The 72089-nt window shown below is 33.3% G+C and overlaps 3 protein-coding genes across 3 annotated transcripts; 1 reads left to right on the top strand and 2 right to left on the bottom strand.

Moving 5' to 3' along the window:
* Positions 1-28454: 28454 nt before the first annotated feature.
* On the bottom strand, positions 28455-30794 carry LOC142318893 (uncharacterized). The gene is given in 2 exon segments (XM_075355536.1): positions 28455-30241; positions 30243-30794. Coding segments are annotated over 2 exon segments (1074 nt in total). The 3' UTR covers positions 28455-29719.
* Positions 30795-30813: 19 nt separating this feature from the next.
* On the bottom strand, positions 30814-38990 carry LOC142318890 (uncharacterized). The gene is made up of 4 exons (XM_075355524.1): positions 38587-38990; positions 33232-33375; positions 32710-32850; positions 30814-31146 (listed from the first exon to the last, which is right to left on the bottom strand). Exons 2-4 carry the CDS (start codon positions 33370-33372, stop codon positions 30814-30816), a joined length of 615 nt encoding a protein of 204 aa, XP_075211639.1. The 5' UTR covers positions 33373-33375; positions 38587-38990.
* Positions 38991-58500: 19510 nt separating this feature from the next.
* Positions 58501-71866, top strand: LOC142317522 (uncharacterized). Its single transcript, XM_075354082.1, has 5 exons — positions 58501-58638; positions 66200-66301; positions 66629-66784; positions 68702-68740; positions 71702-71866. The coding sequence occupies exons 1-5, from the start codon at positions 58501-58503 to the stop codon at positions 71864-71866; spliced, it is 600 nt and encodes a 199-aa protein (XP_075210197.1).
* Positions 71867-72089: the final 223 nt, after the last annotated feature.

The raw sequence follows: 72089 nt of genomic DNA, 5'->3' as shown, positions 1-72089 counted from the left end.
TGTTGTCTGTAAGTTGTCGCGTTGTAGTATCTTTGATTACGTATTAGTTATTAAGTTACAAAATGAATAGGAAAATCGATGTTGCCGCCGACTGTGAAATACATCACAACCATACGTTTTTTAAACCATCAAAACCGTAAGACGGTTGAAATTCATTTGCATTTGATTGCTGTGTACGGTGATATTGTAATTAATGAAAGAAACGCCCGAGAATGCTGTGAAAGGTGTAGAAATAACAAAATTAATGTGCATGATGAACATTCCTCGATAATCACCGAGGACTTGTTGAAACGCGTCGATGATATCAGAAAATATCGTCGCTCAACGATTTTTGACTTTGCCCTCTTTTTTCCTGATGTTTCAAGAGCTGTTATCGGTTGCATTGTTCATGACCATTTAGGCTTCAGAAAGGTTTGTTTGTGCGCGTTGGGTGCTACACGTCTTAATGGAACGTCACAAAAAATACCAATGGGATCTGCTTTGGAATTTTTGATGCGCTACAATGAAAAAGGTGATGAGTTCCTTAATTCAATTATTACCGGCGATGAGACATGAATTTCGTATTATACGCCAGAGAGAAAACGGCAGTCAAGTGAATTGCGTCATCTTCAATCACCTACCCGACCAATAAAGGTCAAGCCACAGCTATTTGGACGCAAACCGATGGCTACAGTCTTTTGGGATCGCTTTGGCATACTGCTGATTGATTTCATGCCATGTGGAATGACTATAAATGCAGAAGCCTACTGCGGAACTCTACGTAAGTACGCCGTAAGTTACGGCGCGCCATTCAAAATCGGCGACGTGGGCTACTGACCGACGGCGTCGTCCTGCTGTACGATAATGTCCGTCCACATGTTACAGGTCCGACACTTGATTTACTGAGAAAATTTGGATGGAAAATCTACGATTGCCAATCATATAGTCCAGAATTAGCCCCTTATGATTACCATTTATTTAGGAATTTGAAAGAATTTTTGGGTGGTAAGCAACTCGCGAATGACGATGAACTTAAAAATGGATTGGCAGCAGAAGAATACGACGAGGGTATATTGAAGCTAGTGTATCACTACGATAAGTGTCTTAATTCATGTGGCGATTATATAATGAAGTAGTATAAGGTATATAGTTTTAAGAGAAATAAAAAATATATTTAAGTTTTCAGTGTTAATTTTTTTACAATGAAACGGTCTTTATAGATAACCTTTTGTAAATAAAAATTCCTCTGTGAATTATTTTATAAGGGGTGTATTACAAAATAAATACATGAATTATACATTTAATAATAATAAATTAGGAAGATTGCAGGTGGGTATTCATAAAGCTATATAAATAATGAGCATTATTGAAAACAGTAGAAAATATTCCTTTTCTTAAAACTAATTTATATTTTTAGACATTTTCCTATTGCATGAAACTTTGAATGTTTTGAAAATATTTCATCGGTAAAAAAATATTTTCAAACTTTACAGTAGATGATGCAATTTTCTTTTTCAATCTTATTTATTAAAAATTCCACTTAACCTTTTATTTACTCTTTTTCATTTTTCCTTTAGAATATAAATGGTAATCTTAAAAAATTATTTGAAGAAAATCATACTAATGCATTAGTTTTATAAATTTGTATTATTGTGTTTTTAGGTATTTATAACTACTATTTATTAATTTATTTATCTTTATTGCTGGTTTTAATCTTGTAAATAACACAGCAAACAAAAATGAAAAATCATAAATGAAGGTAAGTTTGTTGGCAATATATTTTATTAAGTATAGTTTCTTTAATTTTAATTTTTTAAATTTTTTAATAAATTTATTCAGTTCTATTCACAAACATCATTTAAATTCATAAAGATTATGTGAAACGAAATTAGTGTATATAAAGGTAACTTATATAAAAAATAAAAACAATTGAATGGAGTTAAAATATACTCAGAAAATAATAAATACTGATGTCAATATACAGTACTGTTCGGGGCTGGATTCATTGATACTAAGGAAGGAATATGAAAATATATTAGAGACATTTGAAATGTGGGTGTGGAGAAAAACAGAAGTATAAAAATATAAGAAACGAAGAAGAACTGAGAAGAATTGGGGAAGGGAGGTAAATACTTAAAAATATAAGAAGAAAAAAGATGAGTTGGCTAGGAACCCAATTGATGATGTCAGCTGAATACTGAAGACTGAGGTAGTGGTGGATGGAAAGAAGAAAAGAGAAAGAAGGAGATGTCAGATGGTAGATTCAATTAAGATCGGAGGAAGATATAACACTAAGAGACTGGCACAGAATCATGAAGCAGGGAGATCTGTAAGATGGAGGACCTTTCAGAAGACAGAAAATGATTGATTTTCTTTACTAATTAATGCATAAAAAAATGTTTAAATTGTTTATGCAAATAATATGGTTTTTTATGTTATAGATTATAGGTGTTAGATGTGGCAGACCCCGCACACCACATGCTTCTAACTGGTGCAGCAGTGTCTCATGATGCACACAGTCGAACTCCATGGAAAGGTCAAGGAATATGTCGAGCACATGTTTTCGCCCATCCAATCCCCTGACAACGCCATTGATAAAATTTGTTACAGCATCTATTGTGCTTTTATTTTTCCTTAAACCAAATTGCTCCGAAGCAAGAATGTTAAATCTTTTCAGAAAGCTGAGAAGTCTCTCTAAGAAGAGTCATAAATCTTACTCATAACTGGAAGAATGCAAATAGGGCGGTAGTTATTGGTTTGATGTAGGTCATCTTTTTTGAATGTTGGAACTACTCTAGCTTTTTTTAAGGAGTCAGGGTAAAGTCCTGCTACATTAAGGATTAATTGATCATCTCTGTAAGTTGTTTTATGATGTGCTTGCAGCACTGCTTTAGCAACCACATGGACATGCCATCGTGTCACATGTCTGCTTTTGAATGAAGTCAGCTTGTGAATGACACGTGCTACCTCTGCCTCCTCAACAGGTGTATAAAAGCCATAGAAGCAACTGGTTGTATAACATTAATTAAATTGGGACGAGGCCCGTTGAACGTCGAATCACATGAAGTGACCGAGGCAAATTAATTGTTAAACTCGTTTCAACTTCCCGTGGTTCTGTAATCGTTTTTTCTTCTCTTAATAATGAGAATTGGTTTCTGACTTTTTGATTGGTTTTTTCCCTTTGTGTTATGATGAACAATTTGTCATGCTGTTTTTGAAAATCTTTTGCTATCGTTAATGATTTATGAATATCTTAGGATTTAGCTGCGCGAATAAATTTTTGAAGATCTTTCTGTAATTTCTGAAAAAAAGTTTGAATCTTTCATTTTGGGTGCTTATATAAATAAAATAATAAAACTTCAGCTTTTCTCTTGACAAAAGAATACTTGGAGTCATCTAGGAATTCTACAATACTTTAATTTTTTTTTGAAAGAACAACTGATTTCTAAATAATAGTTAAAGCAATTCTAGAATTTATCGAATTTCTCATTTGGGCATTTATATTTTTATAATAAATCAAAATCTTATATTAAATTTCAATCTTATTTTTTTGAACAATTTTTAAGTTTGGAGTTAAGTTGGTTAATATTTTCTTTATTAATAGGTTTTTTATTGTGAAGGTTGGGGGTTTTCTATTTCTGGCTTTCCATTAAACTCAACCTCCTGGGCGTAATTGTGCGAAATGGCAGTTTTCACTAGTGAAACCGAGGAATTTGGAATGTACGTTATGGCGTTTCGAGAGTTGTTCTCGACGTGAGCGTCGTTCTAATTGGCTCGTTCAGAAACTAATTTAAATCAAAAGTGTTAAATAAAGATTAATTGCAGTGTGTTGATTATTAGGAGGGAAAGAAATTAATATAAAAACTTACGAGATCAGTATTCCGTCCGTTATTAAAACGAATAGTTCAATGAAAGTTGCTTTACAGATTATCTTTTTAATTATGATCTAATAGAAAAGAAACAAAAGAGTTATACAAAGTGATTCCAAAATGCACGGCATTCTCTCGCGAGATGATTCTATAGTAAGAAATAAGAAAAACGTTCGTATAAATGTAGGTCACAAAACGGTTCGTTAGCGGGTTTCGGCTCGTGAAACATTTAGCTCTGCTTTCTGATTTCTCTGTGAAATTGAACCGTACTAAAATTCCCGGGATGCAAATCGAGGGGTAAATTTGATGCTTCCTTATGGATTTTGATCTAACAAGTTGAATAAAAGTGGTCCCACACCTCTACCTTACTTAGGCTTTAAGAAAAATGGGGTAAAACATGAAAAGGGTTTGTCGGGAAATACACTTTTTTAGGTTTTGAATAAAATAACATTGTTAATTTACTAATAAACAAATAAAAATTTCTAAATAACTCTGTAGAGAATTTAGTTCTGAGATGATCGATGTGAATAACGTCTATTGAAATTAAACACTAATTTAAGAAGTTCGACTTTAATTACAAAACAAAACACATAAACTGGATCGGAAAACTGATGCGATTTTAAACAGAACAGTCTTAATCAATGTTTGAATGACGTGGAATTTGAAATATTGCCGTGCAATTTTTCGAGTAGAAGAATATTTAACAAATTTTACAAAAGAGGAGAGAATTTTCTTTTACAATTTTATTTATACATTTTTGTATCAGTTCCTTAATTAGCCCCATTTCACCATTCCTTTTATGTTCTATTTCTCCTTTATTCTTTCTTTTAAGGATTTTTTATTTTTTTCGTAAGGATTTTTCTTTTTTTTCTTTTAAGGATATACGTGGTAATTTAAAAAATTATTTTAAAAAATCATGCTGCATTATTTTTAATTTTATAATCATGTTTTTTAATGTTTATGACTATTAGTGGTCTTCTTTTCTGTGATTTTGAACTTGTACACAACAAACAATAATCGTAAATAGAGATATTTGATGTTATGAATCTGAGGATTATGTAGCAAAACGGATACATAAAAACCCCTATGTTTATCGTTCAATAATACTTCATTTACTTCTGTAAAAATTATTTTGTCAAACGGGTAGAATTTTGAGTGAAATTTGTTATTCGTCGTACAGTAGATAATAGTTTTTCTGGATCAGTGGTTACGCTTTGATGAACCACGCTTCATATCGGGTTTAGTAAACCGTCATAATTGTTTTTTCAGTCTGATGAAAATCCTTGATTATGAAAGACTGTAATTGTACTTGTTCATATATGGAATTGATTAAGATTTATTTATTATCTGGACATTATTATTTTCACGTGAAGTTACCGATTAATAAGTCCAGTTTAGAAAAAAGTTTTGAAATAATTATCTATAGTTATTTTGAAATAAATTAAATTTTCTTTTATAACCAATACGGATTTAGGAAAGGTTCAAACACGGACGTGTCAAGTTTTTAACCGGTATAAAGATTTCTGATGGTTTGGGTGAGTCTCACATCGTATCTGTTATTTTCTTTCACTGGCTCAGTGTATTTTTTTTGGATCAATCGTAAAAGTTTTCACCAAATTGTTGAGATATGAAATAAAATATTAAAGGATTGGTTTCATTCATATCTGTTGTTTTTATATCAAAAATTGTCTTAGGTGTACCCGGCAATTTTATGAATGATAGCTTGTCGTTTGACTATGAATGTCGGTGTCGTTTCTTCAGAATTCAATTCTGAACGATTTTGTTACTAATATATTCGATTGATGTAAAAGATATATATGATAACGCTTTAATTCCTTTAGTTGATGATAACACAGCTGCTGATTCAAGGAATTCTACCGATCATACAAAGTAGAATACTGTAAATGCAGTAAAATATGTCTAATGCATCCTATAAAAATAAATTAAAGCTTAAACAGGATAAAACTAGTGGTGATGTTTAATTCCCGAAAACGGATAGAAATTATAACTTTAAACTAATATAATTTTGATTAGTATAAATAACTTTTTAAAGCGGATTAAAACTTCTATGCCTCATAATTAATAAGAATAAAAATGAATTTAATCGATTAGAACGAATTTAATCTGTAGATTGCTACCTTAAAAAGTGCACAATGGATATTTTCTTTCCGCTTGAATATTTTTCGGGGAATACAGCCCTTGAAAATTCAATATTTATTCGACTCAAAGTAGTTTTTTTTTTTTGCTTGATGATATTACCACATAAATTTGAAGCTTTTGCATGGGATATGAAAATTAAATTATGTAGCGTATGAAAAATGCCAAACCTGAACGGGATTAGAATCCGGGACCTCCGGATGAAAGGCCGAGTCGCTATCACTCTACCACGGAGATCAGAAAATTCTTTTAGAAAGAATTTTATTAAAAAAAGTTGATTCATTTTACAGTTATAAAGGTTTCTACTTTTGACTGATTTATGATTTTATATAAAAATTTTAATTTATTTGAGCTTCCATTTTCACCATAATTATATCACCTCGGTAGTTGTTAGCCAGGATTTTGGGACTGATTCAGGACATCAAAATAAACAAAAAACTTCATGTAGACAAATGTTCTGTTTCACTTCATTTTCCCTCGGTTCGCCATTTTGTTTGTTTTTTTTTTAAATAAAAATTTACATCTTAAAAAAGAATTGGAGATTTTTTAATTAGATTTGATGTATGTATACTCGATAATATCTTCTGCAATGTAGATACATTTAAAAAATTTCAAAATGACATCCATTAAAGTTTTTTAATTTTTAATAGTTGTGTAAATATTAGTTTTATCGATTAATGTTTTGCTAGATAAAATGTCTTATCTTTTACTGGGAACGTTGTTACGTTTTCACCCCCTTTTGCCGTCGGATGCTGAAACCTAGCGGTGGCTAGGGTGCCCACGGCAAACTATGGTAGCTAGACCATCACGCCACTCTACGTCACAAGCTGCTCCCTCGAGCACAGTACGTAGCGTTTTCTAACCAGTCTGCACTCATACCTGACCCAAGGCGGTCGCGTCCGGATGGACTCTCTCAATTCTTGTTCGGATGAACATTACTTTAAGTTTTATTTAGTTTATGTTTGCTATCTTTAACGTTAACTTATAAGTCACAAGTGTTATGTTACAAAATTATTTTAAACCGCCAAGACGGCGTACAGTTAAACAATCCTTCAGTAATCATCGAGGTGTTGTCTTCATTCATCACCTTTGAATACATACAGTCCACCCTCGCTCTAAAATCTACCGCAACGCTGTTAACCAACGGCGTCCCGTCGGACGTCGCAACAAACATGACACTTCATTTGTTCAAATCTGTTGATGAGCAGTTATGATATGGCTGAAAGTTTTAAAGTGGTTGGCAAAAATTATTCTTCAAACATGATAAATGATTAATAAATATAAAGACTAATTGTGAAAGTAGAACCAATTTAATAGAGTTAAAATAAAATGAAAAAGTAACAATTTTTGTTTTCAATAGAAGTAAAGTAAAATTTCAGTTACATAAGAAAACTAAGGATAAAAAATAAAAATAATAAAAACAAATAATGAAAAGTAAGTAGGTCTAGTGTCTAGACAATAAATTTGAATAGATAACCACTACTGAGATGAAAATTCATTCATCTGTTGCATTACAGTGGATAATAAAAATTCGTTTTTTGTTTATTACAAGAATGTTGATGGCTGCATCTTATATTATTTTTGATACTGATTTCAAATATCTATGTCGTTTCTTTCTATCAGGTACACTTTGTTTGTAATTACTATTTTTTTACGAGAAAAAAGCATCATGATGGTAGTATAACAATATCATACATGAAATTTCTACATGCGTAAAATCGCTTCTTTTGGATTTTCTGGTGTAATTTGCTGTAAGTAAATTAATCTTGAAATACTCGTACGTCATTTACAGCTCAAAGATTGGTATGGACAAAATTGATGTGAGAATTTAAGAATTGGTTCTTGTGGCATCTTATATAGACGTATTTTAAAGTTTTGGAGAACCTTACTTATAAGTTCTGTGTAGTTATCTGCCATGATTTACATGGAAGTTGTTTACATTTTTTTTTCAAAATTTCCATGCAGTACCTCTCAGTAATTCAAACTTTCTTCAAATTCAATATCTTTCATTATTTTTCTTATCTTCGATCCAACAAATATATTTGTTGGCCTGCTTGCAGGCTAAACTGGCATCCTGCTTGCCTTTAAGCACCTCGGCGTAGAGTTTGCTAATAGGCACAGGAGCTGGTACTAGGACAGAAACTGCCTATTTAACTATAACTTCTTTGACTTTAGTTGACTGCAAAGCTTTTTTAAAGGTGAAAGAAGGAAAAAGAGGAGACACTGTATTTCAGTGGTTTTAATATGTTATTTTTCAAATTTTGCATTAGAGTAAATTTTAAAAGAATTAAATATTATGAATTCTTTCTGATGCGTAAAAACGTTACATGCTGTGGTCAGTGTATTTGAGATAATGTATGTTTTTTTGCTCAGCTCAGGGGCATGTACTTGAAATTAAAACGAGGGTCGCCGGTTGGATCTCTTCTTTTGATTTTTGCCAAATCTAGACGGGGTACACCATTTCTGGCTTCTTCCCACCGGTTCGGGTCTTTTCTATGCCTACTCTAGTGGGGGTACACCATGACTGGCTTCCCCTGCCGGTTCGAATTTTATATTTCCAGTAATCCCCACCGATCACAGCGATCTACCGAGATCTCGGAATGACAGGGAATCCAGAGTCCCCCGACTTCACCGCCGCCGTCCGTCCAAGCAAGCCCAGACGAACATAATATATGTAGTCTTGTTTGGAAGTAATTATAATAATTCATTCTGTGTCAAATGCGTGCCTATATATGATTCTTGTGTCTTTGAGATAGAATTGAGATTCAAAATTAAGTTATTTCAATAGCTGTCGGCACTACTAGTAGATATAATATTGAACATAAAAATAAGGGGAAAAATTGACTTCATCTTAAAAATTTTCAATGTGAAATATGTAAAATTCACTGAAATTTGTCATGTAACTTAAAATTCCCAGGACCCACTTAAGAAAGAAAGAAAAATGGTTAAAAACAAAAGTAAAAATAGTAGCTTTATTAAAGGTTGTTGAGTAACTGAAGGTGTAGGAAGGCTCTTGTAGTTCTGAAGGTGAAAGATATTAGTGGTGTTGTTTGAGTTGCATAAAGGGGAGTTGAATAAAAAGTCGTTACACGGATGCCATTCTGGAGCTGGCACCGGGAATTGGTAGATGCCTCGGTAGACAGCTGCTGTGCGAACCCAGTGTGGATAAAATCAAATGTTTTAGATGCTGAAGTCTTGGACATAGAGCGATAGAATGCGGAGGTCCCAACCGCTCCGACCTATGTTATAACTGTGGTGGGACAGGACATAGAGCGGCAGATTGTAGGGAACCAAGAAAGTGCTTGGATTGTGGTAAATTTGGACACCGGACCGGAGGCCGGAATTGTGATTTATGGAGATCTTGAACTTTTTACAGATCAACGTAAATAGAAGGGCGACTGCCCACGACGTTGTGTAGCATTCGGCGGTCGAGAGAGAAATTGACTTTTTACTGATGTCGGAGCCCAACAAGAGGGTGATCTCCTCCGGAGATTGGCATGCTGACGTCGATACGGACGCAGCAGTATTAAATGTGTCTAATCGTTAGACAATAGTGGAAGTTAAAGCTGGCAGAGGCTTTATTGCGATAACTTTGAATCCGTGTATAATAGTCAGTAGCAATATTTTTCCGAATAGCAGTGATGAGAGGTTCACAGAATTACTGCAGGACTTAAAAGGTCTGATGAGGTTGACGGAGGGGCCAATTATTTTCGCGGGAGATTTTAACGCGGAATCTTTCGAACTCGGAGGCATGAGGTCGACCAGACATGGTTACAGATTTGCAGCGTTCCTGTCATTGGATATGATGGTGCTAAATAGTCCGGGCGTCCTGACATTTGTTGGTAGGGGTCCGGAGCTGCCATTGATATCACGGCGATTCCAGACAGGATTATCAAAAGACTGGTCCATTGGGAGGTACTCCAGGAAGCTTTCTTGAGCGATCATCGAGGGATCACATTTCGTATTCAGTTCGAAATTCCGACAGTGCAAGCCAAACGCTTCAATTGGAAACCATCACAGCCGGAGGGCTGTGATGGTTTCCAATCATGTCCAGTCGTTTGCTGAATATGTAGCAGCACGGATGGAAGGCCTACAAGGTTGGAGTCCAGATGATTTCTTACGGATTCTAACAGAAGAGAATGAACGCATAAGACCGTGATTGGACCGAGGTAGGAAGAAAGTCTACTGGTGGACAAGGGAAACTGATGATCTACGAGCGGCGACCTTAGCAGTCAGAAGACGTCTCTAACGAGCTTGACGAGATCATCCTGAAGAAGCGGAGATGGCAGAATCCTTGTATAAAAATTCTCGAAAGACGTATAATGCGGCCATCAAGACGTCCAAGCGTGACGCCTGGGAAAGACTGGTGTCAGAACTAAACGACGACCCGTAGGGAAGGGTGTATCGGATATTGATGAAGAGGTTCGGTGGGCCCCTTCATCTTATTATCAGGGATCAGGCGGAACGAGCTGTAGGACTTATTTTCCAGATGAAGAAGTCCAAGTAAATATCACATGCGACGAAAAAAGACGCTTCAGCATGGATGAATTTCGTTGGGCAGTATCTCGGACCAGTGGCAAGAAGAGCCCGGGACCAGAGAGGGTTCCGGGGGACTACTGAAAGGGCTGGCTGGAAGACTCCCCTGGTTTACACTTGAAGCGATGAATAAAACTCTGAGAGGTTTCCCAGTCACTTGGAAACGGGGAAAACTTCTTTTGATTCCCAAGACATCACAGACCGATCAAGCTCCAACTTTCCGACCGATCTGCCTGCTACCTCGATAGGGAAATTATATGAGAGACTATTAGCGGAAGAACTGAGCGCGACGGGAGGGCTAGCTCCGTCCCAGTAAGGATTTATTTATTCAAGGCAGGTTCACTGTGGATGCCCTTCGACAAGTGACGAAATGGATAGATACATGCAGGACGGGCACCTGGAGGATTAGAAAGATCCCCTTGATGGTCCTCCTGGATGTCCGCAATGCTTTCAATAGCATATCTTGGTCAACAATTATGGCAGCTATGAATGACAGAAATATTAGCCCGTACCTAAGGGCTTACAGACTATCTTCGGGACAGAAAACTATTGATGTCTACAGAAGAGCGTAACATTGTTCTTCATATGCAGAGAGGCGTACCGCAGGGGTCTGTTTTGTCCCGTCTTATGGAATCTCACTTTTGATGGGGTATTGAGGCTGGGCTACTCTGAGGAGGTATCCCTAATCGCCTATGCAGATGACCTGGCGTTGTTGGCAGCCGGTCGTACCGAGGAGAAATTGATGCGAACTGCGAATAAAATAGTGAACCGGGTGAGTACTTCATTCGGGTGATTGGCTTCACCCGAAGAATTAGCTCCCGATAAAACGCAGATGGTTGCAGTGACCGGCAGGCATAAGATCCGTCTATTAGTGTAATGGTTGACGACGTCCAGGTAGACGCAAGGCCACACGTGAAATACTTGGGTGTTTGGTTTTCGCGGTCAGGTATCTTCAACCAACATCTTCAAGAGACAGCGCAGAAAGGGGGAAAAGCTGTTAACATCTTAGGACGCCTACTGGGGAATAAATGGGGGCGGCGGGCGGCTAAGAGGAGGCTGCTGTTGTCGGCCGCAGCCTTCGAGCTCTTGTATTCCGTCCCGGCATGGATTGTTGCCTTTAAGAGCAAATGGAAGTAAGAAGACTTGACTCTCTGTTACGGAGAGCAACTCTAAAGATTACTAGTGCGTATAGGACAGTGTCTACGGTGGCCGCCGGGGTGATGGCGGGGATCCCTTCAGCCCGCCTGCAGGTCCTACAGAGGTGTAGACGGTATGAAGGAATGACAAAAGAGGCTCTCTTTTTTTTTCTTTTTTCCTGTTTAGCCTCCGGTAACTACCGTTTAGATAATTCTTCAGAGGATGAATGAGGATGATATGTATGAGTGTAAATGAAGTGTAGTCTTGTACATTCTCAGTTCGACCATTCCTGAGATGTGTGGTTAATTGAAACTCAACCACCAAAGAACACCGGTATCCACGATCTAGTATTCAAATCCGTGTAAAAATAACTGGCTTTACTAGGACTTGAACGCTGTAACTCTCGACTTTCCAAATCAGCTGATTTGGGAAGACGCGTTAACCACTAGACCAACCCGATGGGTTGACAAAAGAGGCTGCACACACACATACACACACACACACACTGGATATTCTTCAAGAGTGGCTGGAGAGCTGGAATGCACGCTCTGGGGTCTGGACGCGCACGTTGATAGCTGATTTAGGACCGTGGTTGGAAAGGAAGCATGGGGAGGTGGGATACTACGTCTCCCAGCTCCAATCTGGCCACGAGGAGTTCGGATTATAACTGTATAGATTCAAAAGACGAGAGTTTTCAAACGACGTATATTGTGAAGCACTGGATTCGCCACTACGTACTTTTTATGAGTGCCCAAGATGGAATGACATTAAGGAAAGAGCACGCCTCAATTGGATTACCCCGGAGAACACGATTGGGCATATGCTACATGGCGCAGAAGAATGGAGGGCCATTGAGAACTTGGTGACGAATATCTTGAAACAGAAAGTGGAAGACCTCCAGGACTGAAGAAGGAATTGAGGTCACTCAAAAATAGTGAAGTCCGAGCCCCGGTCGTTGGGGCGGGAGCCGGGAACGGCATAGCTAGGCCCGATCCTCTCGGTTTGAGGCAGGCGATAAACTAAAGTGAAAAGACCGAATCCTGGCTGCCTCGTCAGGGACCCCGGGAACGGTATAGCCGGGCCAGGATTTACCCATGTCCGGCCAGTTTGAGGCAAGCAGTAAGAGAAAAAAGAATCCAGAACCGGCGGGCCGACCTGCCGTGCCGGATGTACTGCCGGCGGGTGGAATGACCCATTAGTCTCATGGACATTTCCCTGGGATGAGAAAATACTTGATTGTTGATCTGACCCCGGGGAGCAGGAAAAAAAGTAGCTTTATTAAAGCAAATTTATTAGGTTGATTGTGGGGAAATGTAGAGGGAGAGGAGTAACATACATGGTTTTTTATTAAAGCAAATTTATTACCTACGATGAATGTATAAATAATCCAACAAAAATTTTTCAAAAAATGAACACCCCACCTCTTAAAATTGAGGTATATGTTTTTTTGTTTTTTTGCTCTATAGCTCTTCGTTTTGGAAGTTTCATATATAGAGCTATCAAGAAATGTTAACAGTTTTGAAAAATAATAAACCCCGGTCTTATAATGCAGAAATCTTTTAAAAATTTTCTTTTTCTTATTTTAGCCTTTACTGAAGGGGAGGTTAGATCTAGAGAAAACGTTTTTAGCTCAGAGCCCAAAGATGAAGTATAGAGTTCCGATATCTTTGTTTGTTGAAAATATTCATTTATTCATAAAGAATGGGATGGCTGATTTAGGTGGTAAATTGTAAATTTATTTAAGGTTTTTAACCTCTCATTATTTGTCTTATATTCAATTATGATTCTATATTGCAAATATAGAGGTGCATTTATTTGCTAATATACATTAATTTACATTAATTACATTAATTTACATCTTGCTATTCACTTGCACAAAATGTAATCTCACAATCGTGAATTTTAAATATGTCTACATAAATTCCTTTGATTTTAATGGAACATTCTAAATTATAAAGAAGAAAAATCACAAACATAATTTTGATAGAACAAAAGATATGTTCAGAGTTAATTTGAAACATACACATAAATCCATTCAGATGTTCACTTTTTTAACAAGGAAACTTATAAATCTATTAAACGTACCAAACAAAATGAAATGTACATCAGAAACGAAATGTTCACAATGGCTGCTTAACAACTTGAGAAAATTATGTATCAAAAATGTTTTTTATATTGTCGTGTCATATATATAAAAATTAAATGAGAAGAGATGAACATGTGTAATTATGAATGCGAAGAAAAACAATACAACAATCTCAAAATGCCTGTCGTCGTCCGTGGCTTCGATGGTCTTTGATTGGGAGGCCGAGAGCTATACGGACGACGACATTTTGAACGAGCACGAAGCTGTTCGTAGAATGGAAAAGAAGAGGAGAAAAGGGTGGCCGAAAGGTAAACCCAGACAATAAATTAATTAAATATTAGCGAGTCGATTCTTCAGTGGAACATTAATGAATGTTTGTCAAACATTCATGAGCTCCAACGCATGGTACATGATATAGACCCAATTTGCATATGTCTGCAAGAAACACATTTCTGCCGAAATGAAAATTTCCAATTAAGAAGATACGATACATTTCGGCGAGATCAATCGCCAGATATAAGAGTAAGAGGTGGGCTATATTAACATGGACTAGAGCTACCACCGAAGCTGTTGATCTAAATACAAATCTACAAGCGGTTGCAATAAGAATGAAGTGGCCACTTCAGATCACTATCTGCAGCATACACTTGCCGAATTTTGACTGGAAGGAGGATGACATAACACGATTAATTGCTCAGCTTCCCACATCCATACTACTGGTGGGTGACTTCAATGCACATAATTCTGTTTGGGGTTCGGATCGAGTAGATCCCCGTGGAAGAGAATTGGAAAAGTCCTGTTGAATTCTGATTTCATTATCTTAAATGATGGTTCAGGAACTTTTTTCAATGCCAGAGATGGATCGACGTCCTGCATAGATCTAGCGCTTATAAGTGGATCAATAGCACCGAGGTTCACAATCCACGTTTCAGAAGATGATGAAATTCATTATTATATGATCAGGAAGCTGAACACCACTGCTAAACGTAGATTGTTAGTTTTAGATAATAAGATGCGGGATCAAATGTACCCGCAGCAGTGGAAAAAAGCATATATTGTTCCAGTGCCAAGGAAAGATAAACATTTGACAGACTTCAATAGTTACCGTTCTTGACGTGACGTTTTAAATGGACAAAGACAACAATGTGTATTTGTATGGACTCCAGATCATTCTGCTATTGCAGGAAATGAAAGCGCAGACAAAGCTGCCAGAAAGGCCACAGTTTCTGATAACTTGGATAGAATTCCTGTACTTGTGGCAGATGTTAAAAATTGTCTAACTAATATAGTAAGGAACAGGTGGAATAATGATTGGAAAACATTAAATACCAAACTGAACGCAATTAAAACTTCTCCATATAAATGGAAGAGCGACTTGCAGCTGACTCGCCGTGAACTGGTGGCGGTAATCAGACTTAGCACCGGTCACATGCGATAAAACATATCTGTTAACCGGCGAAGAAAGACTAATGTGCGGTATTTGTAATAAAGCACTTAAACTCAAGCATTTAATGGAAAAATTTACCATATATGAGGACCTCAGAAAGAGGTTCGGACTAATAAATAATATTGCTGCTGATTTGGAAAGTGGAAAAGAAGAAAAAATAGTTGCTTATTTACACGCCAGTGGACTACTAACAAGTCTTTAAGGAAATTCAAGCTGTGTAAAGAATCTCTAAGCAAAGTAGTTTCATTCTGTGTATAAAAAAGGGAGTCTTGACGTTTGGAACATATAGGACTGGGAAGTAGTCCTCTTGCCTAGAGCGCCCGGGCTCGCCTGCATGCAAGAGTGGAGGAGTCGGGGCGTATCCGATGATGCCATGGGGAATCCTCGAGGTTGGACAGATGGGACGGGACAAAGGATATGTGCAAGGCATGGATGGAGCCAGGTTGGTCATGACCGAGAAGGGCAGCCTTCCCGCTGAGAGATTTTTTGGCCGTCCTGAACAGGTGGTTGAATTGGTCTTTGTTGCGGACCCCCTAAAAAATAGTCCTACGGGACTATTTATAAGGAGTATCCAACTGCCACAGCATCCTGGGGCGACTGATGTGCTGTTTAACGGCAGTTCCAGTTGTCCCAGGGGTGCTCAAATAAAAAAAGGGAGACAAATAAAAGAAATGTTGGTATTGAAAAGCTTTTTCATTTATATTTTCATGTTTTATTTTTTTTTTTAATTTTTAATTTTAATATCGGGGCCCTTTACACCCTTTAAGTGTTTGCAGTGCTTTTGTTTAAATGTTCTGTCTCGTCTTTTAAATCTCTGTCTTGTGTTTTTAAATAAAATGTAAGAGCTCTTTACACCCTTACATATAACGAACCTGATGGTGATTTAAACCCTATTTTAAAGAACGAGACGACGGCTAATGACCGTATAAGTTGATGACTACATAATCAAAAAAAAAAAGAAAAGAAAAAAGTAACAATTATGCCCCGGACAAAATTCATTCGCACGTCCGAGAACTTACATCTACGTACACGTCTAGTGAGCAACGACTTGGTACTTCAGTACTTTCACTTATGGGCCAACGGGCCAATGGCTTTGCTGAGGAGTTCCACTGTGAGAGTGGTGGTCTTAAGCTGTCTGAGCTGGTCGCGTTTGTGTTTTTCGCTTTCGCAGCGGGTTCAGTAGGCATGATCGTGGCCTGTTTTTGTCGACGTATGCGGGCCGGGGGTTTTTATCCCTTCCCGGTAGTGGAAACTGGGATTGGGGTGAGCTGATGTGAGCTTTTTCTGTCGAATTCTTGCGCCGTTCAGCGTGTAATAGTTACTTCGGCCCTGGGGAGAAATTGTCCCTTGGATGAGGATATTGGAGCATTCACTGCTACATAAGAGGCCTTGAATGCCGGTCAGGCAGTATTTTATGTAACAGGAGGAGAGGAGGAGAGAGTGGTTATCTGCTCTGATTCCTTAAATGCAGTCACTGCATTAAGGAGTAAACATGATGCACTTGTTTAAGATGTTTTAACAACAATTAAGATTCTCAAAGACATCTTTATATACATTATAAGAACACCTGGTCACGCTGGTATTCCAGGGAATGAAGCAGCTGATAGAACAGCCAAACATGTAAAAAAGTAAGGAAGGAAATCTATATTACTTTAGTCAGACTAGATGCCTTTAAAACCTTTTGCCTTTAAAAAGGTAATATGATACGCTTACTCATATAACAAAGCTTAATTTCATTAGAGTACCCCATTTTCCATTAAAACAAGAAATGCTCTGACGCGTCGAGAACAAGTTGCTGTTAGATGGCTTAGAGTTGGTCATACTAGATTCACTTCATTTTACATGTTAGTAGGAGAACAGAGACCAATATGTGGAAGTTGTGACTCATAGCTCAAAATGAAACATAATAGAAGAGTGCCCATTATATGGAGACCTCAGAAAGAGGCTAAAATTAATCGGAAATTTGGCAATCAATTTATCTAATTATGATAGAGAAAAAAAAATATTAAGCTTTTAAGAAAAAGTGGTTTTTCAGATTGACTATGTCTTTAACATTTAAGTTAATTATTAAAAACATTGTAAACGCAGTATTCTAGTGATAGAATATAGTATTATTTTGAACTACATAATAATCTGGAGTTTATAGAACAAAGCATAACTATGTTTCATATTAGGATACTATTTGTCGATGTTCTGTGTAAAAGTAAAATTCATTCCTAAGACATACTCTACACAACCATCTTTACCTAAATTAAAAACCGGTTTTAAAATAGCCTTTATTATCTATGTTATCAGTATATCATGTAAAACAGTCAAATTGTTTTTCTATATTTATAATATACATTTATTTTTTTATCTCTTTCTACATAACAATATTTCTTATTATTTCAATGCATCCATTCTACCACTAAAAATTTTTGATCAAAAACACATGGAACTAACTCGTCCAATCCGATTATGTATGAAATTCAAACTACTCAAATGGAAAGATGAAAGTGAAAAGTAGTAATTCATTAAAAAACTCTTAGCGTAGTTGGATAAAGTTATATTTTTTAGATGCTTCAATCTCTTTTGGTGGACCAGTCAAGTCTCATGTGTTTTCATTTGAAAATAAATCAACTAACAATGCGGGTTACTTGGTTGATTCCATTTTTTCTATTTGATCTCATTTCAGTACCAGACATATTGTTTTTATCCTACAACAAATTCTACAGTATGAATTCAGTAAGATATGAAACACTATTAATACTTTTTAAAAATAAGTTATGATACATTTTTGCTTGAACATTGGGGATTGCTTGCAGACCAATCTAGGGTTACTGTTTTTTCTGTCTGAAGGTTGCACAATAAACCTAAGGACTAAAAGGCCTATCGAGTAAATCCAGATTTCCTAGTTCCTCTAACAAACTAACCACCCAGTACAGTATCTTTATCAGCATTATAAAGTATGAAAAACATCAACCCCAGACAGTAGAAGCTGGAAGATTCTGGAATTAAAACCCAGATCTTTCCAAATGGAAAACACATGTGCTACTACACCACAACAATCAGCATAACATTTAATTAATCATAAACCACAACAATTAATCATAACATCTAAATTATTTATGACAAACATTATAACTAAATATTTTTCTCAAGAGTATGAAATGAAAGATGCCTCTTAAAGAAGAATTACGAGTAGTAACCTTATGACAAAAGTCACATGTAAATTTTTTCACCAACATGAATCGACAGATGACTCTTCAAATTAGAACTACGCCTAAAAGACTTTTGACAAAAATTATACATCAATCTCTTCTGACTGATAAGCATGTAAATATGAGTCTTCAAATTATGATTATCAATAAGCAACTTTTGGAAAATCTACAATTGTTTTCTCCTCTCTATGAATAAAAAGGTGCATATTCAAAACAAACCTAAGAGTAAAAGACTTTTGACAAACATTACATGTGAATCTTTTTTCATCAATATGGATGGACAGACGTCTCTTCAAATTAAGTACTCTGACTAAAACACTTTTGACAAAAATTACATGTAAATTTCTTTTACCTGTATGAACGGGCAAACATGTTTTCAATGTAGAACTATGACTAAAAGATTTCTGGCATGTGAACCTTTTCTCACCGGATCGAATAGACAGGGTTGATTCTTCAAATCAAAATTTTGAGTATATGACTTTGGACAATAAGTACACTTATACTTTTTTCAACAGTATAACATTCAGATAGTACAGCAAAGTAGTTTTACCTTTGAATATTTTTTCATAGGAATCATGTTTACAATTTACACCATCACCAACATCCATGTTATTATGCTTTTTTAATCTGTGATTTATATCTCTATTAATTTTGTTATTGCAGTCACTATCTTTTGTTATTGCTAATATCTTCACAATCTTTGCACAGTTATTTTTATCAAAAGTTTTAAAAATAATATTTAACCTAAACTTCTGTTTTTCAGTTAAACATTTTTTATCATACAGTTATCTTATTTAATTTATATTAGCCCAGGGTCAATTCTAGAGCTTGTAAGGAATGTATGACATATTTCACACTACAGGAAAAACTGCTAACTTTATTAATTTAAAAATGTTTAGTCCACCGTTTGTCATCATATTATTTCAATCTAAACAATAACAGTATTATTATTGTATATTTCATTTTGTCCAGTTAACATGAACACTATAATCATCACTTTGCCAGCCTTTATGATGTGTTAAGTTACTACCTATCCCAGATCGTCAAGCATATTACTTTACTTATTAAACTGTAAATCTATATTTTTCTTTTTTTTACCTCCAGACTGCCATTAGATATTACTTCAGAGGATGAGATGAGATGATTTGTAGCATGTGAAAATACCATGCTTGATAAGGATTCGAACCAGGACGTTTGGATAAAAGGCCGAGATGCTACCACCTGTGTCACAAAGGCTGTTAATCTGTATTAGGTACCTATGTCATCACATAAATTTCCGGTTTTGAATTAATATTTTATTTTTCTTAGTTATTTCTTTTATTTAAACTCCATTTCCTAATTGCAGTATTACCTCATGGACAATCTTATTTTGTTCTTCATAATAAGCAAAAGTTTTGTTTCAGTAGAAATCTTCATTTTGACTGTAAAAACCATGAATGACTCTTCTATTAACACATGGATCAAAATCATTCCATGTTCACTACAGATTGCTGTGGTTTCGTTTTTTTGTCTTCCCAACAGTATTTAAATGTTAACCAAGGGAAAATCTCTAAATACTTTTTATTTTCTCAGTGGATTGTCTTAATTGTTAATAGAGAAATGCTGGAATAAAATGCTGTCCTTTCTGTAGCTCTTCTTTTTTTTTAATGGAATATAGATATGATACATTTCTAGATTCTTATTCACACTTTTTAATAATGGACTCAATAATTTTATGTCCTTCAGAATGAATTACTTTGTTACCTTTTTGGTGAAGAGATTTCAAAAAAAAATAATCCAGATTAAATAAAGTTTAAAACAGCAGTATTAATTCTGAACAGAATTAAGTATGAATTAGTGACTGTAAGTAAAAAAAAAAATAGTCGAGTTGTGGATGACACTGCATGTAGACGTGTTTTCTGAGCTCCGCGATCTTGTGCTTTTTCGGTTGGTTTTTTGGTTATTTAATTGGAACAGGAGATTGTATACTTTTGAGGTAAGGATAACGGACAAGTGTATAAGTTTTTATGAGTTTTGGATGTGGATTACTAAAGTTATCAGAGTTTTTAAAAAAAAAACAAATATTTGAGTGAAGTGAAGTGTTTTACTGTTCTTTTTTACTTTTTGGAGAACAGTTAAGGTCCTTATAGTGCTGTAATAATCATTGCGAGTCATTACGTGTCAATTTAATTCAATACAGTGAGTTAAAAACTATTTTGAATTAGTTTATTTCAGAACTTTAAGGTTATACTTATTAACTAATATAGAGTAAAATTTTCTAAGTGTAACGGCAAGCTTTGTCTTGTCTGTTACGTCACTAGTAAAAGAAGTAAACAAGGACTTGTAAAATTTTTCGTGGAATTTATACTACGAGAATTTTTCTAAGTGTCGAGACATACTTTATACGGCCTAATCCTCATCCTCCATATTTCCAGTAATTTTAACAATAGAACCAAACTTCCTTGAGATCTATCCGATTCAAAAACTTTTTCCCTACCCTTTGACCCCCTCCCCACAAAAAAAGTTGGACCATATTTTCATATAGATACATTTTACCTCCCCCTCACCACCACAAATTTTTTTTGGGGCACCCAACCGTGTGGGGTATCGTTGGATGCAAAATCGCACCCTGATACCAAATCCAAGGTATGAGACGACGTGGCTCGCTGCCCGTTGAAGCACAGTCTCGCAAGAGGCTGGACCCTCGCGAAGGAACACTTTCTTTCTTTTTCCTGTTTAGCCTCCGGTAACTACCGTTTAGATAATTCTTCAGAGGATGAATGTGGATGATATGTATGAGTGTGAATAAAGTGTAGTCTTGTACATTCTCAGTTCGGCCATTCCTGAGATGTGTGGTTAATTGAAACCCAACCACCAAAGAACACCGGTATCCACGATCTAGTATTCAAGTCTGTGTAAAAATAGCTGGCTTTACTAGGACTTGAACGCTGGAACTCTTGACTTCCAAATCAGCTGATTTGGGAAGACGCTTTCACCACTAGACCAACCCGGTGGGTTCGCGAAGGAACACTGGAAAGAAGGAAAACACCACAGAAGAAACCGAAGGTATGGACATCAGTGTAGCTAGTCAAGATAAGATAAAATGGAAAACCGTTGAGGGGAGAGCGGCTAAAAGAGCAAGAGCCGGCTCGTCAGAGGAGGAGGAGGCCCCTCTTACCTTAAAAGAAGTCACATATAAGTTAGGGAATGCATTAGTTCAACTGAAACAAATGACTGGTAAGGTGAGTGCAACCGCAAATAAAGCACACGAAAGAGAATTGACAGACATTTATAAGGAACTACTGAGATTCAACGAAGAGTCACCGGAGGTGACAAACCAGAGTACACAGACCGAGGGTCACTATAAAAGTGAAATGTCCGACATACTTGACGTCGACTTATCAGATGAACAACTCATCGACTGATTACCAACTAGGTGGTCCACATGGGTGATGAACCGGCTGACTCAGGTAAGTGTTCTAAAACCTGTAGACGACAGTTGCCACTTCGTGTACTTAAATGGTTTGAGGCCCAACAGTAAGTACGCAGAGGCGAGACCGGGTGCAACGATTTTGCAAGATTCCACAATTCTGGATGACAACAAAATAACCACGGAAGGAACAAAATATACAGTCATTTACGATTCTGGTAGTGGAGACAAGGCTATGGCGACCCATGTAATAAAGGCACTCAGAAGGGTGGTTGGAAAATCAGAGTCCTCCGTTTTTGTAATGCCCACCTGGCTGGAATATTAATTAAGAAAATTGTAATATATTTAATGAGGAAGGGCAAAACCCTCCCTAGAATGGTGCTTCCTAACCTGGGTGATCAGGGGAGAGCAAGGTCTAGATCAGCATCGGCGAGACGAGGAACACCACCGGTTGTTGAGAGCAAAACGTTAGTCGTTAAAGCACAAGGAAAGTCATACACATACCTCCTAAAGACCATGAAAGAAAAAGTCAAAGCAGAAGAAGCCGGGGAGATACTGTCTATAAGGAAAGGCAGAGATCAACAATTAGAGGTTAGAATAAGCGGGTCGCAAAGAGCAGGAGAGTTCTCTTCATTACTTAAGAACAGGGCAGAGGAACTCCAGGTAGACATCAGAACAAAAGGGGATCGTAAAACGGTGGTACATGTGAAAGACATGCTCTTTGATACCACGGAACAAGAGGTCAAAGAGGCGGTGGAAAAGGTACTTGGCGTAGAAGAAAGTTTTCAGGTAACATCTCTAAGAGAAGCATATGGGAATACCAAAAATGCCACTGTCATTACCACCCATAGGGGAGCGACAAAAATCATTGCATCTAGACTGAGAGTCGGATGGGTGAGCTGTAGAGCATATATTAGAACGGAAATTGAGAAATGCTACCGCTGCTGGGGGACCGGGCATGGTAGGAGAGACTGCAGAGGACCGGATCGTTCTGACTTGTGCTTCAACTACGGGAAATCAGCCCATGTGATTAAAGACTGCAGAGAAGCAACAAAATGTCTAGACTGCAGAAGCACAGCACATAGAACTGGCAGTTTGGATTGCAATAGGAATCATGAGTAAGATACTCTTAATAAATAACAATAGAAGTTTACTATCTTGCGACCTGTCTACAGAGATTGCCACAAGGGGCAACTACAACTTTCTGGCAGCCACTGAACCTAATGTAAATTTAGTGGCTAGAGGTCAATGGGTACCAGATAGAAACGGGGATGTGGCTATAAGGGGGATTGTAGGTAATATAGACTATAGCCTATACTACAGAGATGAGGGTATTGTGGCTATAGAGCTGCGTGACATAGTAATCATTGGGGTATATATCAGCCCAAACTGCACTCTGGAATTTTTTCAACACAGAATATTTAATCTACAACAAGTCGTGATGCAGTCCCGTAAGAGAGTAATAGTGGTAGGAGATTTCAATTGCAGAACCGCCCTGGCTGGGGCTGCTTCTTCTAACGCCAGAGGAAGAATCCTAGAAGATCTATTGGAGGTTATAGGAGCGATTTGTGTGAATGATGGAGCAGCCACATATCACATCTAGGGGGCACGAATCGATTATCGACCTGGTAATAATAGATAGTAGAATACGTATCGACACAATTGATTTCTCAGTGCTTAATGAAGAGACTGGAAGTGACCACAAGGCTGTTTCGATTACCATTAGAGACTGTCCTTCAAGAGTAATGCAGATAAACATTAACCATAGGCTGACAGATTATCAGATTCACCGTGTGACTAGGGAAGCGGCAAATAAGATCATGAGTTGGGCGCGGATAGATCCGGAGATATTTCAAAACATAATTAAAGATGAAATAGCCAATATACCAAAGAATACCAACAGACATCATCCAGTTTATTGGTGGTCTAGTGATATCGAGGATCAAAGGAGAGTAATGCAGAGGAAAAAGAGAATAGCCCAGCGACTACGAGCCCGAACGGGCATGGAAGAAGAAGGTCGCCTAGCCGTATAAGAATACAGGAATGCCAGGAAGAAACTTAACTTCCTTATAAAACAATCCAAGAAAAGAAAATGGCAGGAGCTGTGTGATGATCTGGATGCCGACCCCTGGGGGAAGGCATTCAGGATCATAACCAAACGTTTGGGTAGACATGTGCCGACATTAAGTAACGAAATGTCGGCACAACAAGTAAGAGCCTTGTTCCCTAGAGAGGAGTCTGCTAATAGAGAAGTGATCAGATGTGAAGGTGGCAGATTCACACAACAGGAAGTCCTGGAGGCAATTAATAAACTGAATCATAAAAAAAGCCCAGGACCGGACGGAATACCGGCTGCCGTTATTAAAGGACTGGCAAAGATTATTCCCTGGGAAATGGTAGACATAGCCAGTTATGGTCTGCAAAACTGCACTTTTCCTGATTGCTGGAAAGCATCCAGGACAGTATTCCTCCCCAAAGCAGGAACAAACAACGGACAAGGAAGTTACAGACCAATCAGTCTCATAAATAACATGGGCAAAGTCGCTGAAAGATTAATAGCAGCCAGGCTGAGAGAAGAACTTGAAGAGAGGGACTGCCTACACCCAGAGCAATATGGCTTCAGAAAAGGACATTCAACGATAAATGCGATAAATAAAGTCATGAACTGGGCATTAACAAGCAGAAGAGGATCGAGGAGGACCAGGAAACTCCCCTTAATGGTAATGTTAGACATTAAAAATGCATTCGGATCCGTTCCATGGCCATCAATAATTGAAGCATGAATGAACATTAGCGATTACCTGATTAATCAAATCAATCAATACCTTCATCAAAGATATATTGAAGTGAAAACGCTAGAGGGGAAGTCTACATTCCAAATTTTTGGAGGTGTCCCTCAGGGGTCTGTACTTGGACCCATCCTCTGGAACATCTTTTACTATGGGGGTTTCAGACTGAACTACCTGGAGGGGGTATTCGTGATAGGGTATGCTGATGATTTAGCGGTTTTAGTTGAAGATAAGGAGCTCGTGAACATAGAGTAAAAAGCCAATCGGGCTTTAAGTCTAATAGATGAGTGGCTAGAAAGGAACTTGGTGCAGATATCCCCTACGAAATCTAGCTGTATAATTTTCTCTGGAAGAAGACGGATAAGGAATATCAACTTAGACATTAGAGGAGAACGAATTATAGAGGTCAATAATGCAAAATATCTTGGAGTTATACTGGACAAAAGCCTAAAATTCGGGAACCATGTCGATATGATAAGTAAGAGGGTAACCCCCACTATCAAGGCTCTGAGGGGTCTCTTTCATAACCATGGCGCACCAAGGATGGAGATTAGGAGGTTGATAACTGCAGCCACTATGTCTGCGATACTATATGCGGCCCCGGTATGGGGAGACGCTATGAACATCCAGACGAACAAAATAAAACTAAGAAGCCTTCATCGGCTTGCTTTGCTACGGGTTGCTGCAGGGTACAGGACTGTCTCATATGATGCACTGTGTATACTGACTGAGGTCCCCCCTATTGACCTACAAATCAAAGGGCGTACATTAAGATTTACGGGACTGTCAAGAGATGAGGTTGCAGTTTTAATAGATCAGGAATGGCAGAATGCATGGGCTTGCTTAAACGTGGGGGATTAGACCAGAAGACTAATCACTAACATAAGAGATTGGAAAGGTAAAAGAAGGGGCAACGTAGACTTCTATGTTACACAATTATTGACGGGTCATGGCTCCTTTGGTCAGTACTTAAATAAAATTGGAAAAAGGGCTACACCGCAGTGTGATTACTGCCAAGAGATAGACAACGCTGAACATACTATTTTTGTTTGTCCCAGATGGGCACGCAACAGAAGTGAGATCTCTGCAAACAGGCTAACACCGGATATTTTAATCAACTGGCTGGTGTTCAGTGATGAAAACTGGAATTGGTTTAGAAGGTTCGCGGGTGAAGTTCTCCGATCTAAGGAAGAAGAAGCTAGAAGACGGGGAATGTAGTAGGGATGGGAGGACAGTCCCTCCGTGGAGGGCCCGTATGCCGAGGTATGCGGGTTCCTGAGAAGGGAGGGAACTCCTGGGGAGAAGTTGGGTAAAAGAAAGATCGAGTCCCAGCCGGCGGTGTCGGCCCTGCGGGTGCCCTGGCACTCGGTGCCCAACAAAAACTAGTGACTTCAATGCAACCTTTGTCATCTCAAGCAGTTCCTTCTGTGTGGATTTGTCTGGGCACAGATGACACTGAAGTGAATGGGCTGCAGTCTGTGTATTACACAGTTGCAAGCAGCAGGGTTCAAGGTGAAACACCACCCCTGAAAGTTCATCCTGCATCTTGTGGCACAAGAATGCAGCCTACTCAGAGATCTCCAAGTTGCCCAGTCCTGTTTGTGTCCATGGAGAAGTTCTTCACAGGGTGTTTTCCACCCTTTAAGATGTGCTTTCCTCGCATGCCACTACGTAAGTCTCGCTTGCTTGGGTGTTCCTGCAAGTTCCTAAGTGGTCTTCAGGAATTTCTTTCTTAACCTTCACAGCCATACAAAGGAGGAGCTTGATATGTTAAAGCCTTGAACTTATTCTTACAAGCCTCTAATTCACATCGGATATCAGATGGTGCAATGCCAGACAAACAGTAAAGCTTCTTGAGAGGTGTGTCATAAGCAACTCATGATAATGCGGCATGTTTCGTTCAATGCTATGTCTACTTTCTTGGTATGGCAAGATAAATATCATACTGGACAAGCATACTCTGCTGCCGAATAGCATAACATGGGAGCTGAAGTTCTCACTGTATCTGGCTTTGCTTCCCAGGTTGTTCCAGTCAGCTTCTGCATCACATTGTTCCTTGCAGCCGCTTTTTTCTTGGTGTTCAAACAATTCTTCGTGAGGGTGTTGTCCTAGGCATCTGAGATACCTTGGAGTTTCACTCCTGTGAAACCCAGATTTGTGTTTTGTCTTGAACTGGGTTTCCTTGTAGTTGGATGCAAGATCTTTCAGTCCATTGCTTAATGTTTCCTCTAACTCCTCAAAACTGTCAGTTTGAGTAGCGAGTACACAATCATCAGCGTAGATGAAACTCTTGAATCCCTCACTTAGTGGCTGTGCATTGGTATAAATGTTTTAGCACATTACTTCAAGTAGACCATTTTTCTGTGTTCTCTACCTACTTCTTCTACCCTGAGATTCCATGAAGAACCTTCTGTTTTGGAGAAGGTTCCTGATCATGCATGTGAACTGAGTCTTGACTCAAGTGATTTCATAAATTTTTACCACAAAAATTTTGTGATTGACAGTGGCATAGGCTGCTATGAGACCTATGAATACAGCTCCTGTTATCTGCTGCGTTTCTAAACTATCCTTGATGTGCTGATGTAAATTTAGGACCTGTGTTGTTGAAAGTAAAATCTGTTATAATTATGAAATTTTATGTTCAGAAAAATATCATACCTGCTAAATGTTGTTTGAAGAACTGCTCAAATTTAATATATGTAAGGTATAAAGAAAATATTTCAACTTATTGTGATACATGGAGGCAAACATATCCAGAATATTAATGTTAAATGTTTAGAAATTTTATAAATCAAAAAAGAGGTTACGTATTTGTAAGTAGAATAAAACAAAATGTAACTGGAAATAAAAAATTAAGTTCTTAAACAGTTTATCACTTTGCAGAAATTTGAAAAATAAGATATTTTTCAAATTTCTGCAAAGTGTGCAAGGATCATCGAAGAAAAAATTAATGTTAAAATGACTGTAAAAAATTGCAGGGGAGAAAAAAACACCAAAATAAAGACAATTTTTTTGAATTTTTCTGATCAATATTTGTTAGCTGTGTTCTACAGAGATAGCCACTATTCTCCGTAAAAATCAGAAAAACTTTAATTTGATAATACGGACCTGGATATGATGACATTATTCAATTTGTTTTAAAATGCAAAAATGATACTGTAAATTTTAAAGAGTAAGATTTCTTATAAATTAGAACTTTTATAAAACTAAATAATCATAACCAATTTTGTAAATATCTGTGTAGGTTATATACTTTTAATAACAGTGGTTACATGTACTGGTATCTGGAAACAGAAGGAAGAAAGCAAAAGAAAATGTGTATTCACAGTTTCATAAGTATATCTCTAGAAAAATAAACAGTGAAATAAAAATTATAACTTTGTCCTCTGATGCTGCTGGTGGCCAAAATAAATAAAAAAAGTAAATTTTGGTACAATGCTTTTATCTTTTTAATCTCTAAACTTTCAAAACAGCAGAAAGAGCACATATATTTTCTTTGAAAGCGTTCTCTAATAATATTTTATTACTGTAAATTTAGACTGTATTTACAAAAAAAAACTAAACAGGTTCCATTACAGAAGCTGTAAAAAAAACAACTATCAGTATTAAAAACTGTTGTAGTTAACCTGCTCCTTTTCATCTCATCCACACTGCAAACTTACAGTTGAATAAAAACGGCCTTGGTTAGGTGTATTTATTCTGTGTATTAATCTTGCTGGTACATATTTAGTGGTAAATAAAGTACACTATTCAGTTATGTTTAAAGAATATATTTTCATAAGTTATAATGATCAATATATATAAACATATTTCAGATCAATTTAATGTGTTTAAATTGTTGAAGAATATGTGTAAATTACATGTTAACTGCATGAAGTGTAAATTTTGACTGAACAATATTAGAATTGTTAACACACACAAATGAGTCTTTAAATGATGATCAGAGACTGCCAGAATTTAGTGCAAAGCTGGCTTTTATAGTGTAAATGGAGCTGAGTGAACTGCCAGGAGCTGTGTGAACCATCAGGAGGTGTGAATGGTATGGAGTTACGTCTGAACACTTATTAAATAAGACAAATTGTGAACTCTGCAAATATTATGTATTTAAAACAGTGATATTAAGATTCAAGGTGACTAGTCAAAATTACATCATTTGCACGTAGGTGGATACTATGTGATTATCCCCAACTTATAAGGGGATGTTTTTATATAAACAAGTTATCACCATATAAAAAGAATGGATTTGGTTGTGCCTAAAGTGAATGAAAAATCCATGGCCATTTCAAAATAAAATTAAAAAGTAACGAGTGATAACTCTTGCAGAAAAGGTTCTAAGAATAAATTACAAGACTTATATATTTATTTTTTTAATAGTCAATTATATGAAAACAAATATATTTTTGTACTGCATGTTTTTTCACCATAACACAAGTGAAATTGATATATTTGATTTTTTTCAACGACAGTACATGGAAAGTGGACAAATATTAACATTCAAAAAGATTCATATATGTATAAAATATAAATTGAATATCTCACAAACACTCATACACATATACCTGAAATATCATTATTTGGACAGTAATAATATCTTTAGAAAACTTACAGCTTTATTTCTTTGTATTAAAAAATAATAAAAATAACATCTTCAATTAAAATATAACAAAGGATTTATTTTTTTGTAAGTGTGATGAGTCACTATAAAAAAAAGCCAACTAATTTTATTTTTCTATTTTTCAGTTTTTCAATCATATTTATCTTCATATTTCCTTTCTGTTTCATTCATCAACATTTTTCACTATCTGTACATGATTTAAATATAGTTTGAACTGATCCATCTTTTTTTCATTTTAGTAGTAACAACCTTGGAGTTCAGTATAAAACAATGGCATGAATCGTTGGCAGGCAGAACATTACTGAAAATTTTCAAATGGAATATTCTCAAACTCAATAATAATAATTTTACATAATTAATTATTTTACAAGTACGAATGGAAATTTCTTCAAATCTCTCTTCCAATTATAACTAGTGCTAAGACTCTTCACAAAAAAAAATTCTCAAATGTATAAAGTGATGTTTTTTTTTTTACATAAAATGTGTAGAAAGGTGTCACTTCAAAGTAGAACTGTGAGTAAAAGACTTTTGACAAATATTACACATGAATTTTTTTTCCCCAGTATGAATGGTAAGATGTATCTTTAAAGTATAACTCTGGGAAAAAGATTTCTGACAAACATCACATGCGAATTTCTTTTCACCAGTATGAATGGAGAGATGTGTCTTCATAGTAGATCTTTGATTAAAAGATTTTTGACAAAAATTGCATACAAATCTTTTTTCACCTGCATGAACGGAAAGGTGCCTATTAAAGTTTGAACTATCACTAAAAGACTTAGAACAAAAATTACATTTGAATTTTTTCTCACCAGTATGAACAGAAAGATGCCTCTTTAAATGACTGTTGCAACTAAAACCCATTTGACAAAATTTACAGGTGAATTTTTTTTCACCAGTATGAATAAAAATGTGTGTTTTCAAACCAGAATTCTGACTAAAAGATTTTTGACACAAACTGCATGTGAATCTTTTCTCACCCATATGAATGAAAGGTGTCTTTTCAAATTAGAACTATATATAAAAGATTTTCGACAAAATTTACATGTGAATTTTTCTCACCAATATGAATTGAAAGGTGTTTCTTCAAAGAAGAACTATGAGTAGAAGACTTTTGACAAATATTACACATGAATTTTTTTTCCCCAGTATGAATGGTAAGATGTATCTTTAAAGTATAACTCTGGGAAAAAGATTTCTGACAAACATCACATGCGAATTTCTTTTCACCAGTATGAATGGAGAGATGTGTCTTCATAGTAGATCTTTGATTAAAAGATTTTTGACAAAAATTGCATACAAATCTTTTTTCACCTGCATGAACGGAAAGGTGCCTATTAAAGTTTGAACTATCACTAAAAGACTTAGAACAAAAATTACATTTGAATTTTTTCTCACCAGTATGAACAGAAAGATGCCTCTTTAAATGACTGTTGCAACTAAAACCCATTTGACAAAATTTACAGGTGAATTTTTTTTCACCAGTATGAATAAAAATGTGTGTTTTCAAACCAGAATTCTGACTAAAAGATTTTTGACACAAACTGCATGTGAATCTTTTCTCACCCATATGAATGAAAGGTGTCTTTTCAAATTAGAACTATATATAAAAGATTTTCGACAAAATTTACATGTGAATTTTTCTCACCAATATGAATTGAAAGGTGTTTCTTCAAAGAAGAACTATGAGTAGAAGACTTTTGACAAATATTACATACAAATTTTCTCTCACTGGTATGAATGGAAAGATGTTCTGTTAATTTACTATTTACACTAAAAGACTTTTGACAAAATTTACATGTGAATTTTTTCCCACCAGCATGAATATAATCATTCTTTAAACAAACACCACAGTTTTTTCTTCTTTTAACTTTGTTTGTGAATTGAGAGGGTCTTTCATCAACTGCTTCTACACCACATTCCTGTAAACAAATTTATATATTAGTTATATTTTAAAATGTACTAATGACCTTTAGCTACTCAAGTCCAACAGATCTGGGTGTATTAATCCATATCCATTGTCATACTTCAAAAAACCTTCTCTACAATATCATTTCTACAAGTGTTAGTATTTAAAGATTTGGAAAATGTTAATTTCTGTTTATTGTTATAAATCAAATATAGTGCAATGAGTTTTATCTTGTTAGCCTGATTATTATTTGTTCTGTTCATTCCTGTTTCTATTAGTTTATTCATTACTTTAGGGTATTTTATAATTCTTTCTTTTTTCTTACTTAACATGGGGGCAAAAAACTGCTATTAAACTGAAAAGTTGTATGACATTTGCATGAACGTACTTTGCCAAGTTGTAACTCAGTAATGATAAGTCCTGTATAAATATTATAACTTCCATTTTCATTAATAAATAAGTAAAATATAATTTTACTATAAAAAACATTTATGTTATAGAACTTTTAAAACAAGCTAAAATACATAGAAAAATTATTCTATTTGATCTGGACAATCCTCATAATGTCATAAACAAAAATTCATTAGAAAATGATTATTTTTTACATGAAATAATACTGTTTAGGAATGCATTTGGTTGAAAAAATATTTCTTTGATAAATCACAGAATTTTTTAAAAAATTCTTATGTAAAGTGTACATTAAGCACATAAAAATTTAGGAATTAAGTAATGTAACCCAAAAATGCTATTACTTTTACGTATGGTTGTATAACAAAGTTTTACAGCTCCTTAAAAAACCTGGATACTCTGTAAGAATTTAAAAAAATAATATTTAGGTACCAAATATTTAAAACATATTAATTTTAATAACAGCATAAAATAAGCTTCATACATTTACACTTAATAGGGGGAAAGCCTGTGCAATTCTTAGCTGGGTGTCTCCCTTTACAAGGCTGTCTCCCTTTAGGTATGCTGTAGTTATAGAACATCTCATCAGGCAATGCTGCCAGTGTAGTGGCCAGACTTGCACCTCTGGACCTCCTCATTTGCAAGAGGGAGGAGATGAAACAGGAGGAAGCAAATAAGCTGGATAGATGGATGCAGAGGCATCACTCCTCTAAAGGTGGCAGGAGATAGAATCACTAGTTAAAGGGTAGATGGACCTACCCTTCATGGGTGATTCTGGACCTCCAGAGGTGGCTGGATCCCAAGCACAGAGAACTGGGGAACAAGTTGACACAGTCACGGTTGCTTCAAAACATACCTTAATGTACAGGCATTGGAACCCTCCATGGAATGTGACTACTGCAGTAATGTGTTAATGTTTATAAATGCACGTTATCAGCTTGTTTTTATTATAAAAAAATATCAAAGTCGCACCATACAATGTAGAGATTTTTAATGGCAGAAATTGTTAGCTTACATTTTAATAAAAAATTGATTAATAAACTAAAATTATTATTTTTCAAACAAAACTCATCTAGAAAACTAAAAAAAAAATTAAAATGGGCAATAAATTATTCAATGCTTTTAATTTTTACAAGACATCTAATTACGTAATATAAGTAGATCTTACCATTTTTTCAAGTTCTGTATCAAACTGTTCTAACTTAACTGAGGGAATATCCAAACTGGCCATAGGTAATGAAATATTACTGCTCTCTATATTAAGTGGATCTTCTTTGTCTGCAGGTGAAAAATATGAACCATCAGTATCCTTCAACATAAAAATATTATTTCACACAGCTATATAACATACTTTAATATATTTCTTTGTTATACATATTTTTCAATTTTTATCAGGTGAACCACTTTTCAGCAGCAAATACATATAAGAAAATTTTAGAAAAAAACAGGCATTTAAAATCTAAAGTTATGTGACAACAAATTCAGTTCAAGATGTGCAAATTGAAAATGTCTTGGGATGAATGAGAAAATTATAATATTCTTGCAGGTAGAAACAAACATGATAAAAGCAAGTGTAGAGAGGTTTAAGCTCTATAATCCATAAAATCTAAAAAACTAAAGAAAATTTATGAAGTAATGCGAATGAGTCATGAGAAAGAGTAAAAAGTGATGCCCATTATAAGAAACTTACATGCTCAAACAATATTCCAACTTCTGTCTTAATTGATCCTAACAAATATTTCATATCTTCTATTTCATTCTTGATTTCTAATTTAATATCACAGTATGACAGATCATCATTCACAAACACATCACCATTTGGTGCATCCATTTTCTGTAATAAATAAAAATTGTTATCACTTAGGCTGCAAACATACAGAATTTATAATGTTAAGTAAAAGAGTAAGAATAAGTTCAGTAACACTTAGTTCTCCATCAATCTTACTATTTTAAAAATAATTATATTACTGTCAAAATTTAATATGGTCAGTTGATGCAACGGATGGACATGGATTGCTGGTTTGACGATTGGCTTCTTACTATCTACAATGTTCTGCTTGATACACAATTTTTTCCACTGTACTATTAGCGTTTCTAACGACCTTCAAAGATCCTAGGTAGAACTACTGCACATCTATGTGTTTACATTTTCAAAACTTTGATGAGCAATACATATAAATTAAATCTAATCTTCACGATAATGGAAAGAGGAATTATCTCTTTCATGTTCTCAAATTAATATATGCCAACCATGTACACTCTAAAATAATTTTAAGTTGTGAATTGTAAGGTAAGGAAAATTTTTTATTAGCTAAAATCTGAAGCCCATACTGAAGGATCAATGATATATCTTGCTCAAATTTGATTCTAAACAATCAGTTTTGATGGAAATGTTTAGGGTGTGTATGAGCAGCAACATATAATTTTAAACGTGACTGTTCCAGAATATGTGGAATGGTTTGGTAAGTATCACCATCCTATAAGAGAATTAAAAAAAAAATGCCCAACTAGAAACACGATTGCTTCCATTCATTTACTGCTAAGAATAATTGTAAAATTAATTACCAAGATTAAACAACACTTGGTATCTTTGATATCTATTCATAGCTAATGAACACCCATACATAATGTAATAGCATACATATCACTCAAATTAAACAAAGATAATTTCAGTGACAATTTCATGTACTGGAAATGCTTTCAGATACAATCACAAGCAATTTTTTTTCATTTTATATTTCTGTCAGTGAAGATGGAATTTCTGACAGATAAAGTGTTTTGTAAAATAAAAACATTAATAAATTATTGTGAATTTTTATATTAAGTGTGAAAGGTATAACTAGGTATACACTAGAGTATAGATCCAGTACACACTAGAAGGAAGCTTCCTCTATTATAAGTGTTAAGCTAGACTAAGCACAATGCTAGTCATTTAATTTAGATTTGGTTTGGATTTTGTTCAAGATAATAATAATAAGATAATGTTAGTTCATTTTTGGACAAGAGGTGGACAGTTGATACTAAAATGAATATAGTTAAAATGACAACATAACATAAAGCATTTTTTCTTCCATATAAAAAAACGCATGTTGTTTTACAACATAAGTAAGTTATTTTTCATATTTACTAACATGTGTTTGTAATACACACATTGTATATATATATATATATACACACACACACACACCAAAATAAAACTCAGCAATCCATATTAAAATATTGTAGTGACTAGCCAGAGGAATGTATAAGAAATTTTAAAAATTTGATGTTATTAAAAATGTTATTTTTTAATTTTTGTCTATATTTTACACTATAAGCAATATTCTAATTTCTTAATAAATAATTTTTAAGTTTTTTATTTTGATCAACTGTAGATGAGAGGAAATCCTTGAAAGCGCTTTTGATGTACAAATGAAGAAGTAACAAAATAAGGTAAGAAATATTATTAGATTCTGTTCTGCGGTGGTTTGTGGAGTTTTATTTTGGTCTTTAATATAATTAGTACAGAGAAAGATACAAACAACAATAAGAGAGGAATTAATTTTAGTAAATTGGTGTGTGTGTGTGTATATATATATATATATATATATACACACACACACACACACCTTCACAAATGAATGTCTATTTTTGTATACCAAAAGTAGATTACCATCACTGCAATGCAGGGTAATTTATGTAGTTTTCTTCATTTTTTAAATAAAATACCAGGTAATTCAAAAAGGACTTCATAACTTTAAAAATATAAACAAATTTATTTAGATAACTTACAGATTCAGTTGAGGTCTCATCTTATAGCAAATACATCTAGTTTTCACTCACATCATTCATTAAAACTGAATTCGGCCACCAGTGCTGTCACAGGTGTTGTTAAAAATGGATATATTTACTGGTGCAGAACATGGTCACTGTATGTTTTGGTTTTATGATCAGCAATTGCAGTTAAAAGTAATTTTCATAGAGAGTATGATAGGCAGCCTCCTAATAGGCATATAATTTACTCTTGGAACCAAACCTTCATTGGGACAGACGGTTCTAACAACATATAAAATCACCACAATGCCCATGCATTCCTGAAGTTGTTGTGGAACAACTCAGAGAAAGCTTTAGATTACTCTGAAGAAATCAACTCAACATGTGTCATGTTAAGACTGGTATTCCACAAATGACTGTTTGGTGCATATTTTGTAAATTATTGCACTTAAAGCCATACATACTAAACATGGTTCAACAAATTACAGATGACGACAAAGTTGCTCCACTGCAGTTTTGCATGGAAATGATGAATAGAATTGCAGGCAATAATAAATTTTTAAACAATGTATTCTTTAGTAATTATCTAAAATAACTAAATAAAATTATTATCTTCCTAAAAACAGGGTCTACCATTTCAGTATGGTGAATGAGTACATAACTAAAAGTTTAGATTGAATTTTGGTGTAGAACTGTTCTTGGTGTAGATGAAATTGTTGTCACTGACTATAGCTCAGTATGTTGTTACTCACATATAGCACATTTTACAATTAAATAAAGAACAATATTTGAGTAATTAGTTGATAAGTTGTATATATTATATAACATTTCTATGGTGTTTATTTATTTAACAAGTATTCAATTTTACAAAAAATTATGGATATAAGCAACAACTTTATTTTGTTGGTTTCAAGATTTGTAGATAAAGGAAAACTATTAACAGAATAGCATCTATTCTGTTCCATAAGTAACTAAAAATATTTTAGAAGAAAATTACACCAGCTATGAAAACAAAATAATGCACTTGTTGGTTGATATTGAATTAATTACATCATTACATACTCAGTAGAAGTAAGTTTATCCTTTGATAAATCTCATTAACAAAAACTGATGGTTAATTACCTTTGGTTAATGATATTTACAAAAATTACAGATGAGTTAACTAGTTTGATGATCTTTATTCTTTTCTGTCTTCAATGTTTGTTTTTGTTTAAAATTTTTAACTCAAAACTGTAATTGCCTTCTACTATCAAAAATAGCAGCAATCATGGTATATTAAGAGCATGACCCAACATACCAGTTTTTCTTAGAAGTTATGGTACAAATTTCTCTCCTCTCCTACATATCTTAAGATCTCTTAATTTCAAATTTGATTGAACCACCTGTTTTTAATAGCTTTATTTTTATATGTATCCGCATTTTCTGTAGAATAATAATTTTAAGTAAAATACAACTTAGATCCTGACTACACTCAGGAACAAGTCACGCCTATGTTATACAATAGAAGAAGCTACATGCTCTTTATTGAGTCCATCAAGACTCAAAACTTTTACACTCTTCTGAAGAAAGGTCTTACAAACTATGAAGATTCATAGAAAACTTAGTTTTTACATGAGGATGATATTGTAAATAAAATGACAGTAATTGACTTTGAACCAAGTAAAGAAACAGCTAGAAGTATATCTTCTCCTGCATCAGATGTTCCTTTAAGCGAGAGAATTAGATGGCAACACAAACCTTTTTAGGTTGATAACATGACTGATACAACAATGGAGTGTTAATTTGAAAATTATTATTTATTACTATAAAGAAAATTTAATCAACCAAAAAGACTTATTATTCTGACTGTTGAAGCCTATCCATGTTTTCTGTGTAGAAGGCTGTCATTGATGAATTAGAGAATCTAGATAAATGCAATCTCTTGGTAGAAAGCCATATCTTCCAATCAGAAAATCACACATTTTCGCTCTACAAGCGTATTAGACTTGAAAAGTCTAATACGCTTGTAGAGTGATAAATATCATTAGGATGTGTAATGATGTTTTCTCTGCCTCAGATGTGTTTTTTGAGCTGTGGATTATGAAGGCTGAAAAGTAGTTTGTGTGAGATTAATGTGTTTTTAATTATAGTTCAAGAAACTTATAATGATGTTAACAGTGTTTTATGATAATTGTCTCAGGGCTTAATACAGTTACGTTATCATTAATTGATTATTTTATTGCTGAGATTTTCAGTTTTAAATTTTACAATTACGTCGGTATGATGAAAGTGTATCATTGCATTTGAGGATCTGACAAGTAGTGTAAAGCAACTGTGTCCCCCTTTCAGTTATAGGAAACAAGCTTTGTAGGTGCTGCCTCCTACTTATTTGTGAAGTTATGGTATTTTATATTTTTAAGGCACATCTAAGTTAAAGTGGGAAATGTAAAAAACAGAACTGTAATCATGAGGTATTGAAAAAATCCCTCTAAAACTGCAGTTGATGTCCAATTTATAACAGGTTATTTTGTGAAAGCTGTGTGTATGTTTTCTGTTAGTATGATTCAACTTAACTTTTATTAGCATTTTTTGAGCAGATCTGTTGATTAATTCAAATATTTTGAGTACTTGTGAAATCTGGGTTAAAAATTAAGGATTTTGTTTGAAATTTGCTTTGTATTTATAATATTAATTTAAGAAATCAAATTAGTTTAAATATATATATATATAGTTTTCATAAAATATTTTGCATGTTGGAAATAGAAAATAAAATTTTACTTTTTAGATAACATCAAAAAAATAAAAATAAATTACAAATGGGCATTTATCGAAAATCGGTACTGCCTGTAACAATAATTAGTATTAAATCAATACACTCTTACAACCAAAAAATAAAGTTTACTATAGTTTGATTAATAGGGACTTAAACTGTAGTGACTATTGATGACTACGTTAGAATGTTATTATGATGCTATTCAAATAATTTTTTTTTTATTTCACTATATTATTTTATTAACAAACTCGGCAATCATTAAACATTTATAAAAAAAAAACTTTTCTCGTTAGCAAGGTTATGTTGCTAATATAATATTTAAGGTTATGTTATATTATTTAAAGTAATTAGAATTTCATAGATTAATTTTTATTTTTCACAGAGAAAAACTAATATTCAAAAATAATCTTTTTCTTTGGTAAAACAAATGGTACTGGCGCCTATTAAATGAAAAATAATTACTATTTAACAACTTAAATACAAAACAATATGCAATATACATTGCATAGGCAATGTAAAACACAATGCAATGACACTTACGACTAGTCAAAATACTGCAATACAAACTGGCTGCAAAACCCAAACAAATATAAACGGCATCCACAATCCGTACAATACTATTTATTTACATTGCTGTGTAGAATAACAAACTTTTCATTAGAGAATAGGTGGATGATACCAACTCGCATACACTTTCGGTAGTGTGAAGAAAGGCACCCTAAATAGTAAAATGTTATTTTAATAATAATTAAATGTTATTAGTTATTCGCAAAAGTCTTCTGAGTAAATGTCTGACATTGTTTACTCAAAGGTTTTCCAGAATTAACCACTTATAAAACAAGTATTATTAACCCTCTTATAAAATAAGTTATATTTACTGAAACCAAACAAGATAATAAGCTCATCAAAATCAAATGCTATTTTAGATTACATAAAATAAGTTTTAAAGCGTTACATTCGTGTTTCATTCATTCTACAATAAATCATTCAGACGCATTTTCACGTAGGATTTATTTCTCATTTGGAACGAAACCAAATACTGGGTTAGCTGTTAGTTCATCATTTAAACGAATTCAACAAATTCTGTAAAAGACAAAACTGATAAGCTGTTAAATGAATTGTTTGATATCAGTAACTGAAAAAAAGAATACGTCTTTTAGTCTGATCCGTGCAAAAATACATCTCATAAATCACGTCAGTGCAAGATAAACAATACACATAAAAACAAACTATTTGATAAAGAATACAAGATAGATTGTGGTTAAAGTCCATATTTATTATTTTATCTGATCTCCGTGGCGGAGTGGTAGAGTCTCGGCCATTCATTAGGAGGTCCCGAGTTGGAATACCGGGCAGGTGTGGCGTTTTCATACCATTTTATCCCACGCACAAGCTAGCTTATGTGGTGATATCATAAAGCAAAAAACAAAAGTTAAAGCAAATACATAAATATAAAAAAATTTCTGCAGAATAATTAATTCACAATTCAGAAGCCGTTATTTAAAATTATTTTGAATACAAATTGAATACGCGTTGAACAGATAATTTTTTTAACCATTATTATTTAAAAATTCATCAACAGAGTAATATTGTTTCCGTAAAAGAAAATATTTTAAATAGATTGGTGGGAAGACTTTTCAAAATGGTTCACCAATTTATTAAAAATTGCAACGGCAGCATAATAAGGATCTTTCGCGTATGGCAAAGTATTGTATAGAACAATGATCTTCAACTGGCGGCCCGATGTTGGATTAAATATTTGTTGCTTGACTTTTAACTTTAAATCTTATTTGTTACTGCTGAAAGATTTACCGAACAGAGCTTAACACTATGTTAACATCTTTAAAAAGTTAGTAAAGTTAAAAATGATGCTGATTTCATTTTTAAGACGAATGTTTACATTGTTTACATACATACATATTCGATGATCACTTGACACTGTCTTTAGTGTGCGCACGCCAGTCCATGTGCCCGGAATTTTCGTTGCGTACTACTGGCAAAACTGATTTATTGGTACCCCCACCATTTTAGAGAATTTAATATAACATGCCGTTATGAAACTAAACACGCTTGTAAAATTGTCCAATATCAGAGACATTCTCGTTTAGATAGTGACAGATTTAAAGAAAAGACTGCAGATTCAACAATTTTAATTTAAAAAGCCAGATTTTGAGAGTGAATAGTGTTAAGCCTAGTTACCCAATATTCGAAAATATGCCTAAGTCCAAACCTTTTTCTGATGGCGAGTCTGAAAAGGAATACATGGAGTCAGCAGCTGAAATTCTACGCCTGACACAGAAACATTTATTTTCGAAAACTAGCTTTCCTGGACTTACAGTTTTAAAAAGGATTGAGGAATTGGCTGAAGACATTGAAAATACTTTTATTCTGTTACATCAAAATGTTTTATTCTGTAGCTTTTGATGACAGTACAGATGTTACAGACACTGCTCAGTTGTGCATTTTTATCAGAGATATTGACAAAGATTTTAATACTAGTGAGGAAATAACTACACTATTTCCTATAAAGGATCCACAAAAGAAGGTGATATATTGAAAGCTTTATCATCAACTTTAGAGAGACTCAATATAAAGCTGAGCAATCTCTTAGGAATCAATGGTTGGCAAGGCCCCATCAGTGATTGGCAAGAAAGAAGGTGTTACTGTTCTAATTTGAAATGAAGCAAATTCTTGTGGAAACATCCAATTAATACAGTGTTACTGTATTCTGCAACAAGAACAATTGAATACAAAAAATGTTTCTTTCAAGAAGGTAATGAAAGACATTATAAACATCATCAATTTCATTTGATCTCAAGGATTGATCCATAGGCAATTTCAATCTTTCCTCAGTGATATGGATGCGGAGTACTGAGACATAGTCTACGATACAGAAGTTCATTTGCTCAGTATAGGAAAATTCCATAAGAGAGTGAAATTTCTTAGTGTGTGAATAATAAAGCCAATTTGTTTCATCAATTCAATAATTCTGATTGGATGGCTGATTTTTGATTTTCTCACTAGCATTTCATGCACCTCAATGATTTTAACTTTTGTCTTCAAGGCAGAAACAATTTGGTCCAAATTATTTTGGTTATGGACTGAATCTGGTCCATAACCTATTTGACCAAATAAATGTGATTGAAACAAAGCTACGTTTATGGGAACTTAAGTTAAAAAAAAAAGACTTTTCACACTTCTCTAAAATGGGTCTGTGTGAAATTACCAACATAGAGAAATATGTGGATGCCATTGGTTTATTTGAAGTTTGACTTTAGTAACAGGCTCTGAGATTTCAAATCAAATGAACATTTGTTCCTGTTTGTTTCTACACCATTCAGTATTGAAGTTGAGAAAGCTTCAACCAATACGCAAATAGAACTAATCGAATTGCAGTGCAATATGGATTTGCAAGAAAACTTTAGAAATACTGGAGTGTTGGATTATTATTAACAGTAAGTTGATGAAGATAAATACCTGGTAATTTAAAACCATGCTTTTGTTTGTAGCTTCACTTCTTGGCACCACATAGACCTATGAGTAGTTTTTGTCTAAAATGAAGTATGCAAAATAAAAATGAAAAATCGTTTGTCTGATAAACATTTAGAGAACACTCTTACAATTTCTAATTCCAGGATCAAAGCTGATATTGAGAAATTAGTGCAGAGAAAATAGTGCCAAGCATCTTACTGAACTCATGAAAACTTTCACCGTCAATTGTTTGAACTTAATTTAACTTTTAAAAGTTAATTAAACCATCTTGTTTTGTTTATAAAATTTAATTAGTTGTAATTTGCATGAAAATTGAAATAAATTTAAAATGCAATATTTGATAATTGCTATTCAATTGGTTTCCTTGAAAAATTCAATCAAAACCAAACATAAAACCTATTATTTATATAACTTTGAGTGTGGCAAACCCATAGCAAACTTATACATATATATATAAAAACACATGTTTACTCTCATATAGTGGTTTATTACCATATAAGGTCAATATTTACATAAATCATTTGCTGCATGTCCTGTAGTCCCTGTTAAGTTCAGTCATGTATGTGTCTTCATAAAGGTTGAAGACCACCGGTGTAAAGTTATTATTTTATTATATATGTTGCAAATTCTAATATCATTAAATAAGATAAGCTTAGGTTAAATAACATTAAAAAAAATAATTTTCAAAAAAATTGAACAAAAATCTTAAAAATTAATTATTAAAGTTTTTTTAGATAAATCTTTATAAGAAAAATAATATTCTTCATCCATGAATTCCAGAGTTTATGCAATATCATTTTTAAATTCATTATTTATTGAATTTCATGTAGAAAGGTTATTTAAACTAACAATGAGTGGATGGATTTTCTTTTTTTTGAATATACAATACATGGTACCCAGTCTTCTAGTTCGTTTAATAGATAGATGTACATTTTTTAAAAACAGAAGCGATATATCGCTTATAAAGCGATATATCTGATCAATTTATCTGTAGACAATTAAGGTAAGCTCTCACAAAAAGATCTTTGAAAGTAATAAATATACAAAATTATCGATAAAGATAGATCTGTGAGATAAATTATTCATAAAGCACTACTGGAAAGATAAATTTGGTTCGAACAAATTATCTTTCTGATTTATTGTTCGTTGGCTTTATTTTCCAACAATTTATATCTCGGTTTTAGAAATATTTGACCAATTTGTCGATGAGAATTGATCTTTCGGAATTCCAAAAGATCAGAGAGCTTAATCACTTTATATTAGTCAGTTATGTATCAAACATGAAAGAAAACGCTTAATGAACTTTGCCCCTATCGACTTTTGGATTATAATATTATTAAAAAAAATGAATACTGAAAAATCACATAAAAATGATTGAAACTTGGCTATCTCAAAAAGAACTATAGATCATCTCCTTGCTTGCGCTTCAGTAACAGAATATTAATAATAAAATTGTAGTTTTTCATATCTGTTTTATGATATGAAAAACTACACCATATACTGTTACTGGTTACTGTTACTGCAAGGAGATGATCTATATGACTAAAAAAACTATTTACGTATGGATGATAGTGTCATTATGCATTTGTTAAGTTTGATAGAGAGTAAGGTAATAAAGAAAGACACTACAATGTAAACATCAATTTCATCAGAAGGATTAAAGAATTCTAACTGTAACATTAAGATATCTGGCAAGCGTTTAACATTATAGATGCATATGGTCTTTAGCTGGAATTGCACATCAAATGCTTGAATTTTTAATACCAGAAACCTGTCATGAAGTCCTTCATGTATGAAGTTTTGTCAGAATAATACATAGAGACAAAAAGAAAAAAGTATATGTTGTTATTAACTTAAAAATTAATTACAAAATTTAATACTATTATGTTAGTATAAAAAGGTGCTAGAAAAAAAGAGGAATGTCCAATTTTTATGTATCCATTTTTTATATAAATTTTGTTTAGTGTCTTTTTCAACAAATAACAGTCTGTTTATTAAAATAAATTAAAATGTTTATTTAAATTAAATATTAAACAGGTTTTTTATTAAACTAAACTATAAACTAAAATTGAGAAATGAAAAATATTTTACGCTCTTAACAGTCATGTTTTTTTCATATTTAAAACATCAAAATATTATGATGTTATTGTTGTACGCTAAGTTAAATATTCTCGAAGTAATTAGGATTACGAAGAAAAAAACTGTATGAAACCATCAAATTTACTTCTTAATTTAAGTTTCAATAATTTCAATATGGCTTCATTTGACCGTTGAACCAGAAATGAGGGTGAAATTTTTTACAAGCTCTAACTCAAAAACAAGGTATTTCATGATTCATTTACATAAAATTTTTTTTTATTTTCACTTTAAGAAAATGTCAGAAATTTTTTTTGTTTCTTTGTGGGACACTGTAAAATCATAAAAAATTATGTTAATAAAATTAAATTTTAAAAATGATAATAGACTGATGATTGTTATCATCTTTCCAATAAAAATGGATCCTAAGTTTACAGGTTACTGTATGATTGTAAGTTGATTTTTCTGATGCAGGTTTATTTGGTATCATGTTCTAGTTTCTGTTTGCATTAGCTACATGTAAGTAGATTGTGGATGTTTCATTTTCTGTTGAGTGAGATGTGTATTATCCTCATCAGATTTTCTACAATTTTATCCAAGAAAGTAAACATCAGTATTTTGAATTAATTTATTCACTTGAATTTCACTATTGTATATGCTGTTTAAACTGGAATCTATTTAACTTATGATAACAAACAACAACTGTTTGGATATAAATATAAATTAAAAGATAGAAATTTAAATACTGGACCTAAATATAATTAAGAATTTTTATGAAAAAAAAAAAATATATATATATGTGTGTGTGTGTGTGTGTGTGTATCATATACAAAAGTTATTCTAAAATTAAAACATTTATTTTAAAACATTTACATTTAGTCCTAATATTAAAGAAAAATAGACATACGGAGTGTTCCGAAATGTATTCCCAAATTTCAAGTACTGATTCAGGACACCAAAATGAGCAAAAAAGTTGATATTGATATCAGTTCTTTTCTTTGTTTTCCTTTTGGACGCCATTTTGTGATTCTCAACAAAAACAAAATTATTTCTAAGGAACGGGTAAACCTACTTTAATTGAATTTGGCAGATATAAGACTCGTGTCTTACAAAAATAATCTAAAAAATTCTACAAAATAAAAAAATGTCAAAATGGCAGCCATCTTAACTTTTTAATCTTTAATATTTTTGTAACTTTTGATCAAATTTTTATTTATTAGATAATTTATTAAGCATTTTATTTTGAACAAAATGACACCTCATTTGTAAAAATCTGTTCACAATCGAGTTGTTGCAGACAATTAACCTGGCAGTACGCTGTGCACCTCAGTACAAGCTGATACTCTTTTGCCTGTTTTTATTTCCTCCACTAAATGCAATAAAAAATATTAATAATAAATAATAATAGTAAATTAATAATAGTGCTGTTAAAAATAATAATAAAATGGTGATACATCAATTTTCTAAATAGAGATTTTTTATAGAACAAAAGCATCAATCTAATTTTATTATTATTTACTTGTAGAACATATTCTAAAACCTTTTTCGTGTGTTCGAAAGACACTCTATATGTGTTCAATATTATATACATTAAAAAGGACACAAAGTTCTTGTTAACGTAAATTATGAAGTTTTTAGCATTTTATATCATGATTTACCGGTCAAAACTTGTAATCTAAACTCTTCTGAATGAATCAAGATTAAATGATCCAAACAAAAATCTTTTAAAAATTGTTATCGTTTACAAAAAGGTTTGGTTCCAGTAAGGAAATAATCCTTATAATAGTTACATATTTATATCTGAGGAACTTGGAAAAGTATCAGAGCAATTTAATATTCGGAAAAATTGACGCGACTGACAAGTACGATTAGATCCGTGTATTTATAAAGACTACAATTGAGGGAATATTATGAAACGGATGATGAAAGTGAAAAAGGAAACGAACGGACGAGCATATTCCCGATTTAACATTCTTTTGTACGTTTGTTCTTCCGTGTAGTGAAGAATGAATTACATGCTTCTTTGTAGTCTTCCACTTCGATATGCGGTTATATTAAATATTAATCTCTTTTCCTGCTATTTTCGTTCACCAGTTGTAACAGAAGGGCGCTAAGGAAATATATTCAATCGGCTATTTTAGAAAATCTATTCTTGGAATACAAAAAACTTCATAGAGTATAATACCAACAACTATTTTTCTTTAATCTAACTCGTCTTGGCGATCAGTAAAGGCGTTCAGTTTTTTACGTCGTCTGATTGATTCATTTTAGCTGAAGAAATTACTAAAAAGTTTTCTTATTAAAAAAAAACATTTAATTACTTTTCATATTTATCTTTGAAATCAAGTTTGTAAGTTACACACATTTTTTATTAGATTTAAATTAAACAAAACAGTTATTTGAATCTGCGTGTCATGGATTACAGTTCTTACGTTGTGTAGTACTGATTTATTCGTATAGTATTAAGTTGAATTCTCATTAAGACTGTAAAATTAAGACTATAGAAGAGACTATAAAGACTATAAAATTACTAATAGTAAAAATAATTAACTAAAATAAATCATCATGAAATATTTTAATGCGGTTATCTATTTTTTCTTCTATTTAAATTATTGTTTTAAAATACTCAATAAGTTTTCAATAATCAGTTCTATTTCTATTAATTCATTTTTGTGTTATCTTAAAATTTTTCTATTTTCTCCTACACTGTTGACTAATACAGTAAAAGTTTAAATATCTACCATTCGCGAGAGAGGCTTATTTTCACTTTTCGGAATTTTGAGTTTATAGTTTCATCAAAAAACTTTATTTAATATAAACTTTAAATTAAAAAATATATCTAATCGCATATCAGTCAAATTTATACGTTCATGTTTTGTAATTTTGTGTGTTTTAATTGTTTCGTGCATCCTGAAATAATATAAAAAAAAGAAATTCTCGTTAGAAGGAGGCTGGACAGATATTTCCATGCAGATATTTTAAGTTACGTTAATCTTAACTTAAAATTTATTTAATATTAAGATTGGAGGGTTTATCCGGAAAAACTTTTAAAAATCACTACGGCAGTTTTTACTTTCCCGGCTAATATAGGTAGAATAGCTATATTAAAGCGGAAAATATGGTGATCATGTCAAAAATGGCATACCGGGAATTTTTTTCAAATCTTCATGTTTTAGGGTCCAAAGAGTTCATCTAGACAAAAAAAATTATGTATCTATGTGCGTCGCACTGCACTTGGCCTTATATCTCAGGGTTGACCAAACCGATATGCTTCACATTTTATCAAATATTTTTAAATGAGGTATTGATCGTAATATTGTTTTTTTTTTCAAAATTCCTTAAGTTATTTTCAAAATATCGCGAAAAAAGCAATTTCGATTTTTCTTTAGAGGCATTTTAGAAAAAAATCAATTAAAAAAACAATTGTTGACTATGATGCATATATGAATAATTAAAAAATTTTTTTTTCAAAAAATCACCCTCCACTTCTTAAAATTAAAATATATTCTGTTTTCTTTTGCTCTATCTCCCTTCGGTTAAAAAACTTATTAGTTTCTTTTGCAATTTTATACTTTATGTACAGAGCTATCAAGAAATGTCTACATGTTTAAAACAAATATAGATCCCGGTCCTAAAATGGAAAAAAGTTTATTTGAAATATTTTTTTCTTATTTTAGCCTTTATTAAAAGAGATAGTGGAATTAGAGAAAACTTCATTTAAGAAAATTTTTTAAGCTTAACTAATATAAGAGAACATTACTCTCAAAATGTATTCCCCACTTCTAAAAACAAATTATATGTTCTGTTTTTGTCTTTTTTTTGGCTATTACTCTTTTAAAGTTTATTATTAATAGCCGGGAAAGTCATGCAATGCTTTTCCAGCTTTTTATGTAATGCCTAAGGAAACAGCAGACTTACTTGTAGAATAAGATAAAAAAGTGTTAATTGTTTGAATAACAAGAAATTTTGAGTTATCACAAATTTAAAAAAAAAATCATAATATATTATGTACAGCATGGATTTTCGAAGAACTTATTAAGAAATTAAAAAACTATTGTTTTTATGGAAAAACGCAGAAAAACATGATTTTTATGCTCTACTGTTAATATCATTTTATGTGATTTCTAAGACAATTTCTTCGATGAAATTACTGAAAATACTTATCCTCCTCGTCACATTTCGCATCATTTCTTTCGTTTTTCTAACATTAAAAGTTCATGTTAGTCTCACGATTAGCGCTGATACTTTTTCCAAACTAACAGAGATCAGAATAATGTTTTCACCCGGTAAATTAAAACAGATTTAAAAACATTTTGTATTGATTTAGAAGTTTGTTTACGATCATGAGAAAATGAACACACTATAACACAGTATATATGGAGATACAATCATTTTGTGCAAATTTATTATTAGTTTGATAGTAATTACAAATATTTTTATTATCGGGATACTACTATATCTAGTGTGTCAGTAAGCTATGTTGCTGCAGTTCGTGGTAGGCTATGATATTCAAAGTACAGACAGAAATAGACAATATTTTAAAATGGGTCGCTGGAGAATAGTATATGAAACAGTATGACATTTAGTAACCAGTATGAAGTATAATATATAAATTTAATTCTGCTCCACTTTTTAGTGTAGATTAACCTCACATTTTTTAAGATGGTTTCATCGAAATTACTTTATGAATTATCGTATTTGTGCGTACAAAACATAATGGTATAAATTTGGGGTTTCCTTTGATCTATAAAATGTAAAAATTAAAAAAATCTGTTTAATCATTAGATATTATTATTATTATTGTAATTCTGTATTACATGGATGGTGCCGATTAAAAAATTTGTGTGCTCCAGTAGTAGTATTTCTAAAGAGAAAACATTAGATAACATTCAATCGACTACCGAAGTAAAACTTTTTTAATTTTAATTTCTAATTCTGACAAAGAAAAAATCATTAAAAAGCAAAGCACTATAATTTTGCTAGTTTACATTTCACCTTGTTTTTCGTCAAGGTAAGATGAATTTAATACCACGTAAAAAGTCAGATTCGGTTTTGTTATTTTTTAATAATATATTTTATCATGAGTAGTGAAAGCTTTTTCCCAAGAATATGATATAAACCTTTTGGAGTGTTTGAAAACTATTTAGCCCGACTGAAATTCAAACTCAGAATTTTAACGGTGAAAGATTGTGCTGCTACCACACGATAATTATAAATTTAAAACTGATACCTATAGTATAAAACCATTATATTTTATATTAATATTATATTTCATTGACTACACGAAGTATAATATTCCAACAAGTTTCGCCCCCCAACTTCCAAAGCGTAATTATCATAATTTTAAAAATATGTAACAAATATACCAATATTTTATGCTTTTTTCCAATAAATAAATAAATATATATATATATATATATATATATACGATTTAGGGAGAATATTGTCCGGCAATATCAAAGGAGGAGAAATTAACTAAAAGATAAGAATTTTTTGCAGTTTATTAAAGATCGGGCATGTATGCCTCAATCTATATTTTGTTCTTGTGAGGGTCTATTTCTCAGCCACTCTGTATTTAACTTTAATGTAGATAATATTAAACAGAAATTAAACTAGAAAATCCAAAAATAGTACGATTCTAAATTATAATTTTCAATTAATATTAAATAAACAGATGTTTCACCAAATCTATTACATATACACATATTTAATAATGTCTACTGAATTACGTATAACATTTTTAAAAGTACATAAAATTTTATTTCACTAATAACTTCTGAATTTTTTATTGTTATTATTGAATTATTATTTACTGTAAATAGTTTTATTTTTATAAGCACTGGTTAATAATTATTAGTAAATCAATATATTTAAATTTAAAAAAAAAGTTAAAAAAATAAATTCAAAAAATGTTAAAAAAAGGAGATGAAGTCTGATTCGAACCGGTGTGCCTTCCCTTGTAAGATCTAAATATTTCATTAACAAAAATTTCATTTGGCTATAACTCTGGAACCAATGAAAATAAGTACCACTTATGATATATCGTTGAAAAGCTCTCAATGAGAGCTTATTACCGCAGGGAAGAAAAAGTAAAAAATTCAGACTTTTTGGATTTTGGGCTTTTTTGGACACTTTTGATCCAGTCGATTGCAATCAAAATGGGAGGTGCACACCTTGATGTTACAACCGTCCTAAATCCAAGATTTCAACATCCTGCGGCTAATCGTTTTTGAGTTATGCGAGATACCTACATACGTACGTACAGACGTCACGCCAAAACTAGTGAAAATGGATTCAGGGCTGGTCAAGATGGATATTTCCGTTGAAATCTGAAAACCAAAATTTTCCGCGATCACAATACTTCCTTTACTTCGTACAAGGAAGAAAAAACACATGTATTGCAATATTCTATTTTATTAAATATAAAACTACTTTTTGATTATATTTAGATCTTAATTTTTATTTTTGAAGCCAAGACGCTCAACATGTAGAGTCATAAAGTCCGTAGCAAAAAACAACAATGTAAGCATTGTTTGGCTTTGAACTTTGTGGAATGTTTATATATTTCTACCGTACAGTTTGAATAAAAATTTGAAATCCATTTTCTTGAGCGGAATTGATTCAAACTGTCATGTACATGAAATATTCCACAATCATAATACGTATTTATCCGATACTGCAGTGAATTGTTTTCTATGTCCTTTATGCTATCAAATTTTAATATGATTTGGACATTTTTAGAGGAGACTGGTTTTAAATGATAAGGAAACTGCATGAAATATGTTTCTTCTGATTCAAACTGTGTAAGTTTTACAATTTTTTTGAAAAATCGATGTTACGGTACAATTAGTATAAAAATGTAGATTCAAGATTTCTGCTAATCTTTGTGTTTCTTCAAATATTGTGTCTGTTCTATTGTTCACTGCAAACATATTTTTTTAACAACATTCAGCTTCGGTTGCATTTATTTCATTATTGAACTCAATTAAATCTCCCTCGTTTGGTTTATTGTTTTCATAATTAATGTTAACAATTTCTATTGAAATGCTTGGCGATTATATTTCCATATTATTACTTTTCAAATTATTTTCATTATCATTTATTTTATATAAAAAATTTTCATCTGAAAAATAATTTGGATTTAGATTTATATCATTAAATGTCAATTATCTTCAATTTTTTTGAAGTTATCCTACTTTATTTTTAACTTCCGGGACCACCGTTAGGTATTGCTTCAGATGATAAGATGAATGATTTGTAGCGTGTATGAAAATTCCATGCCTGACCGAGATTCGAACCCGGGACCTCCGGATGAAAGGCCGAGACGCTACCACTCGCGCCACAGAGACTGGCGAGGTTATCCTACTTACTGTTAATTTTTTTTACGCTTGTATATTCTTACATTTCTACTACAAATTGAGATTAGTTCGATGATCTGAGAAATACGTTTCATATACCTCAATTTCTTAGATTAAAATTTGAAATCATAACATCCAATTTGAGCCGTGTTTTGTTGTTGAAATTCCATCGCTAAGTTGCATGGAAAATTTAAATGATGTAATAAGATATTTAAAAATTTAATTTTTTTCTAACTACGTGATCAATTCTGAAATCTCCAATTAATAAAATGTTTTTAAATCCATCGAGAGAAATTTCCTAAATTAAAACATATGAATACCCTAAAAAAATCGTTTAGAAATATAATTTGACCGGGGTATCCGGAGAAGTTATGCAGTCCATTGCCGGCTTCTTTTTAATTCCGATAGCTTCATGCCGGGGATTGTATATTACTTGGTATTTCTAGGAGCGATTTGGCGTGACAACTCTTATTAGAAGAACTGATATTAATAAATTTGTAAAATAAAAAGCATGCTGGAGAGGAAGAGCTTTTAAGAAGGTTACAAAGATGGTAGAATTTTTATATTTTAAAATACGAGTAAATGCACATTGTACTCGTTTTTTAAAAAAAAAATAAAAATAATATTAAAAACGAAGTAACAGGATAATATTACCGAACAATTTCTGAAAAAAAAAATTGAAAAATTACTTGTAAAAATTGAAGTTTTATTAAGTTTTCTAGTTACTGTTTCAACCATTCAACAAAATTTTAATATTTTTTCTTGAATGAGATTTTATTTTGGTGGGGATGGTTTTCCCCCATAAGCAGTGTTGGAGTAATTACCTCAGAAATTAAAAAATTAATATCACTAATTCTTTTTTTAAACCAATTAAAATTTTATTTAATTATTTTTCTCTAAATTAGGCTTTATCAGAAATTGTTTCCTACTGATTGGAAGAATATGTAAAACGAAATTTTTCCTGTAGAATAAATTTATTGTTTTAAACTAAAACGTTCCAGACTGTTTTTTATCTCTCACGTTTATTTAAAGCATTTATAATACAAGTGACACTAAATTGGGTTCTCTGAAAATAATGAGATTCGTATCCAGAAGCTGTAGCGATAAGATGCAATTTCAACCGCACTTCAGTGGATTTGGCTAAACAAGTATACATCTATTAATCCACTTCAGAAAGTAAGGCGACAGGAAACCGTTTTACATCACACTTTCTATCTTTCCTAAACAAAGCTGACGCGAGATGCTTGTTATTTTTGAGAATGGCTATATTTTTTAAAGGTAATTATTCGATAAAATAAACCAGTGTTTAATGTTGTTATTTGAAGTGTTTTTATTTACATTTTATGATACAAATAATAATTTTAAATAGAATTCAACTTGTAATTATTTTATAAATTTTACCGTTTACCTTTTATCATTCTTTATTTAATTATATTATACGTTATTTTCAGATTCATAAAGGAATGGTGTCGAGTGATAAAATAAAAAAAGTATTTAAATTGTCCGGTTACAGTAATTCAAAAAAGATTACAATTATTCCATTATTCATGAATATGTTATGTTTGTTTCTAATTTTGAGCGCACTCGTTTTTATATATAAGAACCGTACAAACTACTCATTGATAATATATTCATTACAAGCAGCTAAAGACATAAATGTTTTATTAACTGTGGCGATCTATTCTTACATTTGCATGTTTCTAAAATATAAAATAAACACTGTATTAAACATAATTGATAAGAATTATTTAACATACAAAAATATTCTTTTATTCGAAGAACCAAAAAATATTATTGAAGAAAATGAAAAATACGGAAATAATTTATTAAACAAAACCGGTAATTTGTGTTTAATCTGGGCTTTTATTTTTATTTCATTACCTTTGTTTATATCTGCATATATAATGTTTTTTGATAAAGGAATTAATAACGTTAAAGTAACAGATTTACCTTTACCGATTGTATTTTGGTATCCGAAGAATTACGAATCTATTTTAATTTATTTTATTGTGTACACAGTAGAAACTTTATCGATACTGAATGTATTGACCCATATGTTTACAGCGTTCGGTTTACTTATAATGTCACTTCAAAAGATAATTATTGAAATTAAATTATTGTGCGATTCTATAAAAAATATTGATAATTATACGACGTATAATGTACTAAAAACTGACGAAAGTAAAAACGAAATGAAACATACAAACTTAAAAGAATATTTTAAATATTTAATTTCTTGCCACCAGATCATATGCAGGTAATAGATTATTTTATTATATATTAATTAGCTGAAACTTGTTATCTAACCGAATAAACGGGAACAGAGGAAATTATACAACAAAGAAGTACCCCTAACGAATATTACTGCTTCAGCCACACTAAAAAATTTATAAGTATTTTTGTTTTTCTTTTTGTGCGCGAGCATCGTCAGTTAAACGATCCACGAAATAAGATGAAAGCTGCCTTAGTTTCCTAGTTTTTATAACACATTCCTATTAATCAATGATTTTAAACATAAATACAGTTTTTCAGCGGGAGCTAGATAATTTACCTTATGTTACTTGTACGTAACTTTTTCTACAGTGAAAAACAAGAATACAGAATGACACAAGAAATACAGAATAATACAGAATAAAAAGGCTATTCATATCCTTGTACGTGGGCATACAACCCATATACAAGGATTATTGTGCGAGAAGATAAGATTCGTATACAGAATAAAGAAAAGGGGATTTAAATTTCATCTGAAACTAGTAAATTTCACCTTTACTGTTATTTTTTTGTTTAAGATGTAAAAGGGTGCAAGGTGTGTGTTCATTTTGTAGAATGGCTGTTCACAACCCTGAAACATATTTAAAATATTTGCAGTAATCGATTTATATTAAAAAATTTTAATATGTCGACTGTAATCGATGAAATTTATATTTCCTTTTACTTAAGTTATAAGACATATAAAAATTTCAGCTTGTTATACAGACATTTATAATCGTATCCGGTTAATCTTGATCGGAAGAGACGATGACTTCCAGAATAGAACACCCTGAACTTGAACGTTTTGGACATGAAGCTTAGATCGACTTCTCTGGAATGAAGTGACTCATCATTGTCTCTTATTAATAAGAACGATTTCGATTAAAATACAATTCTTAAAAACAACACTTCAATTTCAGTTAAAGTGGTCGATCTGCTCTGCAATCAGAATTCTCTATTTTTAGCTTTTTATGATTGGCCGTTGCGATTCCATACTTTCTTCTTAATCTCATGATTTTTCTTGATGAATTCAACCTCCAATTCTTCTTACAGTCATGTTTTTTGTCCCTATCCCTGTAATTACCGCCAATATAGTTGCAAAGTTTTTCACAACGATTGACTTAACAACATGTTAACAATGTTCCGTGTTCTATTCCATTGCAATGAAGAAATGCGGGCAAAGATTCATAAAAAAACAGCAGAAAATTAATAAAGAATAACGTAAAGAAAAAAAAAAACAGATATTTGCACCAAAAGAAATGAACTAGGCAAAAACAACCTCTCTCCGATACAGCGGCAGCACGTTCGTCATGCGAGGGTTGTCAACATACAAATTTATTAGCTATTAAGGAAGATGTTTAACGTGTTAAAAATAAGTTTTATAACATCCTTTGATGTTTAACTCCTAACAAATAACAAAATTTTGATTATATGAAACGAAAATTTTATTAATTAATAATCTTTCATCGATCGAATATTTCCCATTAATTTTAATATCATTTTTTTCTTCTAAAAAAGGTTACTTACTTGTTTATAAACATTTTGGGCCAATCTTTTTCTTTTTCTATTAAAGAAAAAAGATTCATAATCTACAGTAAGTAAAATTTCAGATTTTGTTGAAAATAATAATATATTTATTTTCTGCACTGTTTTTTGAATTATTTTTTTTCGATTGATGTCGCCATTTTTCAATTTTTATAGAATATTTTGAGTAAGAGATTTAAAAAAGACTATTTTTGTCAAATCTAATACAAATCGGATAGTTTACATTCCCTAAAAAGTAATAAAAAGCACTCAAATAGGTAAAAAACTACTAATACTATCTGTATATCTCAAAAATTAAATTCAACAATATTTAAAAAAGCTCTTCACTTCATATTGAAATAATCAACCCTTTAGATTCTTTTTAAGTAAAGTTAAATTACTACTACACCCCTTCATATTTTGTATGAGTAAATAAAAATGTTAGTGTCATATATAAATAATACCTACGAAAATACTTCTTTTTTGTTTAAGATATTAACTTATCCTCAAATAGGTCTTTTTATGATAGATTAATTAGTTCCGCTTCACCAGTCCTGAAAAAAGAGATAAAAAGCTCTTTTTACACGTAGTACTCAAACGTTTCATTAACAGTTGTTTAATTCCTCCAAAAAGTGAAAAAGGATAAAATCTAGCATGCATTTTAACAATTCTCCTAATCAGATGTTTTGGCCAGTGATAATAGGATGAATTTTATTAAAATAAACTCCACGAACTTTCAGTACCGTATCTCAATTTGTGCCGACCAGAGTTAAGTACAATATATTTGATAAGCTTTATAATACAATAATCTTTCAAATAATGCATTTCTTCATATTATTGTACATTTCTTTTTTATGATTATTTGTATGATCTTCCCAAGACAAAATATCATCAATATGACAAAAATCTTCCCCTTTATAATTGAGGAGATGGATGCAAGAAGGACGTGAGTCATGAAAGTAGAGTTTTGCGTTCCAAGTAAAAGTCTAGTTTTGAGAAGTTTCAAAGTTTTGCAATATGCGTACTTTTTTGTATTGTACATTAATATTGTAAACAAGATATTAATAAAAGTTTTTTTATTAATTATCTATTTTACAATTACATAAATCTAAAACTTTGAAGTTTATTTTTTCATTAAGTACCATTTAAAAAAATATCTGCAGACGTCCTTCTTCCGTAAAACAATATTTAAACGATTTAAATACAGAAATTTATTTAAAATAACATTTTTATTATCATTCACTACAGCTTACTGTTTCAAATTATTACAATGAAGCTCTATAATATTAAAAAAAAAATTATTTCGTATTTATTTTTAGAATTTATATTTCAAAGATTTCATTTAATTCTTTTCCAAACTCTTGTTCAAGTTTTTTCACGTCAAAACATCTTCATTGTTCTCTTGCATAAAAAGTCCTTCATTCTCTAAAACCTGTCCTGTTTCTGAAATTTCCAAATCATTATACGCATCGTTACCACTTTTGTTACTCTTTCTACCTAACAGATCTCTGAATCATAAAACATGTTTTCTGCATGAAAGGAAGCAAAATTCTTATATTATTTGTCTTTTAATCATTTTGCTTTGTACAAAGCAGATTCAATAAGAAATTTTCATCAAAAGACACACAATTTAAAAAAAAATTGAATGTGCAAATATTTATCACAATAAATTGATGAAGCCAAGGCAATTTCAATTTAATACATCTTTTGTATATATAAAAAGTTGCGATCATTTTGGCCATAGCTATGTCCACAAATTGGAAAGATGCGAATAATTTTTATGAGAAAATAACAAGCCAAAAATATAAAAAGAGCGAACTATTGTAATATTTTTATTCCGCTCACCTGCTTTATCAGACAAAAACATTATTTCAGAAAAGTGAACATTTTTTAATTTTCCCCCTACAAAGTCAAACAAGCACGGAACCACTGTGTCTGGATTTTTTCTGATGCTCATTTCTGAGTAGCCGTACGTTACAGAATAGCCATCATTGTGGCAATGAATATTGAAAATATTTATCTATGACAAGCACTTGTAGAACTGGTAGTTGGCAGTAACTTAGAAACGGCAAGATTTGACCATAGTCAAATTTCACAACTAGAACTTCAGAATCTGGCTTCTTGCAGTTACAAATTATTTATTTCTTTAAAGTTTTACGGGCAGCTACTTTTTTGATGGAAAGTTACTTTTTCTTTAAGGGAAATGTTGCTGGGAGTTTCTTAAAGTTGTTTCCCTGTAAAAAAAATCGCATACATCTGTTCGTGATTTTTTAAATGTGAAAAGTGTACGATTACGAAAATACTTGGAAAGTATAATCCATTCTTCGTTTTTTATCTTTTTTTCAGTTTCCTTGTTATAATACTCTTTAAAAATATCAAATAAAATGTTTATATTAAGTGATGGGTTGTCGAAATACAAACTTTGAGGTTTTCCGTAATGAGACTCTACATGTGGGGTTGATTTTTTCATCAATTACCATGCCATCAATCATGGACCATACATGAGACTCAATTTTATTTGGCCTTTTGGCACGCTTTCCTCTTTTATCATAAAAATTAATGAAACCTACTTTACATTTTTTTTTGGACAGGTGAAGCTTTTTTTTTGTTATTTGGAAGATAGATAAAAAATTGTATGACAAACTTCTATTCTCCCTCCAACATGGAAAGTAAGTTCCTACAAATAATTAATTTTTTTTAATAGAGTTCAGTTTTTCAGTCTTCTTTTCCTTCTAAATTATACAGCTATTTAAAAATATATCTTGTTTTCTGTAATCTACTAGTTCATAAAAAATATTAAGTAATTTTACTTAAAACTTGCATACTTGCAGCATTTTTTTAGTGCAACAATTGTTATCCATATGTATGAATGACTTTTTGTTAACACTTTCACTTATGGTGTTGACGTAACTTAACCCTGACTGCCGGTTCACTTTACATTTATTTCTTTTTCATTGATAGAGCACTTTTACCTGGCTTTTTTTTACAAGATCGTTGCTTTCAAAATCACTTAATATACAACCACTTTCATTCACTTTTACAAACACTTTTAACCAAACAACACACAAAGGACATTATGAATGAATGACAGTAACATTTCAAAAATAAAAAATACAGGCAGTAGTACCAACATAGTACTACTAAATTTACCACAACAAAATAATGATTGTTATTTATATAAAAGTGCTTTAATTTATGTTATCAGATATCCTACTTGCAACAAATTAATATTAACTTGGTTTCAAATTTTTATGCAAAAAGAGCGTGTGAAAAATATTTAAAGGCTTACAACTCGGACAAAAAGGCCGTTATTACCCATCATGCTTTTCTTGCATCCATCTCCTTAATTAAGAATTCTATCAACAGGAAAGGAAGAGGAACTTCCTTGAAATCTACCAGAATACATACACATTAAAAGTAGTATTGGTCCTAATACGGAACCTTGAGGGACACCCATTCTAATACATCACTCTAAACATATTCAAAAAAAAATTTAACAGTAAAAATATTGAATATTTATTTTTATTTTTTATTGTTTATAAATAAGAAGAAAAAATAAACAATACCAATATCTAAATGTACAAATAAAACAAAAATGTCCAGTACAACACTGCAGTCAGATATAGACTAACCCTAGCCGTATCACAATTTTGGCCCTTGCTAAAAATAAGTGCAAAAATATAGATATATAAATAAAAATAAAAATATAATCTTTTTTTCTCAATGTTATATGAATAATTTTTTCCATTTAAAAATGAATGTAAGTGTACTCACTCAGTTGTTTTTGTTTAGTGATGTGGATTCAGTAAATAAAAGTCTGTCATTTGGAATTACCTTAGCCAATCAATGTATTTGCTTTCAAATGTGTGTCTATCTTTGCTGTGCAGAACAGGTAAAGAACTTTTAATTGTTTTATTACTATGAAATATAATTAATATTCGTCTGACTACACCGCACCTTATCCTTTTGAAGACAATCCTCCTTTGAACCTTAGGTGCTGCACATGAGTCAGTCATTATAAATAGTGAATAGACAAAGTTAAAAAACTATCTATTCCATACCATTTTCCTAGTCCTTTTCATATTCTTTTTTCTGTTGAAATTTATTGCTTTATGTGTTGGCCAAATGCTGATATTGCCGTTAAATTTATTTAATAGAAAGTTTAATTTGCAACACAAAAAATCAGTTTAATTTTAAATATAAACGTATACAGGTAGTACAAGTTTTAATAGACTCCGTTATAACAAGTCCAACAGAGAAATGGGCTAATGGGGGAAATTTTTATTGTAAGATTAATTTTTTAAGAAATTAAGTACATAATTGTAAAGGAAAACCCTCTGTTACAGTAAGTGCGTCCGAAGGCTGGATTTTAGATTTTAGTTAAGAAAGAAAGGATATCGTAATGCTGTAATGATTTTTGAAAGTAATATTGCTTTTGGTGTATTTTGTACTTTATGTTATGTTAGTATCATGCGTTCAAAATTATTAAAACTTCAAAACTGATTTTTTGGATACCAACCCCTTTCCTTCATATCAGATCACATTTTGGATTATTACAAACTAAAGTACTATATCAAAATTAGCTTCTTTTTATGTAAATGCGTATATTTTTACCGATCCTTCGAAGAAAAGTACGATACTACTTTCGGTCGCATGGCGGAAGTGGAAGGTAAAAATGAATTTTCTTTACGTTTTGACATATGAGGAATACGAAAACACCATTCACTTAAATTGGGGGTTTTCTTATACTGTATCTATATATATAAATGTCGTGAGCGATTTATAATCAAAGCCCAGCAAAAACTATTGAAGATAGATTGATGAAAATTTGTATACGATTTCTTCTTACGGTGAAAATGTATATTAAAAAAATGTTTTTGAAATTCTGAGTTTAAAGGTTAAAATGTAGTAACAATGAGATTTACTTTTTTTTAATTTTTTAGTAGCAAATGTAAATATCAACTTGATTTTTGGTGTGTGTAATTTTCATGTGATTATCTAAAAATCAATTTCTAAATTTTATAAAATTCGGCTTGAAAGCGGTGATGGAGGGTAAGGATATTTTGAACAATAATTGCAAATTTTCCCCATTTCCGAGTATACTAAAGAGATATTCAGAATATTTGGGCTTGCAAATATTCTTCAGATAAATATCTAAAAACTATTGTCGGGTTTTCCTGAATTTTTATTGTTTAAGGGTGCGGCGCGGTAACTCAACCAACACAGCCATTGCGCTATTAACCATATGTGCGAAGCGACTGGCTGCATCTGCTCTCGGTTACCGATTATTAATTGACTAAAAATATAAAATTAAAAAAATTGACGCCACGGGAAACGCAAGTAACCATGTAAAGTGGGTGAAGTCACAACGGGGATGCTAGTTTATATATATAAGCCTATGTATAAAGTTTTGTGGTTCGAAGATATCCAACTACATCAATTTCATTGAAATTCAGATGTGCTCTAGTAGTGTATCTGGAGCTGTGCATGTGAAAATTTTCTGAAGATCGGTTGAGTCGTTCTTGAGTTACGCTCAATTTAACTTCTAAGAAAGGATCTTTTCCGTTATTTGTATCACTAAATTAAAACAAGAACTAATGCTTTCATGAAAACTACATTTCCATTTAAGTATACGAGTAAATCAAATACGCTAGATCGTAGCACATACAGTTTTATTGAAAGCACATTTTACCAAAACTTTTTAACCGACTTCAAAAGAGGAGATTATGTATTCGACCCATATATTTTTTTTTATGTTTGTTCACGCATAATGTTTTTTTTTTTTATTTATCCGATTGAAATAAATCTTGTTGCAATCAACGCAGCCGCTTCTCGCAGTACCATGATATTGAAAAAGGTTTTTAGACACAAAAAATCGGGCTGAAGATCGGCAAAGAAACCTTTTCGCCGTCTGGCGGGTAAGCAGGGACAGTAGGAATCCCGATATTCTATATGTACGCGTCACGTCAGATGATGCTATATGGTCTTCTGTAGGGCAGGTAATGTAAGTTTTTGCACAAGATATGTAGTACTGTTAATAAAATCATAAAAAATAGAGATATCCTGTCTTAAACCTTTCAGACCGAATATACATTATGTATAATATACAGTATGGATAGGGACGGTGGGAATTCTATTTACGTGCATCATTACATAGTCTTTTGCGGTCTCCGCAAGGTCGGACAACTAAATCTCTTCATAATACTAGAAACAGTGTTATGTCATTAGTAATCAACGTATTGACGCCTTGGGCAAAGTGTAGCACATTGTTCCATCCTGTGGTTTCTCAATCTTTCTCTATCACCAAGTACTTTTTTATCGTGTGGGCTATTCAGTACTTTACCTGGATTTAAATCACTCAAAGCTAAACCATCTACACTTCTGACTCGACTTAGATTATGCAGCAGGCCATCACAGTTTTTGACGTCTACCGGAATAACATTCCCGGGGGGAATTTTCCCTGTTGGCTTACAAAATGAAAACTGATGACCCAAATTTATTTCCGCTTCATACCAAGGAGGTTGAACAAAAAACCAATGGCCTTTGATTGGAGGCAGCTGCATTATATCACCAAAAAGGACCGCCTTAACTACGCCGAATAACTTATCGTTATTAATCAGACACAGAAAATTTTGAAATAATTAGTTTTAAAAAATGGACCGACATAAAAATCCGCTAAAAAGTAAGAAATAATTTCGTCTAAATACTTAATTCCTTAGACACTTTTTTGAATCGGCACCAAAATGCATGATTATACTTATGTGGTACTTGAATGGACTTGTAGATGGCATATATAAAAAGACGTAATAATCAAAGCATATAATTATGAATTCCACTGATGTAATATCGGTATTGGTTTTTATGTAGTATACGTGTGAGTATTACAGAACAAATTTATATTATACGTAGAGATTAATTTTGTAGAAGCAGGCGCCGACTCAAAAAAGTGTCTAAGGAATCAATTAAGCATTTAGACAAAATTATTTCTTACTTTATAACGCATTTTTATGTTCCATTTTTTTTTTTTTAATAATTATTCTGAAATAATTTTTACTACTTTTTTTTAATTTTAAATATTAAGCTAATTTAATTGAATAATTTTGCCTTTTTTTGTCTGTCTTGTCACAATTTAAAAATAATGTTTATTATTCAATACATTTTAAAATAGTAGCTTAATATTTAATGAGTACTTAAATAGAGCTGTAGTTTTCATGAAAGTATTATTTTATGTGCATGATTTAATTCATTGGTGACAGATAACGGTGAAGATCAAAATAAAATAACGCCTTCACGTAGGACTCAAACGGACATCATCACATGCAACTTAACTTGATTCCCTCAAACTAACTAACCGAGACCGCGGACCCTGCGCCTAGTCCAAATTTGATAACACCGTTCGTGACTGTGATTGCCTCAGAAAGCAAACGAATTGTAAGTTAAATCAGTGCTACACTCATACCAATCAAAATTATGTTTTACGCAACATAGAAATAAGTCGACCAAATTAGGTCACCTAACAAGAGGAACGTAACCTCATTCCGGTTCGCGCAGGAGCCGGGGACAAACCCCGCACTGCCACCCGGTCCAATCATGGAGCCTCGAGCGGCATTACCAAGTCATAATCAGGGACCGCCACTGGTGGAACGAAGCCACGCCCCCGATCAAACGGACTACCATACTCCGGCAGCCCCGCCAGCAGGAGTCCCAAATCGAATCACAAACATTACCAATATAACCAAGGCACGATGCCAATGCGCCTACCTCCAACCAATCCAGTGCCTAGGCCGGAATCCTAGCCATTCGGGATCCTACCACGATCAAATACCTCGATTAAACTTCCTCTGCAGACCTACACACCGCAAGGGCGCGAAGAAAACCAGCCACTATAGACACTTCTCGCGGAACATCCAGTTAATACGGAGACCCAGAAAGGAATGTATTCTCTCAAGTTCCCTAACAGCTCTTGAATGTTCGACCACGTATCGGAGACAGACGTAGAGGACGTGGTCCACTGTATCATCAGTCCCGCAATCCGGGCATTGACCTGTTACCACCAAACAAAACCCAGCCAAACTCCCTCGAAAGGCATCATGTCAAAACCATCCAATCGCACCTAAATCAGACACTATAGGAAATATACCATGCGTGTAGCTACCTGTGGGGGATTCATCCCACCTGACCTGCGAAGATGCAAGGCCCCGGTCTTCAATCTGCTGCTTTGTATTCTGACGTCAATAGGTTATTTACCTTGGAAATACAGCGTTCCTTACGCTCATTAGCCAAGATATCTATTGGTTTGACTCCGGCTATAACACAGACTTCCTCCCGCGAAACTGTTCTATAACTGCCTATAACAGCCAGCAAGAGGAGTCGCTGGGGCCGCAGCAAAATTTCCGCTAAACACCTAGAAGCCAAGCGGTGAGCCCGGACAGGTCCAGCATATTGCTAATAGCCTCACTGACACCTTTGTAAAAGATATGCATGGTACAGTAATTCAACCCCCAATCGCAATGAATGACTCTACGGATTCCATAAAAAGCATCAGCGGCCTTTTTTGCTACATACTGTAGATGTTCCTTGAATCGAAAAGTCTCATCAAGGATAACACCCAGATACTTTTGAGCCGTAACGTATCGAATGGGGAGACCAACCATCCGAACCCGGATTCGTCGGGAAGCAGCCAATCGGCACTTAAGCAACATCATTGTGGTTTTCTCTTGGCCAAAAAACATTTTATGTTGGAAACTCCACAGCCGGTATGTCTCACAAGCATGAGCAGCTCGGAACTGTACTTCGTTACGCGAATCCCCTTCAATCAGCAGCAGCGAGTCGTCAGCATAAGCGATGACACGACAACCACATGGGAACCTCAAACGCAACATGGAATCGAATTCTATAATCCAAAGAAGGGGACTCAGAACACTGCCCTGAAGGCATACTTTAGTTACGGTCTTACGAACCGCCGAGCCGCCATCACGCAGGGAAAAAATCCGATTGCTGGAATAACTTGAGAGCACTTCTAATTTATTTCGTTACATTTTCGCTTCTGCATCTGAAACAGGGAAAGGGGTCACCATAAGTTATTAAATGCCCCGGATATGTCCAGAAAGATCCCTAATACATACTTGCATGAACTAGAGGAAGTTATATATGAAAGCACTAGAGGAAGCAAATGATCAGTGACCATTCTTAACATTAATACGCAAATATAAGACCTTGTCAAAAACTTTAACAATCACAGGCAAGAGCGTTAGTGGACGGTAAGAAGAACTAACAGTAGGATCTTTGTCGCCACCTTTGAACAACAATACCAAGTCTCCACGCTTCCAACACGCCGAAAAGTGGCCGGCGAAGAGCAACCTTTTATAAATTCTAGTTAGAAGATCAAGAACTACTGGAAGCGCTTGAACGAGAAGCTCCACTGTGATACAATCATATCCAGAAGCCTTGTGCCGTGCCATACTGTAGATCACCTGACGCACCTATACCTCAGTGATCTCAGAAGATTGTAAGTCGGTCTCGAAAACCGCGACTTCCCGAATGACACGCGGTGGTAAGAAACCTCACCCACCATAGGGTAATCTGGGAGCAAATCATTCAGCAAAATATTAAGGACACGGTCCTCGTCAATTACCACACCCTCGCGGGTCGACAGTCTCCCACGATCAGCCCTGGTCAATTATTTCATTGATCTAAAGTAGGGAACGCAAATAAAAATTCCGCCCATAAATAAAATACAAAAATCTATAAACGCCACCAAATAGATAATGACCCGCCCGATAAACGAAAGATACAGCAGCAAGGAACATTCGTCCAGGTTCTGCGATTAGTAGGGAGATAATGTACTGTCCCGCTATTCTTGCGTTCCGTTCCGTTCCAGCATGTTTACATCATCATCAGCAGGTTCGAATCCCGGTCAGGCATGGCTTTTTTCACACACGCTACAAATCATTCATCTCATCCTCTGTACAGTAATGCTTAACTGCGGCCCCGAAGGTTAAACAAAAAAAAAAAAAAAAATACATCATCTCACCTAGTTTGGTCAAAATCGGTTAAGAATTGCGTCCGGTAGAGCAGACAAAAAGATCTTATATACACATATGCGTATGTATATAACCATGACCGTGCGCAGTAGCAATTTCCAAATTCTTTGGAAATTCGCTAAAAACCAAACCATTATGAACTATTTTTGCAAAAAAATGATGTTATTAATGGGTAATGCTAGCATCCTTTAGCAATATTATTTTATTATTATTTTATAATTTTCTGTTACATAGCACAATGTTTAATGTTTACGTTATTGAACCTGTTGTGTTGAAGTTCTCCATCCACCGTTAGATTCACTACTAGGAGGGGACTTAATCAACTTTATTTCACACAAGCAGTCAAATTTACCACAAATATCACACTTCATTTGTTCCTTTTTCTAGTCACGCTCTCATCTTTCTCTAGTTTTAACTCTAAGTTGACTCCTTCCGTATATCCACTCGGGCTTCATGCCCCCTGCTGGTCTCCCCTGCCTCCTTAGTTCCTCTTGCAGTGTTCCGCATATCCTCTGTCTTTCGGGCTTCATTACTCCTGCTGGTCACCACCTTCTTATCCGGTCCACACAAATCCAGTTCCCCGTTCGGTGACCCAGTTGTCCGCACACTACACTTCTTTGCAGACCTTTACAGTCCGCTCTCAGGTGTACCGGCTTGCCGCAGTTGTAGCAACAACCACGAAGGTCAGGACCCGTGCACTGGGTGGTTACATGGCCGCCACCCCAGCAACAATAGCAATTCGTGTCGGATCTCCTAATCTCGACTCGACACGACTTCCAGCAGACCTTGATCCTCCCTGTCGCAACCAGCCTCCTCCAAAGGGAGTATCACAGTCGCGTTCTATGCTAAACCAAATGCTGGCCTGACCACTCTCGCAGTCGAGTTGCCGCCAAGGGCACTCCTAATAGCTTCCAAGATATCACGCTCTGTGTTCTCAGTATCAAGATTTCTCATATGAATTGCAACCTGATTCCGAGAACCCTTCTCTACAACCGCAACTCCCTGTATGCTAGTTACAGTCTCCTCTCAACTCCAGTGGTGCCTTGTTCCTGGTTCTCAGGCGGACCTCCATACGTATTACGACCTACCATACGTATTACATTTGTCTAAACTACATGTATAAAAGCTAAATTTTTAAAGATACATTTTAAAGCTATATTTCGTACTTAACTAAATTCTCTATTTCAGATATAGAGCCCAATTTTAGTGGACATTTGAACTTCTACATAGACTGATATAGCAGAGAATTGGTCAAAAATAAAACTACCCGTAAATCATAAAAAAAACTAAGATAACATCAAATATTTTTTTTTTTTATAATTTCATCTGTTGTTTTTCTTTCTTAGACAACTGAAATAGTTATAAATAATTTACAGAAAAGTGAATTAAATCTTTTCTTCGTTGTTGCAGATAAATAATTATTTTGCAAAATGTGCATACTTTTGTTTATTACTGTTTACAAGTATTATATTATACACATATTGTATGAACGGTCAAAAAATAATAAACGAGGTAAGAAATACAATCGATTTATTCATCCGTTACAATATATTAATCCTCATTTATTGTGTAATTATGTCGATATAATTTAGCATCACCAAATATTATGTAAATGCTAAATCTTTTTTAAAGATTTTTATTTTTTGGTTTTAATGAGCTCACTTCTATGCTTACGTATATCTGCGGCATAAAATACACATAATTTCTAGCTGATGAAAACGCTTGCCGTTCATTTATGAACTATTTTATCTGTTACAATGTTAAGTGCAATGCTCGATAATTTGATTGTATTTCTTTACACTGAATTAAAGAAAAATGTAGATTATTTTCATTTTTCAGAACGAAAAAATTCAAAGCAGTCTGGTTCACTGTTCCTGGATAAATAAACCGAAATGGTTTAAAAAAACTTTAATTATAATGATGATTAAAGCAAACGCATCATTGGAAATAAAACCTTATGGGCTTTATGTACTAAATTTAGCCAATTATAGTAGCGTAAGTACAAAATATTCATTTTTTTAAATCTTAATATAAATGGATCAGTCATCATACAAACAATACGAGTATGTTTACGTAATAATATAAGTTGAAGAGAACTGTTAGCTGCCTGATGTATAACAAAAGGTGTAGTAACGAGTAACGGCGTTGTGGGTAACGTAAAGAATAAAGTTATTTAATACATAAATAAGTCTCCAATCTGGCGGAGTTATGAAGTAATAATCACACTAGGGTTACCAATTTCAATGCTAATTGCTCTTTAACTCTCTACTGTAACCCTAAGATCTTATCTTGATCTCTAATCCCTTATAAATTTCAAAAACATTTACTGTCTTGTTATTTCTGAAGAATATTTTAAACAACAGACTAAAAATAAAAAACAGACTAAAAAACAAAAATTAATAAGAAGATTTAACGAGAGTAGAGTCTTAATTAGAACAATTCAGAACAATAAAGGACTAAGATATACCACGAGAGGTGAAGGATTAATTAAAACATTGCTCAAAGGATCAGTAGAAGGTGTAAAAAAGGAGTAAAAATTATTGACGATTTAATTTGCAATGTAAGCTACGAAGGCCGTAGAAGCTGGGAATAGAAAAGAGTGGAAACGATCACTGTCTCAGGCAGATAATTCATATGACCCTAAATAGTGTTTTTAAGGTACATTTATGGGATAATTATGATTTTCTCTCTTTTATTGTTAGTAACTGGATATAAAATCATTTGTGCCAATAAGTCTCTTTTTGAGCTTACATGTAAGCCTTTTTATGTATCAAATAGTAAAAAAAAATGTTCAATGTTCGTGAGCATATTTAAACAAGGACAACTATTTTCCACGTAGACGTACATGCGTCTACACATCTCTCTCTGTTAATTTCTGATAGTGTTTGTTCAATGATTTTTGGTTCATGTCAAACTAAACTACTTTTTGTTTTTTTGAATTTGAATCTTGGTTTTGAAGATGATGGTTTTCATTGAAAATAAAGTTTAAGTAGATTTCCTTTCCAGAAATTTCTTCGATGTTGAACAGAAAGGCTATCTTTTCCCTCCTACTGATTGCCGAATAAATAAAAATCAACTATGAGATGAGAGTCATCCCAATTAAGTAAAACTTAGTCTAGGGCTTTATAAAAAAATAAATCTATAAAGGTTCCTGATTTGAGGAAAGAAAAATTATCCAAATTTCCCAGATAATGAAAAACGAAAGAGCGTTAGTCAGTGAAGAGATTTAAATGAGCTAAAGGTTACACAATTTCTGGAGTACAGATAGCAAGAATCCGGTCGAAAAAATTCATCCTACCCGAGTGCAAGTCTTGATTTTTGTTATAAAAAATAACAAAATATGTTCATGACTATTCGAATGAAGAATCATAAAAATTGAGTCTGTGTTTCTGATAACTTATATAACACGTAATGTACATGAATTCTTTTTCGATATTAAGTTCATTAAGAGGTTTGGCAAAGAGGAGAGAATCAATTATTCCAACTGGTCCTAGTGACGTCACCAGCGTGACGTCACACAGTGTGAAACTAATGCTGAATGTAAGAAGTTTCTCAACTGGAGAATCAAATAGGAAGGTCGATTGTCTCTCACTCTCTCTCGCCCTCTCTCTCTCTCTCTCTCTCTCTCTCTCTCTCTCTCTCTATCTATCTCCCTCTCTCACTCTCTCCCCCCTCTCTCACTCACTCACTCACTCTCTCTCTCTCTCTCTCTCTCTCTCTCTCTCTCACTCTCTCTCTCTCTCTCTCTCTCTCTCTCTCTCTCTCTCTCTCTCTCTCTCTGTGTGTGTGTGTGTGTGTGTGTGTGTGTGTGTGTGTGTGTGTGTGTGTGTGTGTGTGTGTGTGTGTGTGTTGTAAAATGTTTATAGTATTTAAATTCTGTTAGACTGAAAATTAATTAAAGTTCTGTTACAGATTATGAATGCTGCTTATTCTTTTTTTAATGTGCTCAGTGTTCGTCGCAAATAAAAAATCTTTTTCATAAATATCCAATTCAAGTAATAATAGTGTGATAATTTAATAGTATTATTCATAAAGATAAAAATATACGTACTTGATAAATATAAAAATCTAGTAATTTATCTTAATTAATGTAAATTAAAAGCTTAGCATCCTACTCCACCACATATTTAAATGAATGAATAATCAGTTGAATGAATAAATGAGTAAATGAGTGAACAATACTTCGAAAATCGGGAAAATTTGTTACACAATTATTTTTGACTTGAGAGATTTAAAGTAACGTGATAACAATGTAACGTAATACAAACGAGATAACAAGTAACGTGATGCATAATGGTGTTGCTATTTTCCCATCTCTTCACCAAAAGAGGAAAAATTTCATTACTATCCAAAAGATATATTAATTGGCCCATAAACTCTCCTGAATTTATCAAGTCTCTGACTGAAAGAGCTTCAAACTTTTAAAGGAGATGCAATTCTTCTAATTCATTTAGTATATTAATTTTATCTTTTGACATAATACCAAACTGACAGAATTGGCAGTTTCATAAACAGCAATTACTAAATTATCATTCATCTAAACGACGCTTTCAAACTCAGTGTATTGTATTCTACCCGATGAATTACATTAGCAATTCCCTAAAATCACGCATACTTTTCAGATTACCAATTAAGACTAAAGTCATACTTTCAACTTTCTTCACTATCAATGGATTTTATGTAAGAGATCAATTTTCATTTTTAAAAGCTAGTTTTTCACCTTGAAAAAATATAATCAACACTAAAATTACTAATGAAATAAAAAATCCACGTTATAAGAAATTAGATCGCTGCACTCTGACTTATATATAATTTACACAACGTAAAGATACCAGGCGTTTCGTTACGTTCCCTACAGTTTAATAATATAAAGCTGTTATTTTCAAAATTAAGTTTGATTGTGAAATTAAGTAGGTTAAATGGTGGTAATTTAAAGGTATTTGTAAACAATCTTGATTATTAATTATAACATTTAGTATGTTTTCTAAATGTTATTAATCTTTAACTGTTTTTCCTTAACCTTTTGTATTTGTCGACATAATATAAAAAATAAATAATTCTGAATTTATGTATGAAATAAAGAAAAACTTATTTTAATATTTTCCGATCCAGTCCTTCGGTAAATAAAAAATAATAATTCGCGATAAAAAACGCGCGCGCGCGCCCACACACACACACACACACACACACACACATATATATATATATATTTATTTATTTTTTTATAGTTTATTTGAAATTTATATAAAAAGATTAATTATGTTTAATTGGAACGGAGAATTATATTGGAGGCTGCACTTCTACGTTATTTGTGGGCAGGTATCCTATGACCCTGGCTTACATGATGGTTGAATTAAACTGGACTACGAGTACTTCATGACACAATGGTTGGAGTTAAATTGTCTGAATGAAACAGTAAACTGGAGGGTTAGTGAAAATGTTCAACCTAAAAGTGTCATAATTGACAGTGAAATTATTTTGTTTAATTAGGAAACAGGCAAAAATAAAATTACTATAGATGTAGAAAAATTCAAATTTTTGGTTTTGCAATCTTCTGACGGTGAAGCAAAATAATAGGGTGGCGCACGAAATGATTCAACATCTGTTTTGGAAAGAATTGTTTAGGTAATTATTAATGTGGTCTGTGTTGGCAGAAGTGATAGCAGTTCATGAATATTAGTTTCTTTTCTTTCCGAGTGCGCTGTTTGTGTATCTTTCTAAAATAGCTAACAAAGTAATACTCTCTGTTGAACAGCGCGTAAAGACTCTGTTGTTTTTTAATGAAACGAAAAGTGTGGTGTTTTCACAAAGACGGTTTTGTGCACATTTTCAAACTCTATGGTCGCCCTCATTTAAAACAATAGTAGACTTTACGAAAATTTGAATAGTGATGGTTCAGTATTTGAGAGTAAGAGCGAACGGCCTGCTGATGTTCGTTCTCCACCGAATATCGAAGGTGTCAGAGCAGCGTTGCTGAGGAGCCCGGGCAAATCACCAAGAAAAGCAGCAGCACAACTTGGGATTTCTAGGCGATCTGTGCAGCGAATTTTAAAAACCGATTTGCATTTGTATCCGTACAAAATAACCGTGTTGCCTAAATTGACAACAAATATCAAAGAATGACATTCGCTGAATGGACTGGGAACCAAGACATATTGTTGAAAGTTTAGTTTTCAGATGAGGCACATTTTCACCTAGACAGGGTTGTTAATAAACAAAATGTGCGTTTTCTGGCTTCCGAAAATCACACGTGCTTCATGAAATGGTGCATCACGATTAAAGAATTACGGTACGGGCTATCTTAAGTTACGGGGTAATAGGGCCATTCTTTTTTGAACACACACACACACACAGAGAGAGAGAGAGAGAGAGAGAGAGAGAGAGAGAGAGAGAGAGAGAGAGAGAGATAGATAGATAGAGAGATAGAGAGAGAGTATTGCTTTAGACTTACTTTTATCACAATTGTAATTTCAAATCGATTTCCTAATCGTTTTGCGTGTGGACAGAACTGGCCCCCGAACAGTCCTGATTTGAATCCGTGTGATTATTTTGTTCGGGATTTCTAAAGGAAAAGATCTTCCCTAAACATCCTCGTACAGAGTAGAACTCCGAGTGCTGACCATCGAGGCGTGAAACGAGATAACCGAGGATTTGCGTCGTCGAGTTATTAACAACATAGGAATTCGTGTTGAAGAAGTTGCTAGACGTGATGGTAGTCATATTGAACAAGTGATAAGCAGAATAACTCTCTCTAAATAAGCTTACTCGCGGAGAAGAAGACCCCGCGCCTACCACAATCAGCTCTAAACTACACTACACCCCTAGTGCACAAATGCATCAAGCAAATTCGGTCACCGCAAACGGATCGTAAGAATTTAAGCGATTGGAGCACAGCCAACACAATAAACCTAGTCCCTGAGGTCCTCAAGTATGGTCCGTCGGGTGCTGAGTATAACCTCTAATCTCCCACTACAGCACCAGTTTAGAGGACCGCTCGGAATACACCCAGGTCGATCGCAACCAGCATCACCCATCACCTTAAAGTGTGCACTCCAATTCGACAAATCGCCATGCTAAAGTTGAATCGTGCTCGGGGAGCGAACTCCCCGGGCACAACCTCCATTGAGACTAGATATAATCTAAACAATACCCGCTACGGATCGTAATGAATTTAAGCGATCGGAGTACAGCCGCTAGAAAACAATAAACCAAGTCCCAGAGGTCCTCAAGTCTGGTCCGTCGGGAGCTGAGTATAACCTTTAATCTCCCACTACAACTCCATTTTAGAGGGCCGCTCGGA

This window comes from Lycorma delicatula, chromosome 1 (genome assembly GCF_047948215.1).
Source record: "Lycorma delicatula isolate Av1 chromosome 1, ASM4794821v1, whole genome shotgun sequence".
Taxonomy (NCBI): domain Eukaryota; kingdom Metazoa; phylum Arthropoda; class Insecta; order Hemiptera; family Fulgoridae; genus Lycorma; species Lycorma delicatula.
The sequence above is the reverse complement of the archived record's forward strand: the minus strand, read 5'-3'. Positions and strand labels throughout refer to the sequence as shown.

Bases quoted from the DNA above. Each gene is read 5' to 3' on its own strand.
- LOC142318890 (XM_075355524.1), bottom strand. From the start codon at position 33,372: ATGGATGCACCAAATGGTGATGTGTTTGTGAATGATGATCTGTCATAC. The intron at 32,851-33,231 runs GTAAGTTTCTTA...TTTATGTTGAAG, and splicing joins TTGGAATATTGTTTGAGCAT to GATACTGATGGTTCATATTT. The intron at 31,147-32,709 runs GTAAGATCTACT...ATTTGTTTACAG, and splicing joins ATACAGAACTTGAAAAAATG to GAATGTGGTGTAGAAGCAGT.
- LOC142317522 (XM_075354082.1), top strand. From the start codon at position 58,501: ATGAATGTAAGTGTACTCACTCAGTTGTTTTTGTTTAGTGATGTGGAT. The intron at 58,639-66,199 runs GTAAAGAACTTT...TCGTTGTTGCAG, and splicing joins ATCTTTGCTGTGCAGAACAG to ATAAATAATTATTTTGCAAA. The intron at 66,785-68,701 runs GTAAGTACAAAA...GTTCTGTTACAG, and splicing joins ATTTAGCCAATTATAGTAGC to ATTATGAATGCTGCTTATTC.